The 72,089-nt window shown below is 34.1% G+C and overlaps 3 protein-coding genes across 4 annotated transcripts; 2 read left to right on the top strand and 1 right to left on the bottom strand.

The window, feature by feature from the left end:
* Positions 1-36,865: 36,865 nt before the first annotated feature.
* On the bottom strand, positions 36,866-38,845 carry cm (AP-3 complex subunit carmine). Its single transcript, XM_014239448.3, has 6 exons — positions 38,711-38,845; positions 38,417-38,504; positions 38,030-38,355; positions 37,817-37,976; positions 37,291-37,743; positions 36,866-37,218 (listed from the first exon to the last, which is right to left on the bottom strand). Exons 1-6 carry the CDS (start codon positions 38,743-38,745, stop codon positions 37,033-37,035), a joined length of 1,248 nt encoding a protein of 415 aa, XP_014094923.1. The 5' UTR covers positions 38,746-38,845; the 3' UTR covers positions 36,866-37,032.
* On the top strand, positions 38,827-40,399 carry LOC106620826 (leucine-rich repeat-containing protein 57). 2 transcript variants are annotated; one of them, XM_014239449.3, is made up of 4 exons: positions 38,827-38,962; positions 39,043-39,202; positions 39,272-39,406; positions 39,467-40,399. In XM_014239449.3, exons 1-4 carry the CDS (start codon positions 38,948-38,950, stop codon positions 40,051-40,053), a joined length of 897 nt encoding a protein of 298 aa, XP_014094924.1. In that variant the 5' UTR covers positions 38,827-38,947; the 3' UTR covers positions 40,054-40,399. The 2 variants fall into 2 exon arrangements, with proteins under 2 accessions (XP_014094924.1, XP_036221681.1); XM_036365788.2 differs by having other exon boundaries at positions 38,889-38,971.
* Positions 40,400-49,900: 9,501 nt separating this feature from the next.
* On the top strand, positions 49,901-59,836 carry Cyp4g1 (Cytochrome P450 4g1). Its single transcript, XM_036366302.2, has 7 exons — positions 49,901-50,300; positions 50,375-51,207; positions 51,285-51,881; positions 56,486-56,765; positions 56,829-57,554; positions 57,703-57,815; positions 59,134-59,836. Exons 1-7 carry the CDS (start codon positions 50,075-50,077, stop codon positions 59,722-59,724), a joined length of 3,366 nt encoding a protein of 1,121 aa, XP_036222195.2. The 5' UTR covers positions 49,901-50,074; the 3' UTR covers positions 59,725-59,836.
* Positions 59,837-72,089: the final 12,253 nt, after the last annotated feature.

Below are 72,089 nucleotides of genomic sequence, written 5' to 3'. Positions count from 1 at the left end.
TTCGAGATATTATTTACAAGGTCTTGAACGAAGGACTTTTTTTGTGTTAATTACAACTGTTTAAAAAAATAATAAAGTCGAAAAATTTTCACCAAAATTTTTATTTTTTCCTTCGTCCAATACCTAGTTTTCGGTATTAATTAAAATAACCTTTTTTTTTAATAGATTTTTCCAAGGAACCACTGAAATTGACGTCGTAATGAAGAGTTTTAAATATTTTCCTTTGAAAATTTGACAAAATCTTTGTAAATATGTGTCTTTGAAATATGAAAGAGTTTTTATAAAATATTTAATTTTGTATATGAGAAAATATGTTGAAAATAGGCCGTTGTTTGCTCGGGTTTCCTTGAGCAAACAACGGCTCTAACCCTTTAGAAGAATAGGAAAATAGTGTTTGTATTAAGGTATGAAGACGTGATTTCAACAATAAACACTTAAATAAAATTATATTTATTTTTTGTTATTTTTCTGTTTTACAAATTATTTAAAAAAATATATATTTTATGCCATTCTGAGTATGAAAAAATCTATGCCCAAGCCATACCTGTTCGAATAGTTCCAACTATGCCATTTCATGCACATCAAACAATGGATCAGTTATGTACGCCAACTGGTCGGAAAATATCATTCCTTGTTCAGTAAAGGATATTTTATCTACCGTAAACAAATTGCATTACTTCCAATTGATTATTCATCAACTCATGTCACTGCTTTTTGCTATTAGAATATTCACCTCATTCTACTACGCAAAATAATCCCATTTCAGAAACTATAACAAATGAAAACTGCAACCTTAAGGCGCACAACTAGTTATTAATTTAAAAAGAAAAATCGAATAATTATGCAATAGTTTATAATTTTGAAAATGACATACTAAAGTTTTAAATCGATATCTTAAATAGTTTTAGAATTACAGCCTCATAAAGTGTAGTCGCTCAGTTCAATCAGCTCCGTCAATTTATCATGTTTCTCAAACCTACATTTTTCTGATATTTTCTGTATGTTTGTATATAGGTCTTCAAAAAATCGAATTTTGAAGCATAGTTTGGGTAAAATTCAACTTTTTTTGAAACGCCGCCATTTTGTTAATTTTTGATTCCTGCAAGCAGAGAATTTTTCCACGGAGAAGGCCAGAATAACGATAGCGTTGAAAGACGTTTTTTGTTTTAGTGCCGTCGAAAATTGCAAGTAACTCTAAAAATATTTTTTATTTGACTATGTTTTTCTTAAAATATATATAAATATATTATTAAATAAAAAATAAAAATTTTGTGCTGGCACACTAAGTGTGCCCCCTTAATTACAATACTGCATTACAACAAGTTCCTATACTTCAAAAGCAAAAACTAATAAAAATGATATACTACTACTACTTGAATATTAACCAAAATAACTCTCGACATCAGAAAGTCTACAAGTATAACAACAAAATCCACCAGATCCCAAAAAAAAGCTTCACAAAACAACAAGGAAGAAATTCTAATGAAAATTTAAAATTTGATCCAAGTTTAGAAAGTTAAGCTTGTTAAACCACATGTTTTATTCTTGTAGGTTATTCAGATCAGAAAGGTGAATCCCTCAGTAAAATCTTCAAATTCTTATCTTGGCTTCTACCCGAGCGTCCACGGAGTTGCCGCCAGTAAAATATCAACGCCACTTTATAACAAGTTTTCTGGAAGCAAAATGACACACCGTTATCTACTTAGTTGGATCTTATTGTTACTTTTCAACGTTCTTTGAGGTTATGTTTGTAGATCTAGTGTAGACAACTTAAACGCATTATCTCATTTAATTTTTCCCACTTGTATATCATAAATAGTAATTTTTATCTCCTTCAATTTACTTATTACGGCTGATTACCCTAGAAAGCAGTAACTTATGACAGTGATTAGTAGTAACTAACGGTTAAATAATTGCTGTGGGGTTCATAAATATCTGTATACATGTATATACACAATGTATTTATATATGCATGTACAGAATGTGTATACATGAAACTGATATTATCATATTGAGCAACAACAGTTTAATCGCTTGAATGCTTGCCACCGCTTACGAGCCCCTTTCGAATTATGCGCTGATTTTTATTGAATTTAATTTGGTTGCGAAAATATTTAAAAGTGCAGATATATAATATATATATTATATTTGTATATATATATAACGTATGGATATACACAAATTTGCAACTGCAGTACATCGCAGCGGCTACAACAAAGCCAACAGAGAGGCAGTAGATGCAGCAACCAAAAGCAGCACAAACAGAAAAAAATAAAATAAACTAAAAATGACAGTTCACTGTTTCGCATTGTCATTTGATATGGTCCCCGACACGATTCGGTTGGGTCAAATGCGTGGCATGTGAATATTTCAACAGCCAAGGTCAATGTGGCAAAAGCCAGTCAGCCATACCACACACACACAAACATACAGCAACACACTTGCATACATTTATCAGCTATATACTATATATGGTTTGGTCCAGCAATTTATCACAATATTCGCTTTGTTGCATGTGTAATGCGCCGCACTCTATTTGCAATGTTTCGCAAAACTCTTTAGAATAGGCGGGTAGAAAAATAAAACAAAAAACTATTTTGATTTTTTTCAGTCAAAAGTTAAGCTAAAAACAATAAAACTGCATTTGCTTTTGCTAAGCAGCATTGAAATAGTTTGATTATTCAATGTTTTGTTGCATGAAATTTACATACATACATACATTCATAGAGTATACAGCATTAATTTACGTAAGCTTACTGGATCTCTGCTGCGACATTCTAAATTGAATACTTGGAAATAAATATTGATATTGTATTTACTTGCAACATTTTTTTGAATCCGTCAAAAGGATTTCCAATGTATATATTAATCATGAAATAGTTAAAAAAAAATTGCTTAAAAACAACAGTTTGTTGCTTTATAATATAGTATAATATAGTATATGGTAAAAGTCTAAGATGTTTTAATAAAATTGAAAGCAAAATTGTTCTTGTATTTGTAGTCTGGTAACCTAGTTTCCTTCTAACCAATTTTGACCATACTTTATCAGTCAATGAATCAGATGTCATATCAGCGCAATGTTGCACTGTAAGTGCTGTCAGTTTGTTAGAACAACTGGTGTAGTTTGGTCGATTCGCTACTTGCTAACGTTTGGTCTATTAAAAACAACAAATGTTGCGCAAATTACGATACCAAAAAGGTATGATATTATTCCATAATTTTCCTAACACAAATATGATCAGTATATTAATTTCATATAGTGAATTGATTCTAAATAATGTACGAGGTGTGTTCAAAAAATACCGGAATTTTCAAACTAAAATTTCGCGGGTTTGGAGAGTTCAATTGTCAAAAATTAGCCGCTGAAGTTAAACGTGTTTTTATGAGCTTAACGATTTTCGTTTTTCAAAGAATTTTTCGAAATTTATCAAAAAATTTGTTCGTGAAATCTTAGCCAAAAACAGTACTGGAACGCTGCTCCAGCATCCATACACAAGGCCTGCGTGTGACTTTTTCTTATTTTCACAAATAAAGGGAATTTAAAAGGGCCGTCGTTTTTCAAGATAGTTGATTATCGCTGAAAGAGCTAAAGGCTATACAAAAAATCATGTTGTTCGACGATTGGAAGAAGCGCTGGCATAAGTGTATAATATCGAATGGGGACTATTTTGAAGGCGGCAACAGTAATGTAGACAAATGAATACATTTTTTTTTCAAAACATGAAAATTGTCATTATTTTTTGAACACAACTCGTATTTACAATATTTCCAATATAAAGCAAGCTACAGTAATAAGATAAAGTACGACTACAGCATAAGAGGGCAATCGATTAACAATTTTACTCAAAACTTATTGTTTTTGAAGTAATGGCGCACACAGTATTAAGGAAAATCAATAAACATTCACAGCAGAAACAAAGAAAAAGTACTTTAGAGATAACATATTTAAAACAAGCGGGACAGCTACTGCAAACACTTTACGAAACTTTCCAGTTTGACAGCCAAATCGATACACTCATTGTCTAATATCACAATAAAACAAGAAATAAGAATTTCTTGTAGCCGAATAGTGTCTAAAAGAACATTATTTTGATTTTTATCAATCAGCTTGGAAGTCTGCTATACGCTATAGTTGTCCGATCTGAACAGTTGGTTTGGAGGTTGTAGCGATGTCTTGGACAATAATTGCTGCTAAATTTCGTTAAGATAATTTGTCAAATAAAAAAATTTCCGTACAAGAACTTGAATTTGATTGGTCAATTTGTATGACAGCTATATCCCATAGTGATCCGATATCGGTGGCTAGTTCGGATATATACAGACAGACAGACGGACATGGCTAATTAAATCGACCCAGCTCGACACGTGGAGTTTATACGAGTTTATACATTATAGGTTTTCTGACGCATCCTTTTGGGTTCAAGGTAAAAATATTGGCGAAGGTCCGCAGAAGAAAATAAAAATTAATTGAATGTGAATCTTAAAAGGAATGAAAATCGGTAACTTTGGATTAATACAAATAATAAGTATTATCATGAAATTACAGAAGGAACATGGAATGGGCCAATTAAAAAGACTTTAAATGTCTTTCTTAACATGGAACTAATGCATTTGGAAATCTATAAGAAATATATGTAAATATATTTAGGGTATATGTAGCTATACATATGTACGTATTTATAAATACACTTCATAAAAACGTGGCAAAGACCAGCAACTCGTGTTTATTTTAATTGTTGGCAGTTATTTGATATGTTGGCGATGAAAAAGAAACCGAATTCACACGTGGGAAAATTGTATAGCCAACATTTGCGACATAAACGCCGGCACAACTCAAGCTGGTATGGTAGCCACGTTACTAGCAGCTGAGCTGAGTGGTAGTCGGTGTCTCAACTGACTGATTGCAGTCAGTTTACATTACAAACACGCATACATTCACACGTGTCCAGTATGTTTACGTTAATATAATAGAATAAATATTTATGTATTTCCTCTATATAAATGCTTTTACTTAAGTATTTTTAGCTTTGTTTATTGTTATAGCATTCTTGCGGACTCGCGAGTAATTTGTGCAAACAATGCTAAATGTATTAAAATTTTACCATACACATGGTAATATGATTTGAAATTATTCCAAAAGCAAAAAAAAAACAATATATATATAGATGTACGATATATAATTGTACTATACTATATAGTATATGATAGATTTATGTGACTGAATGCTACTCAGGTAACCCACTTGAAAACCGTTATCGACTTACTTATGTAATATGGTGCGTATAAATTGTGCTACTGATATGAGCTTCACAAATTGATTACAAGAGAGAAATTGGAGAACTAAGAGAGGGTGTAAATAATAAACTGAAACATTGGCGTAATTATGTTAATTATAAAAACACTTAAACTCTTTATTGATTAACAATTTACGCTTATCGAAAGTATGCGATATTGATGTGCGATAATTTTTAAACCCAGCATAGAAAATCTACGTGTGTTCCAACACCGGAACGCTTGTCAGTTTTTGCTTTTGTTGAGTTATGAACCACCCATCATTAGAAAATCGGAGAATTCTGACAATATATTTGAACCCTTTATAGCGTAAATCGTTAAGCTGCTTATTACATTTGAAACTTACACCAAAAATCAGGGCTAGTCTCTAAGATGCTCGTTAAAGCGTTATATTCACTTGAGAATTCAAAAGAAGGACTTTTTGTTTCTCATACGAGTATACTATATCAAATTTACATATATTTGAAAATATTCTCCGAAAAGTTTACACTGATCCGGAAATAGTTTCGGACATATGAGCGCATTTGTAAGAAAACTCAATTTAGTCCAATCAGTTTCCAAAACTTTAAACGAAACAGATCGACATGAATGATACTCACACCACCTTCTTCGATATACTTGTCAGGTAATGATCGAAGCAATGCAATTTTCGATAATAATTTCGACTCTTAAGCCATTTTGACTTATTTTGGTGAGCCATCATTTTATAAAAAATCAAAATTTTGACTAATCCTGCTATCATTACCTTTAGTAATCTTTAATAATTACTATTATTTTTTGGGTGTTGGTTTTGTGAAAATGTTGAGTACACAAATCTTCCTCACCGCCAGACACCTTTTTGGGAAATCTTCCTGGAGATCGGTAACGAGATCAAAGAAAGCCAAAACTTTAAAAAATGAAATGATTTGTTAAATTACGTTAATTCTCATAAAAAAAACCATACAAGTTGGGGAGAGTGACTCAGATTATTTTTAGATAGAACTATTATGCATACGAGCTTTGTTCAAAAAGTATCACGAATTTTGAATTTTCGCGGGCTACTTGTATTCAATTTTCGATTGTTTTGTTGCGTTATGTTGATACTCATTTCCATTACTTACATTGTGATCAGAAAGTTTCCGGAAATTGTCACTGCCCGCGCTGAATATTTTTCAGCACTTTTTTTTGTTAAGTTGGTAGCACTGTCCTTAATTACTATGCCAAAAATGAGTGCGATCTGTCAACCAGTTTGTCGACAGCAGTAGTGGTTTGTGATTTTTACAATGGAAAAAGATTAAAAGATAATGAAGATTAAACATTTTTCGTTTTATCTACAATTTCCGGAAACTTTCTGGTCACAAAGTATGTTGACAAGGTCAGCCATTTTGAAAGTTTGGTTAATTTTTGACTGATGTACTTGAAGGCGTTTTAGTTCGTCTTCGACTTTTGCTTATGCCAAAAAATGGATCAAAGAGTTTGTATAAAATTTTGTGTGATAACGTCATAACCATAAACGCATGATTCGTCACCAGTTATGACCCTCTGGAGCAGATCTGCGTCGTCACGGACATTCAAAATTCGCGATACTTTTTGAACAAACCTCGTAAGTATTGAATATGAAATCGAGTCTATAAACTGAAATGTTGATATATGTTACGGCATAACATAGCTCCAAGCAATATCCAAAAAATTCATACTATTTGACTCGAGTCCTCGTTCAGATATATCACAGAAACTAATACCCAATTATAACTATGTATACTATTTCAGATATATGTAAAAGCACATATAGTCAAGTCACTATATACATACAATACATATATACCAAAAGGCACATATATTTCACTTCCACTTTGCTTTCGAAATGATTTATTGACTTTGCAACACATTAAGGTATTTGAAGAATTGTCTGAGAACTCAGCAATGCAAGCTTTTCGAAAAAATACGAATTTTAAACATAAAATAAATTTAAAAAATTAGGTTACTGCAAGCCATAAATTTAAGAGATAATATCTACAATTTCAACGTCTCCTCATGAGAATAGTCGCAACAAAAACTAAACGAAAAAAATTAAACCTTACGAAAGAGAGGATGAGATGAAGGTGTATAAGAATATTGCTTGTAGTATTAGTAGACAGCTGCTAATGAGCTATATAATTAAAAAATGAGTGAATGAAAGTATTTTATAGTAAGGTTTTTACTATTATACAAAAATGCTTCATTCATTTTTTACGTGTTTTCCAATATTTGAGATTCCATAATGAGAGCTAAAAGCAACTGAAAATTTTTTCATTATCGTCTCATTAGTCAAAACAATATGGAATTATGAAAATTGTTTTGGTAATAACAGTCACCAATGGTAGAATAAGTCACAGCAGTGGGTTACTTTTGACATTGAAAAAGTTCTATACAACCACAACTGGTGTATAGACTGCAAGCTCCACGCTGCACGAAGATGACTAAGGATTTGAAGATTACTTAAATAATAATAATAATTTTCATAACCTGAACATTAACAACATGAATATATTGAGTGTTCATAGAAATTACAATTTTCATATTTCATGTCTCTTCTTTTCTCTGCTATCTTTATTTCATATTTTCTTTTGATATCGACTATTTCAACAACGATCCTAGAACTATGGAGTTATTCTGAAGCATTTTCATTTGTGATAAAGGGCTCTATAATTCTAAAATATGAAATTTTTATATGAAGGCACTGAAAACTTGTTTTTTTTTTCAGACAGATTAGCGACTTATAGTTGTCTTTATTATGATTGCTTTGGATTCTACATAGAACAGGGTTTTCTGATTTTGACATTTCTACCAACTGTAAAAAGGGGAATTACATTTCAATTGTCTGCGATAAGCAGTTGATATTCACTCGTAAAGCACAATTAGGTATTCTGTTGTCAAATGGTTGGAGACATTTTTAGATGTCTAATAGGAATATCAAATTAGACAAAAAAATTATTACAGACACCTTCTATTTTTAGCTATTAGACTTTTATCTATATTTTTCAAAAAGTACATATTTCATATGCAAAAGTAATAATTGGTAGAAATCATGAAAAAATCGAGGCTATTTCTTGCAAGCTCTCAAAACGTAAGATTTTGAACTTGCAAATATTTTCATTTGCAATAAAAACTAATTAAAATTCAAACCTACAAAAGAGAGGAAGCCGGAACTACTTATAATCAGTTCCTCTTCTATTCCCTCGAAATCGAACTACGCAGCGATGATCTTGGTCAGGTCTTGAATAAATTTAAATAGTAAGGTTCGTAAGGTGGTCCGTTAATTGCCACCCTCGTGTCGAAGAGTGTTCTGAGCCTGAGAGTCCTTGCCTCACAAAAAAGCGCTCAAGATTGGAATCCGGCAATAGAACTTTCGTGCTTTTAAGTTTTCGCTACATATTAGATACTTAACAAACTATTTTAATTTAATTTAAATTTTAAAGTATTGTATAATATTATTAACACTTCGATAACGCCAAACGAACTAATTATACCTCAACAACTTGCTGTACAGCCAAAGAATTAAAATAAACCAATGCAAAATCTTTTCGCAAATTTACCCCCCAAGTGGCATGCGAACTTGGACTCAAACCAAGATCCCAAAAAAAAAAAAATTAAAATAAAAATAAATAAAACCAAAGACACCAACGAGCTTCGAAAAGTCAAGTATTTCACAATCTTACGCATTTGTCGATAAAGCTTTTTTATTCATGCTGTTTTTCAATGTGGTTTTTGATTTTCGTTTTTTCGTTGCCAACTTTAATGAGAAGCAATCAGATTAAGACACGCGAAAAGTGGAATTATACAAGCCGCATTAACAACAACAGCAATAAAAACAAATAAGCAAAGGAGAAATATTCGTGCAGTATTCAACAAGAAGGACTGTTATTCAAATTGATCGCTGCCGCCGCTGAGGTATAGCATAGCATGCCACAACGCAAGAACACACTGAATCATCCAAGCGGTATAAGATGAATACCAAAACGTTTGTGGCAGCGCGCAGAAAATGACGATGGAGCAGAAAAAAATAAACCAGCACTGCACAACCAACGTCACAGCATTGTTGCTCCGGCGGATTGTTGATCTTGAAAGAGGCGCAGCCATACAAGAGCGACAAGCCGTTGTGGACGCTTTGTACATGACAACGCGAATGCAGCAGATATGGAATTCCGCAGATCGAACAAAAAGCATTAAATGCTAAAGTATATACACACATACATACATATATGCTAGTATAATAGTTATGACTGTATGTGCAAGAACAAAGCTGGAAATTTATACGAGAAAAAGTCGTAAGCCAAGTCCAGTCTATGGCTGCTTTGGTCTTCTTGCTTGTGACTTGAAGTTGGATGACTTGCGACATAGCCGGCGACAACAGCAACAACGACACTTCACTTCATGTGGACATGAATTATGCTGAACGAGTATCCACAAGCCGGCAGCACCAGCATCACAAAGTAAAAAACTAAAATAAAATGGAAGTTGGAGACAAAAAATTACAAAAAGTTTAAAAGAAAGAGAAGATATGTATGCTGCGAAATAGCAGCAGCAGAAGCCGCAACGGCGCAAGAGTAGCAAAAGCAGCCAGTCAACTTGAAGCCACAAAGTGCAAATTGCAGCATGGAAGCTGAAATGGCAGCAATTCTAAAAGCAGACACTCACCAGCCGCCGGTAAATGCTTTTGCAACAATGTATGCATTAAAGAAATGTAAAAAAGCATATATGGACCTTTGTATATGACTAACTTGTTGCGTACTATGCATTAGGGTAGCTCAATTTTTCAAATAAGAAAATGTGAGTGTTTCTCATTTTACTAATTAACGTAATAAAAATTTTGGTTTTATGAATTAAAAAAAAAAATATGTTCATGACAAAAATTTGTGCAGAATGGTCTTCGTTTTAAGAGAAGAGATTAAGAATTAAGAAGAAGGGTCCTGACAAATCATAGTGTAAAAAAGTCCGAAAAGAACAGAGTTTAACAGTGAAACAGTCGATTTTATTGAGTCGGAAAATAACTTCAAAATTAATTACCACCATTCTACGTGAACACTTCAGAGAAACTGCTGTATGAAATAGAAAATGACAGACAAACATGAGGACATTTCACATTAATTGATCTGATTATTATGTTTATTCCCTAAATTGAAAAGCAATTTGTCGTAAACAAGTTTGCGAGTGATGAAAATTTTAAGTACTCTATTTAATCCTATTTTAAAAGATATTTGGATACAAATTATAAAGCTTTTTTCAAATTCAAGTGAGAAGTCAACGCATGTATTAAGCAGTTCTTCTTCTTCTTCAAAAGTCGACTCGAAAATTGTTGTGTATATATATGTGATTCTTATAACGTTTTCTTAGGCTTTTTAGTAGTATTTTTTTCTCTTTGCATACCAACGTGACCACAAGACCATAATATCAATATACATACATCAACACTTGAGGGTTAAAAATTTCTGCGTCATAAGTGTGAATCAAGCTATATTCCATCATTTAAATGAAATCCATATTTTTACTTTTTCTTTCACTTTATACACCAATTCACATAGACCTTAGCATGAATATGAACACATTTTTTATTGTACCAGTAGGAGATCAATGCAAATTTTACGGTGTGAATATAACAATCTTGCTCAATTATTTCGGGCACGTAATCAATATTTTTTAGTTTTGGACAACCTTTAAGAAAAGCCAATTTTTTTTTTTTCAATAATAATTTATTCTTCTAAAACATAACTTTAAAAGACCCTGAATCGTTCTTTTAACTGAGACTAGTACTATAAGTTGACTGCATTTCGCCAAATTTGGAAAGTGGCGAATCGAACAAACAACTGCCTGTGTCACAGTATACTTTAATTTCTTTTTTGTAGTTTTTGTACAAATTATGTTCAAGGTGAAAAGTAGTCGTTTTTCTAATATACTTCTAAAAGATAACATTTTTATATTCTCGCAACATGTTGCACATAATATAATAGTTTTGTTCACATAACGGTTGTTTGTATCACCTAAAACTAATCGACATATGTAGATATGGAGTTTTATATATATGATGAACAGGTTGACGAGACGAGTTGTAATCCGGGTAACTGTCTGTCCGTCCGTCCGCCTGTCCGTACAGCGTTAACTTGAGTAAAAATTGTGATATCTTGATTAAACTTGCTACATATGTTTCTGGCAACGAAGGAAGGTCGGTATTGCAGACCACTGCCACGCTCACAAAACGCTATTAAACGAAAACTTGTAAAGAGCCATAACTAAGCAGTAACAATGTGGACGCCAGTGCATATGACTAAATTTTCACCGAACATATCGGTTGTTCTGTGAGGTCTAGTATTGAAATTTGGGGAGAATATGTTTATGATGTCAACATGCCTCTGTGCCAAAAATGAGTAAAATCGGGTGAATACTTCTCTTAGCCCCTGGTTGATATTTTAGCGCAACTATTGATGAATATGTAAAAAATCTTAACGAAATTTAGAAAGAATATCTTAATACTAACTTTGTATTCTTTCGCCAAAAATGGATGGGATTAGTGTAATACTTCCCCTAGTCCTAATGTACCTAATAAACGGATTTTCAAAAAACCGCTTGGTTTTATACTTTATACAAGTATATTGGTCAATCTTTGAATCTTCTTAATTAAACTCAGATAGTCTCTATTTGTTGTAATGATATGTCGTAATTCCAAAACCGAAAAAATGGTCAAAATATTCCCCAGCCACCCTATACCTCTTAAAAAAATTAATAAGATTTATATAAGTATTTCAAACTTCAGTTTGAGTTTATATCGTACTTGTATATATCGGTCAATATTTAAGATATTTTAGCATGTTTAAATAAAAATATAATATTGTAGATACTTTAGTTTAATGTCGAAAATATAGTGTTACACAACTACCATATTCTATATATAATGATTTTCATCAGTCCAAAATGAAATTTAAATTTCCCATCCTTTTGTTACTGTTTTTCTCATATATCCTATATATAAATGTAGCCTCTTTGACTGACTTTATATCACATATTTGATTTAATTAGGTTGAACTTAATATTGATATTTCGGACATGCAAAATGTGCTAATGAAACTAAGTGAGTTTACGACTCATAATATACATAAGTTAATAAGATACTAAATTTGATTGTAATCCATTCACTATTTCGTCGAACAATGAATGTTGAATTCTTTCGCAACATTTTTTAATACATTTATAATAGTATTATTAACATTTTTAATAATATTATAAAATTTTTGGTTATCGTACATACTAATATTGTACTTATATATTAGAAATCGCACTCACCCTAATGAATATGTATATATAAGTTAAATATTGTCTTTAATTGTCTTTCCAACTTAATGCCTTGCAAATTTATTTATTATTTATACGCGCATTACACTGTTAAAAAAGTTTTCGACCTAAACGTTTTTTTCAATTGTAAAAATAATAAACCTTAAACTTGCCTAACTTAGCGGTGAATTACATGTGAGATATGGCATAATGTAGAATATTGGCCTTTAACTTTAAACTGCTTTTCTTTAATTTTTGGGTAATTTATCGGCGACTTTTAACTTTGCAATTTTACTCGCTCACTCTTAATTTAAATTAGTTTATGGTGGATTTGCAAACTGGTATTTGCCGTTGTGTCGATGGCATGCTGCAGCTAATTTGGTGTTGCAAGTAGTAACAAAAGCGCGGCAATTCGCAACACAAGGAACACTCGTTTGTACATACATATGTGGCAAAGAGCCGCTCAGAGCGTAACTGATGTGGTATCCTAAATTGCTGATGTGGGGTATAGAGTTTGGACAAGAAATAGTTTTTTTTAAGGACTAACGAGATTTCTTGCTATACATATATATTCATTTAAAATCCATATCAATAGAGGAGGTATATTAAGTGCTAATCGTTTGAGGCAGTGTTTAAATATAAGAGAATATATCGAACCAACTTCCTTGCAATGATTTCTACGCATATGATTGCAGTTAGTGTTGAGTTTTTAAATACAGTTGATGACACATGGTAAGGTAGACTTCTGGATAGGTAGGCTATCGAAGAGACTACACCAAAATAGTATTTATAATATTTCAACAAATCTTTTATTGTTATGACAAACAATTTTCTTCTTTTAAACGGTTTCGACTCGCTCGTAACAAATGTATCAAATGAAGTCAGAATTCTGCTTTCAAAAAATAAATTAGGATGCAGATAACATTACGATTAAGGCTTTGAAATTTCGACAGAAAGCGCCATACATTAAGCAAAAGTAAGCTTATCGATGAAAACTGAGATTTTAACCACTTTGTACTGCGCCACATATATAATATTATATATGTATACATATACCTTTTATCAAATTAGATGCGAGTTTGAATTTATAAATTTTTTTTCCTAGATGTGAAAAGTTAATACTTGTATATCGATTTTGACCATGAAAATAAGTTTAACAACGAGTACATTTGAAATTTTGTGTTTTAAATGAAATCACAATTACGAAATAGTTAAAAATGTTTCAGAAGTGCTTTGAGAAGTTTATTTTATCACAAACACAAGTACTTGAGCGACAAAACGCATGCAGTGCAGGCGCACCAAAAATGCGCCGAAACCGAAATATTCAAAATTAGCTGAAGGCCATCCAAGCCAAGGCTTAAACAAGAGTATGGTAAATTATTGGTTCAGGAAATCTTTTTGAAGGCAATAATAAGGAGGTTTATTAAAATATAAGAATATGTAATTTTTTTGTCAATCCGGGTCAATTTTGATCAGATGGTTTATATATATTACGTGCTCACTTAGCTCAAGATTTTTTCTTTAAAATTTGTCAAAACAATGATTTATCAATTGATGACTAAAGAACCTTTTTTAACCAATTCAGTTTTTATTAAAAAATATCACATGTTTTAAAAACAGAGAAGATCGAAAGAATGCATGACCGCAAGCAAAAGCACATCATTGGGTTTTCTATCGAAACTGATACTCCCAAATGATGTTGTGCATTTCATACAGCGAGACTTTCTGAGATTCAATAGATCGCCTTAATTTCGGCTTAGCTATCCAAGGCAAGTTTTTGGACTTATCTTTAAAACAGATTTCCCTTTACGCAGTGAAGCGTGGTGGATATTTACCAGCTCGAATGTAATATACTAAATTTCGGCAAAACTTGGACCCCATTTAATGGCTTATCTTGGCTTTGTGAAGTGCCACAATTCTTTTATGTCGACGTTCAACTGAGTGTCGTTATAGCATATGGTATTTGGCAATAAAAGCGACGTTTATGAATTTGCATTATTTCGCATTGCAATGCTAGTTGAGCAGCTTTCACCACTAAAAACTCAAACAAGCCGAAGCCAACATTTACACATTTTTAAGTAAATTTGTAAATCATCTATGCACATAAGCAAATGCGCGGCGACAATTGCGGCAAGCAATTGCCAAAGTGCTAACTGCTTCAAACGCCGGTTAATTGTACAAATGCAATTGCACATCTTCTCGTGCAACATTTGTATGCTAATAGCAGAGACACGTTTAGTAAATGAAAGAAATGGAGACAAAGCGCCTAAACATTTGCAGGCGAGTTACAATTTTTACGCTAAGCAAATAAGGAGCAGCGGTGCTTAACTCGCCACAACGGCGAGCAAACTTACAACGAATTGTTAGCACTTTACAGCATCTGTACTAAACAAATTTGTACAAAAATCGAAATGAGCAATAAAAAAGTATGTACGATTTTACAAAACTTAAATAAGCAAAGCCAATAACAAAAAACTGCTAATGAGGCAATTAAACGCCTTCAACATATAACTATACGACAGCAATACGCATATGAGCCAATACAAAGCGGTGTTTATTCAACTTGTTAACTGAATATCATATGCAAACATACATATTTATAGACATAACATACATATTTACATTGTGGCACCTGCATTCATAAATATAAAAATATACAAATATTACCATAAAGCGCTAATGCCGATATTAATCGAAATCAATTTAAATATTTGTATTCGATTTTTTTAACTATGCACATTTGCATACAAACACACACATACACATATCCACACACAATCATACATATGTATATGGTATATATAAAGGAGTTGTATTTGTATAGAGAAATATTGAAAAGTTAGACTGCCATCGAAGTTTGCCGTTAATTTATCTACCTGCATTTGCATATGAATGCAAAGACCGATAGTTAATTTGTTGTTATCTTCTTTTTGAAAAAACTGGGCATTCAACTTGTTCCTTTTTATGTGGCACAAAAGCTGCTTTTAATTAATGACCATATGCAAATGGCTAAAGAATAAACTTCGAGAGATTTAGCTGACCTGTTTCGAAATATATCGAAATAAAAGCCGAAAGCTGAATGTTTGAATGCAAATTGGCTTTTTGAAGTGTAAAAGTACTGTTAGCACACAGAGTCGATTAGTTCGAGCAGATATTTGCTTGTAAATACGAATTGGCTCGGTAGCACATGGACAGCTTGATAAATCAGTGATTTTTCGTGATGAAAGTACATTATATGATGTAGGGTAGTGTTCTTTAGCTCACTGTATTCAGTTCAGCATTTATTTCTAATTACTTTATACTATTTTGAAATGTGTTATAGGTACTTATGGTCCTCTAAATAATTAAATCTCTGAATTGTGACCTTTTTGTATCCTAAACAATGTAAAACCCAGATGAAAGCATCGGGGATCCTATAAAATGTGTATATAAATGATTAGTGTGACGGGCTGAGGCCATTTTACCACGTCCGTATGTCGGTATATCCCTGAACCAAGAGTTCTTGAGATATCGATCTGAAAATTGCACACGTCCTTTTATTCCCAAGAAGCTGCTTGTTTGTCGAAACCTTTCAATATCTTACCACTAATAGAATATAGCTGTCATAAAAATTGATCAATGGAAATCAAGTCCTTGTATGGAAAATTTTTTTGCTTGAGAAAATATCTTAAAGAAATTTGGCATAGATTATTGTCTAAACCAAAGACACCATCTGGAAAAATATTGATCAGATCGAACCGTTATTAAGTAACTCAAACAAGGTGGCTAGGAAGAGCTAGCATAACGTTTCCGTCTGTCGGATTTAGTTAAACAAAAATTTCCCATAATAAATGCCCTTGTGTGTGTGGGAATTTTCCGCGTTATCCGTCAATTAATCAAATAAAATTAATTTTATGCAAATTGTTTACGATAAAATTTATTTGAGGGATAAATCTTGGATTCGGAGCGAAAATCTATATTGTGAGAGATTATGGCAGATTTGCTAATGTCAAGCTAAATTTCAAATGATGCTAGAGTATGGTAAATAGGTTATTCATTTTGAATCTTAAAAGGATTCTTCTAAAAAAAAAAACTTTGGTAAAGGTCACTAAGAATTTTTTGCCGTCATTAAGTTTTTCGTTCGTATATTTTATAACACTGAGCATGATTACTTAATGACAGCTAAATGCATGAAATTTCTTGTCTAATCTCTACTGCAGTATCGATATCAATCACAGGCTTTAGAAATGCATTGCACTCAAAATCAGAACTCATATATTAGCTGTTTTCGATGCGCAAAGCGTTACTCTCCAGCGAATCGAACAAACTATATCAGATGCTCAAACAGACGTGCAGCACTTGTGGTGCAACCCTGCGCTAACAACGCAATTGTGTGATGATTTTTTTCTAGTAATTTAATTATTATTTTCACGTTTCTGGGTGAGTAGTTAGACGATAGTTTTCATTTATATTAGCGGTAGCGGAGAAGACTCTTCATTATGGATATTTTATTCGGATCAGAAAGCTGATATGACAATTTTGGAGACATAGCTCTTAAAACAAACATGTTCTTAATTGCTTTAAAAAATAACAAAATCCAAATTCATCGATTTTTGATGTGTGATTAATTTAATACTTTAAAGTCTTTTCGTTTTAGTATAGTAGTCATCCGGACATAGTGGTATACGACAAGGAGTCTTCCATCCTACTATTTTCTTATAAATTGTGGGACCATTATTTTGTCGGTTCATGTAATATTCCAGCTAAAAATATTAGAAGAAACTCTGCCTAACATCTAACAAAGGTATAAGAATATAATAGTAGAGTATTTGGAAGCACAAATTAATATACATATATAATATAATTTAATTAGTCAAGGTGATAAATGACAGCACTACTAAAAGTGGCAAATTCAATTTGCAAACAAATGTTTAGTAATACTTTGAGCTTATTAAAACAATTTGAGCTGAAGTGTTAAGCAATTATGCAATGAATTCTTAGTTTTCGTTGTTTTAACACTTTAAAGTAAGAAGACTCTGAAACTTTGTATCTGTATGACTGAATTATATATATTTAAAAGATTTTAATCAACAAAGCTGTGGCTTTCCCAAATAAAGGATAAAGTGAATGAATTACCGAAAAAGAAGCAAAGAATATTAATGTTTTTTTCCATATGTTCTAATATTTAGAAATTTCAGGAAACCAAAAACAAAAGGTGGAGGGAGTATGGTGTTTTGAAAAGATTTCCAAAAAATCAAAAATATAAGCAAGTATGAACCCAACTCCTTGAGCATAGCATAGCGGGTACAAAGCCCTGTGGTAACTTTTGCTTTATTCTTTTCAGGTCGAATTTTTTCATATATACAGTTTATCTGCTTATGATAGGTTTGCTCATATATATTTGAATAGTTTTATACCTAATATAAACTAGTTATTTTGACTTCGTTTGTTGAACATTTTTCGAGTTTCATTTTTTTTGTGTTAAAATTTCACAAGTAAATTAATAAAGAATTAACCTCTGATATAGACATTTGTAAAATAGGTTTTAACTTATATACATCGTTTATTATGAACCATGAATGAATTAACAGCGTAGTCTCTGAAGGACTTTTCATGCTGCCTTAACCTATGATCTAGTTGATTTTTTAGAATACTTCTAATACTGTGAATAAGAAGTGATATATTGTAATTATGTTCAGTTTTTTCTTAAGAAAATAAATTTATTATATTTTTATTCATCTACATATATTTTTATACCCTTAACGGGGTATATTAAGTTTGCCGCGATGTTTGTAAGATCCAAAAGGGAACGGAAGGGGAGACCCATCAAGACTCATAAATGATCAACATGACGAGATGAGTCAATTTAGCCATGTGCGTCTGTTTGTTTGTCTGTCCGTCAGTATTAACGATAATTAGTCCCTCACTTTTTGAGATATTAATCTAAAAATTTTGCATACAACCAACGGATCAAAATCAAGATAAAAATATTTTTATACTCTTTTATGTTATAAGAAAAATGCACTTGTTAGGAATATTATAGCTTCGACGCAGCCAAAGTGAATGTTATTTCTTGTTATATATGAAATTATAAACCTGTTTATAAATATTGGCGAAAACTTTCCAATCGATTGCAAATAAAATTAAAATTTCGGTAGTATTCCACTCGAAGTAGTAGTATTCCTTGCGAAATGAATGCTATAAAATGCCATCAGGAACAAACGTTCCCAACAGTTTTGTTATTTCAATCATTAAAATTGTGTTATAATTCAATTAAGCAGCGCATTAAAAAGTGTGAAACTTTGCTAATTAAAGATACGATAATTGCAAAATTTTAATAATTCGAGCTATAAAAAAACTTGGCTAAATGGTAAATAAACGGAAATGCAAATAAATTTAACAGAATGACGCAGACTGAATGAACAAATAAATAAAAAATAATAATTTTTACTTTATTAACTTATTTGCTCTTTGCACTGTGGATGAATGAGGTTTTTAATTATCAAACAAGTAAGAAGTATAAGAAGGCTGTTCAGAGGATTCAAATAATTTTATATTATATATTTAACCCTTCCGTGATACAAATTTTTCCGCTTTGTTAATTTCTGACAATATATTTTTAATTTTCAAGTATATTGTTTAAGAAAATAGGCTTTTAGCAGTATAAAACTTTTATTTTCAAGTAAAACCCAGAAGAGTTATTGCAATTACCAATATTTTTGATTTATAAGTTCCCAACATTTTATGACACTTATAGCCTGAGTCGAATTTCAGGTCGCTAGCCATTATATGGATTTTTATAAAGATGACGGTCTAATTTTGAATTGAATATTTTTTGCTGCAAAGCCAGCCTCATCTCAACAATAACGCGCTGAGTTTTGGTTTCCCACTAGTCAAAGTTCGTTCCAATAAAACCTTTAAGTTCCTTTAAATCTATCAGGCGATTGATATTGATCAAGGGAACATACTATTAATGGCTCACTACCTATTAATGGCTGAGTTGGTTTTATCTTCACTTCTAAAAAGATATGTCATTTTACGAAATTATTACAATACTAGACAGTAACTTTTCTGCATCTAAGGAAGCGTCTCTTCATTGCTGGAATCACAATTGTGCTCATTTTCACAACTATTCAGATGTTTCGCATAGCACGCGAGTTTCAGAAGTAAATTTCCACGATTTTAATCTTATTTCGAATAAAATATGTATACATAAATAGTCAGCATGACGAGAGTCGATTTAGTCGTGTCCGTCTCTCTGTCTATATTTACAATTGAATTGGTTATTGTTTAAGAGAGCGGTACATTCTCCGAAGAAATTGAATTTAGATCGGACCACTATAACATATAACTGCCACACAAAATTATTGATCAAAATCAGCATAAAGATCTTTTTGTACACTTTTATACTATAAAACATGCACCTGTGAAAGGTATTATAGCTTCGGTGCAGCCGAAATTGCATGTTTTTTTTAAATTAATTTTTTCGTAAGATTTAAGAACGAAATAAATAATTTTTTGTATTTTTTGTTAACTTTTTAAGTATAAGCATTTAAATACACAGAATTTTGTATATACATATGTACCGGAATTCCTTTCAAAATGCAAACGTGTTGACGAAGCAATAAGCACGGTTCAACATGTGGTCCTTCGGCAGCCACTAAACTAAGAAATATACAAGAATTTATAGGGCACATAAAAAGGTGCGCGAATATGTATGTGTATAGACACTGAAATACATGCAATATTATTTATTTTATATATTTATATTGGAAACACACTGAAAATCGAAAATCATTAAAAAATAAATAAATTACTTGATGGCTCTCTAGTTAAAGCAGCACGAAACCGAAAACCGAAACCGAAGCGGAATTGAAAATGTATTGTAGACACCAAAAAAGGTGTAGAATGAAAATATAAAAAATTAAAACGTTGATAAATAAAAAAAGGTGTGTGGTGAATACAAGAAGCATAATAAGCGCAATAAGCACAGCACAGAGCAGCAGAGTCACAGTGGCAGTGGCAGTGGCAATGTTGCTGTTGCTAGTTTTGCTGTTTAACTGCTGCTGTTCCGGCTACTCGAACTCCAGCTCCAATACCAACGGCCGCCTGATGGCTACCAACAATACGGATTTCGATGCTTTTATGTGTGCATGTGTGTGTGTGTGATTGTACAGATCACTTGCTAACTGCTGTTGTTGCTGTTTTTGTTGTTGTAGCATATACTTTGGTGTTAACTTGTTTCAACTGCTACCAATCTTACTGCTCACTTACTCACTGCTAACTGTGTGACTGACTCGCTAGTTGCTTACTTAGCTGTGCTGTGTTGTCTGTGGCTGCTGCTACACCTCTCATACTGCTGACTGCTTGGGCTGCTGTTAGAATTGGAATTAATTAAACGCCTTTAAAACTCAATAATTCACAATACTCAACGAGTTTTAGTTGGCGCACTTCACTAGCCAACCTCCACTGCCACCGTCGCTGCAACTGATACACAGCAACTGCCCCAACTGCTGCCGCCGTTACTCCTTCGTTGCTATTACTTAAGCTGTTGCTGCTGCGACAGCAGTATGCTTCATTAGTCAACTTAGTTTAGTGCTGATGACTGTCGGTTTGTTGTTGTCTTTTCTCACACTGCACTCCTGCCACACTGCATCCGAGCTACTCATGCGCCATTATGACGAGACTGGCGTTAACATTTAATTAAAAATTGTGATATTTTTTACTTTTACTGCATCGCTGAGTGTTGAACCTTTTCGTTATTACTTTATTCTTATTTGCTTCATCTTTATTTTTCTGCGAAAGGACTAAATAGGCGGTAAAAGCTATGCGGTTTTTGTTGGTTTCGGTTGCGCGTACAAAAGACTTAAGCAACGAACTTCCTCTCATGCTTTACTTGGTTGCTGGCTGCGTATATGGCAGTGCGTGTGTGTGTGTGTTGGTGACGGCGACAACTACGCGGACTACAGAGGCGCCAACAAAACGACAGTAAACTGCAAAGGAGGCGTAGTTATGGCAACTTAAATTTTGAAATATGAACTTTAATAAAGGGGAATTTAGTCTGATGATTGCATTGAGATGTTAGCCTTGCTTTAAACAAAATGTACAGTTTTTCAGTTTTAATATTTTGTGTAGCACAAGTTTTTTTAGAATGTATTAAACATTTTTGTGAAACCATATTTAATATGTTTGGCTTAACCAGTATCTTTAAGGTAAACATTTTTATTACAAAAAAATCTGTGAAAAAGTATGAACATAGTTTGAAGCGCCTCGAGATAAAATTATGAATTGTAAGTGTTTTGATTTTCAAAAAGCGGGGAAGCAAAACTCGAGACTCCCTAAAAAATTGTCTATATTTATGTTTATATGTATGTTACGATGTATGTTTATGATTAATTAAAGAATTCAGATCAATAAAGAGTGTCTTTTTGAGTAACGATAAAACGGAAACTGTGTAAATAATTAATTATTTTAACTTAATAAAAAGCATCACCTCCGAAATATATATTATAGAATAGTATTTGGTACATTGGGTACTAAGCCACGACTAATTTAAAAGAAGCTACAAACCTTAGATGTTGAGAAAGCTTGGAAGTCGATTTACAATTTGCTGTGAAATCAATTGTAGCAGCTCTATTAATTAATATAATACCCTTTATGAAGCTGAGTGCCCTAAATGATCTGAAGCTGCATCCCAGTAAAGAAAAAAAAAAACAATTTCATTTTCGAAAGCGATGATAACCAAGGAGCAACCTGATTTTCACCCTATTCGAAGTTTTATGCCCTCTGCTATCTATCGCTATCTATTGAATTAGTAATTCTCCCATTTCACATCAAAAAGATAATGAACCGCGTTTTATATAGACGGATTATATGACATTTGCTCTATGTCACTATACTATAATAGATACTTCGAGTGAGGTAAAAATAATTAAAATTTTACTTGATAAGTGTGATAAGTGATATAAGTCTTCTGGAATGGATAAGAACGCTTCGAGCAACCTGAATCAACAGCCTTTCTAGGATCACGAGAAGCGATTCACTGTCGAATGCAGCGAGTCCACAAAAATTACAGCAAACTGTACATATGGATAATAGCACGTTTTCCGTTAGTTGGCTAATGGGATGCATCCACTAGGTGATTCAAATGATTCGCCTGGTCTAGAGAAACGCATGTTCTTTCATTACCGAAAACAAGAGGCAACATAAAATCAACAGGATCAAGCCAATGTGCAAGAAATCGCTACGTTGATTAACAGTCACAAGAATCTAAATACCGAAGTTTAATTTTAGTTTATGGTAAGAGAATCTGACGACTTGTTATAACTAAATACAATTCTCCGGTTTCCACCGTCATCCACATAATAGGATATCTTTTCGGTGCATATTTGACTTCCAAGATGTTTTGATTGGTAATCTAGGATCATTTAAATAGGGTTTATGGAAGAGCTCATCTTTAATTCAACTGCAGAGTACTATTCTCTTGTCTGATTTTTGACTTTTGATGGTTTTTTACGAATTAATGCTTTTAAAGCACACATTTGATCTTATCATGCAGAACACTTCTAATGCCAATGAATTAGGAGACTATTAGTCTGTTATTGAAAAGACTCGATATAGTAGTACATTCTACGAAATATTTATTGGCTTTCGAGCGTTGGTCGGAAAAAAACTACAGCTTAGCATGAGCAGTATAGTTCAGCGAACACACAGCGGCTAACGTAACAAAAATCCTGTGAATAACTATACCGTCACAGACACTTTACAGCGGCCTAAAGAGCTACTAATGCAACCTTTTCTAAAGCCGTAAAAACCTACTCTAGGATGACGACTGCCAGTGGTAATTATTTCCCTCGTATATATTCGAGGTGTTAGCTTAAGAAGGTGAGGAGTTTAAAGTTAATTACTTACTAGTAGGATTGCGAATTTTCTAGTATAAAAATTTTGGATTAAAAGTTTAAAATTGCAAAATCGGATTTAAAAATTAATAAAAAAAAACTTAAATCCGGAATTTCGGAATTCTAATTAAAAAAATTATTTTAAATAAAGATATTTGGGATTACAAAATCAAAAAATATGTTCCTAAATGCTATTTCAATTGTCTATTCAATGCATTTTATTCAACGCTGTGTATAAATGGTTAAAACATTTGGCACGTGGTTTAAAGGGAACACCGAGGTGCGACAGCGTAAAAAAGGCAAACTTTTAAGGGTGTATTTATGCATATTTTAAGATTACAAGTAAAATTTTTTGAGAAAAAATTGTAGGTTTTTTGCGGAGAATACATTGTTGTCTTAGAAGATAACTCATGCCAAATTTAGAAGATATTACGTCAAATCAAAAAGTTTCCCATACAAGTACATGATTCCGATTGTTCAGTTTGTATGGCAGCTATATGTTATAGTGGTCCGATATCAGCCGTACCGACAAACGCGCAGCTTTGTAGTGAGAAAAGGACAGGTGAAAATGTCAGATCGATATCTCAAAAATTGAGAGACTAGTTTGCGTATATAAAGACGGACGGACAGACTCACGGACATGGCTAAATCAACTCAGCTCATCATTTATGGATATATTTTATAGGTACTCCGACGCTTCCTTCTGGCACACTTAATATATGCTTCTTATTAACCACCAAAAACATCTATTTAGTGAAGAATTTGGTTTTAAGAACAAAGAAACAAAAACTTGACAAGGAGTAAAATAATTGTGGTAGAAATTTTTAATTTTTTGTTCGATACTTGACGCTGTAGTGAAGTGTTTTATGTAAAAGTAATTAAAAACTGCAGCAAAGTCGCATTAACATTTACACAATAATAATATTCGTTTGCATTTAGTATTAGTTAGACAAGCTTCAAGCGCCATAAAAGTGAATTCTGCGGTAATAATATGCGGCGAGGCGAAATTACAAATTGGCAAAGAAAGAAAAAAAAGAGAAAAGCATAGGAAGCGAATAATAAAGATAACTGGTAGAAACTGCATTAAAGTGGCAAGAGTGGCTAAGAGCGAACGGGTGCGTAGCAAAAAGTAGACATGCAAGTCACTTGCAGTTTACTTAAAATTCTGCCGATAAGTTGTGACCGCACGCGAAAAAAAGCGACAAAAAGAAAGGCGGTGCATATATATATATATACAAACACACAAACGTGCATGTGTGTAGGTATGTATGTGTGATAGCTGTAAGTGGTGCTTGGATGACAGCAATAGGAACGGCAGTTAGGCCAAAAGAGGCAAACACTTTTTTCTGCACTTTTTCGCGGCACAAGCATTTAAGCAGAATTATATAAACATACATACATATATCTATTATATATAGTATTCGTGAACTTGTATGTGTGTATGTGCCTTCTGCGCATATGCCGCTTTCGACCATATTTTATAGGCATGAAATATAAAGGCGAAGCTGTTAAATGCGCACATAACAAAAAAACAACAACAAAAACTACAACACTAGAATGTTAAATATTTGCCTGTATGGGTGCGCCTATGCAAACGTGCCGCTCGCTGTGAGTGTGCGTGTTTGTATTTGCTTTTAGTAAAAAAAAAGCCGCTCGACTGGTTTTCTGCGCAGCGTTATTGGCCGGCAGCACCAAACACTGTAACACTGCAACATTGCAGCCTCGGCAGCCTGCAGCAGCATCCAGCTCATGTGGCACCAACGCTGTGCATCTTTTATGGCTCAGCCACAACTTAGCGTCAAACAAAGCGCACAAAGCTAACAAAGCCAAACGTGGCCACGGCTATAAAATAGATAATGCTTTGGCTATGCGCGAGACAGCTTAAGATGAGAACAGCAACTCGGGTGCGCGTAGTGCATTCAACTTGAAGCTATAAAAATCGAACTTTGATGCGCCACAAAGTATTCTGGCATGCCACAATAAGTATGTGTGTGTGTGTGTGCTGGTAGAATGTATGCTGAAGAAGAGGCAGTAAAGTAATGAAGTCGAGAAGTGCATGTGTGTTTAGCGACGAGAGTTTCTCTAGTCTCATTTTACATATAAAAGTCTATATAATAATACTTGCTTTTACACACACGTACATAATTATATAAGTGTTACATATATAAATATGTACAGATATGCTGCTCGTTTTGGAAATGTGAACGCACCCACGTTTTCTTCGATTCTCTACTTTAATGTGATTCTTCGATTTTTCATAGCCTATTTTATGTCTGCTCGCACCATTGTAATGATCATTGATCACATGTTGAGTGGCGGCGGTTCACCTTTATTGTGCAACGCCAACGCGCTGCCATTATTTTTATAACCTGAACATATACCCTCTTTGGCCAGAAGTTTGCAACAACCAGAAGGAAACGTCGGATACCTTATAAAGAACATATGTATATATAACTTATACTTAAATGATCAGTGTGACGAGCTAAGTCGAGTTAGCCATGCCGGTTTTTCCGGACGAACTAGTCGTTCAACGTAGAGATATAGATTTGAAAGTTCGTCCTTTTCCCGAAAAGCTGCTCTTTTGTCGGAACTGCCGATATCGGTCCACTATAGCATATAGTCGCCATACAAACTGAACGCTCAAAATCAAGTTATTGTATGGAAAACTTTTTTATTTGACGAGATATCTTCACGAAATTCGGCATGTATTTTTTATCAAGAGCAACGTTATAATATCCGATGAAAGTTTTTAGATCGGATTACTATAGCATATAGCTGTCATACAAGCTTAACGATAAAAATGGAATTCTTCTATGGAAACCTTTTTTATATGACAAGATATTTGCACAAAATTTGTCATGAATTATTTTCTAAGGCAAGGCTACAATATTTGAATAAATTTTTTCAGATCGGACCGCTATATCATATAGCTGACATACAAACTAAACGCTTAAAATCAAGTTAAATGTCTTTTTATAAACTTTTATGCTATAATAAATGCAGCTGTGTAGGGTATTATAGCTGCAGTGTAGTCGAAGTTAACATATTTGCTTGTTTTTTTTTTCGTAATATACGCGCCTACAATTTTAGTTGCGCCTGCGCAGCACGAACACCCACATACCGCTGACAACGCAAAGCCAACTTACACCAACACTCAAATGCACACACACACACACACTCAAACAGGCCACTTAAAACCCCTTTTATTACGGACAGCAAATATAAAGTGAAGTCGGCTCAAGTGGAGTTTTTTCTATGCCCAACCCAAATCTTCAAGTGCTCCAGAGCACCTAACTACAAACGCATACAAGTACATCTATATAAGTAAACAAGTATTCACGTGTATTTATATGTGTGTGTGTGTGTATATACCTGTGTTGGTGCTTGAAAAGCCAGTTGCTACAAGGAAAATATAGTTTTCTCACGATTCGTTGCGGCATGTTCGGTCATCTAATAAGCATGAAAATTGTATTCTAGAAATTCTGTGCAGAGAAAATAGGCAGAAAAACGCGGCACATTGAAAAAGTCAAGATTGTTGTGCGCGCTTTCATTGTGGGGCGCCAACAAAAGGCGCAGCATGGAATAATATATGTTCATAAAATATATAACCACAAAAAATAATCTGCTTTAGCACTTCAATACTGACTTGACTCGCACTTTAGTTAGCCAACAAAAACTACACCGATTATATTCACATTAATCTTAAGCGTTTTTGCCTGCTGAGCGCCGAGCAGCGAATCGCTTTAGTGAAAATTCCAATTCATTTCAAGCTTTCTTCAAACGCGCATCCTCTTGTGCTGAGTTATATTACTTGCTACACATACATGCATATATATATATATATTGTATATTGTTCCATTTGCTATGGCATGGATAAAACTAGTAGCTGCGCGCGTAGCCACTGGGCTTACTATGCTTCAGCGTATGCGCACACTTACGCCATACATAGCTTATACCCGCAGCAACGCGACGGAATGGAGTTTCTGTGGCATGTATTGACCCAAGTGGAAATAGTATAGGTGATAAGAGCATCAAAGAAGTCTCAAATGGTAAAAATTTTTGCTAAAAAAATAATATTTATTAATTGATAAATTTTCCTTCCACTATTTATATCCAGCTTTCGGGGTTTACCCAATCGTAATAGCCGTTAAAGAAGCTTCGGAACCTTCACTAGCATTTTTAGAAACTAAGTATAATTTTTTTTTAGTTTTTACGATGAGTAGAACAGAAATAAAAGCATTTATTCTCGCGATTGGGTGAGTTTATTTAGCCACCTTTCCTGATCTGTTACATTAACTCGAAAAATCATAAGAAAATATTTACGAAAGAGGAAGCGAAAATGTCTGATGAAACTCTGAAACCGCTGTTATAAATCTTATAAAATAGCTACAGTGAGGATTGTACGGAGAGGATTGAATAAAAAATAGTATATGAGTGAATCCCAAAAAAGCACAGTAAAATATTGAAAAAAGTATCATCATACAAAGCAAAATAAAGGCGAAAATCTAAAACAAGAAAATTGGCTTACAGAAGATATAACGATATAAATTTCCGTGATAACAGAGATTTGGAGTATGGAGATTTTAAAGGCATGATATTTCTATTAAGCTATTTTCATTGAAGCATTCTTTTAAATCCCTGAGCAATCCAGAAATTAAACGCTGCAATAAAGCAACTATTTTGTGCGGAAACTGAGCTGGGTTAACAAAGTAGGATATTTTAAAATCGTATGTATTTACTAGAGAATTTCACCAAGTATTAGAGTACTAGACTAGAAAAAAGTAAAAATATGAGAACGATCCACTTTTCCCTCATTTCAGTATAATAATGTGTACTTGTATAACATTTTATCATAAAACTTATATGATACAATTAGTTACTATCAAGATCTCGCTATTGGCTAATTGGCCAATTCTAACTATTACAGTACGAAAAGTGGCGTCTCAAATTTTATTAAATTTTCAAGATTATATATAAAATATATATTTTTTTACTCTTCAAACTGTAAAGTTAAACTGTTGTAATGATCAGTTGATAAGATAATATTTAAAACGTCATCAAACCAATGACTTAAATATGAAAAAACGTTCATAGGTTCCATACAAGAATATGATTTTAGTACAGTTTGTGTGACAGCTATATGTTAAAGTGGTCCGATTGGAACAATTTCTCCGAATATTGTACCGTTGCCTGGAAAAATACTCCATGCCAAATTTTATGAAAATATCTTGTCAAATAAAAAAGTTTTCCATACATGGATATGATTTTGGATTCATCATAATAGGATTCCGCCAAGAAGTGGACAATTGCGCAAACTTGGGAAGAACCCTACTATTTAATACCCGTTTTCAAAGTAAGTAGCAAATGGTTAACCATTTTAAGGAAGTTTTCAACTAATCTAATTTAAGTTTTATCTAATCTGAGTTATTTTCCAATACTAACATTTCCTAGTGGGAAACTCAAAAAGCCAAATAGCCTATAAGCTATAGCATTGCTGACCGATCAGTGCACCCTGTCGGCGGCTTTTGTCTGCCGTTGAGCATCACTGTCACTTAGCGCAGCCGTTGGCAATGAGAATGCACAAGCCATGCTAAATTGCATTTAGATTTATCATTGCATTGAGCGGCAGGCAGTGTCGTGATTGAGGTCAATGTTAAAGTTGAAATCTTCGCGGCTGATAAATGCAAAGCGGCATTTTCTAAATACATTTTTCTACAAGCTATTAACACATTGTAAAAAAAAATTGATTTGCGGTTAAATGTTGCATGCGCGCGCTTTTCGCTGATAAGCGCAATTAAAAATTATTGACATTAACGCAATGATTTATAACTAATTGCGGTTACTGAAAGAAGTACGAGCGCTGACAAATTGAGTAGAGCTGTTGATGATCTTGCGAATCGAGCGATTGCGAGAGTAAGAGAGAGAGCGCGCAAGCAACTGCTGCTTGAGACATTTATCAATGTCAGTCACTAAAGTCACGATTAGTTTGTTAATTATTATATTTTACTTTTTAAATATATAAATATTTGCATATAAAGCCACTGACGTGTCATTTGCCTATCATTTGCTTGCCGACTTAGCGGTATCGCCGCTGACTGTTAACGTCATTTGACTGAGCAGCGTTGCGTTTACACACATTTACGTGGGCTAAGCTGACAACCGTTGCGTGCATCGCGTGAGCGCGTGCCGTAGAACTTTTTTCGCTTGCCACTGGTTTATATATTCTGTATATGTATATGAGCTTGTACTTATTAGCCGTCCGTCAGCAATATTGTTATTAATTCATAACATTTAATATAGTTAAATGAGTACTCACTTAAATAAGTTGATGATTTTTGCTAATTATAATACAGTTCGGCGGTTTGTTGTGTGATTTTGGGTTAAGTAGATTGAATGTGGAGCAACGATATAACTGAAAATGTATTTTAAAAATAAAAATAAAAAAGTGAGAAAAAATTGCAAGTACACAAAGGACAATCATAAGGTATTAAAATGAAAGTTTAGTAAATAAACATGTATTAAAAAAATAAAAATGTCTTAGATAGATATACATTTTGACTTTTCTGTATTTTTTCGAATATCGCGAAAAATTTTAACCGAAATTATTTGCACATATAAAATTTGGGCACACAAGCTATGGGCATGACTCATATGGTTTTTTTATAAGCTGGCGTTAGGATATACGTTATTACGTTACTTCTACAGAATTACTGAATAATATTAAAATATTAAAAAATATATAATTTCTACAAATATATATAATACCCTTCACTGCTGCATTTCTTATAGCATTCGTTACCTTTTCATCAGATAAGTGCCAAATATTGTGACGATAACTCGTCAAATAAAAATATTATTCGTAAAAGAACATGCATTTGATCGTTCAGTTTGTTTGGCAACTATATGCTAAAAAGGTCATAGCGCCTCTTTTTATGGTAATAATACCAAAACTGGATAAAGTCTAGTCAAAATATTCCCTAGCACCCATATACCTAATAAAAATTAAGTCAAAGGATAATATTGGATATAATTTAATGCCGGAAATGTGCTTTGCATTAGTCCAGAATAAAATTCCCATTTTTTTAGTAGATATTTGAAAAAAATCAGAAAAGTGAAAAAAGTTTATTGAAATTATCGAAAGCCGCGATTTAGCGAATACTATTTTTGTTTCATTATTTTTTTAGTAAGTATGATAGATAAGATTTATCTAAATTAATAACTTTTTATGTTTTTTAATTTCAGAGCATTTTTAGGGTCTGCAATAGTGACAATCTTGGCATGCCATTTCTTCCAACTGCTCATTTCTAGAGCTTATAATATTTTGAGTTTTCAAAAAACATCTCAAATTCATGCATCTAGGTCACACTGGTAGTAATTATAAAAAAATATGACTGTTATTAAATATATTCTTTAATTAATTTAAAAAAATAATAAAAATCGTTAACTTCGGTGGCACCGAAGATATAATACCCTTCACAAATACAGAGGTTCCTTACAAGAACATGATTTTGATCGTGCAGTTTGTGTGACAGCTATATGCTATAGTGTCCGATATCGGCCGTTCCGACAAATGAACGGCTTTTTAGTGAGAAAAAAACAGGTGCACAATGTCAGATTGGTAGCTTAAAAAGTGAGGGACTAGTTCGCATATATACACACGGACGGACAGACAGACCGATATGACTAAATCAACTCAGCTCATCATGCTAAGCATTTATGTATATAATTTATAGGATCTCCGACATTTCCTTCTGGGTGTTGCAAACTTCGTGGCAAACTTAAAACACCCGATTCAGGGTATAATAATAATAATAAACACATTTCGTTTTTCTACACCAAGACATTTCTTAAATAAAGCTTTTTTTCTTCAAAATTTCACTGTTAAAAATTCGGAGAACTCTTCATCAGACATAAATTTCTGAAAAATCCAAATTAGTCAGAGTTAATTGCGCTTATCTCGTGCAAAGTCTGCTTTAATTCGTCTTTCACAAGTGTAATGCCAATTTTTCCAATTTCAACCACAAAGAAGCATGGTGTTGAATAAAATATTGCCTTTATGGCAATAAAAATTAATTTTTGAACTTTGAAAATAACTTTTTTGTGTATCGCACTCGCTTTTGCAGCGGAAATAGTTGTGAACTGATTCATTAAAGCAAAGTGTTGTTGGATAAACACGTCATAAATTGTTGAGCAAGCTTACAAAACGGTGTGTCCGCTAGTAGTGTGTCCGTAGTAATTGAATGAAAATGTACACGCGCGTTTATTTACACACATACAATCATATTGCTCATATATATGTATATGTGTAAGTTTATGTAGCTAGTGCGATATGAGTTCGTTGCTAAAGTCTTTTGTTTTGTTTTGATTTTTTCCATAGGCAATTCAACAAAGCAAAGTCCAAGTCATGACGTTAAGAACATTTTTAATATAGAATTCCAGTGGAAAAAGAGTTAAGTAATCTGTAAGTAAAATATGCAAAATCATGCAAAATAATGGCGCTTGGCTAAGATAAATGAAAAAGTGGGCACGCTTGCACTGTAATTTAAATATAAAAACGCTTTTGATAAAATAAATACTTGTACAAACATATTAACTATTTATCTTTTAATTTAACTGTTGTAATTATATATGAGTTAGGAATATTGCACATATTTTTATATTTATATGAGTGCAAGATCACCAGGAGTCGTACTAAAGGGGAATAAATATTATTTGAGTAAGTCCTTATATACTTATAGCAAATGATTATATACCTATACTATATTATTTTGCAATACTGATGTTATCAGTGAAAATATGAACAGTGCTCCTAACTAAATATTTTAAGATCTGTTTAATAACCCCTTTACTTGTGCAAATCAAAATCAATTTAAATTTCTGTTCTTGCATATTTATCGAATATACATATGTATGTATAATATATAATATTATATTTCAGTTTAGAATATGAAGTTGATCTGTCAAATAGTTTTGGCGATATGAGCGTATTTGTACAGAGTTTTTAAATTGGCTGTTAAAACTTTAAACGCGTTTTTTTCGAAATTCTGTTTTCGGAGTCGGTAAGCAAAATTTCTCCGAAAGAACTAAAGCTATCAACTAAAAATTTTCACACGACCTCCTTAGATACAAGTATATTTGTCAGGTAACGATGAAAATAATCAGATAATTTTTCACAATATTTTCGATTTCTAAACTCTGAAGTGTACATTTTTTCAAAAAAAAATCACTTTTAAAAAAAACCGAAATTTTCTCAAAATTCAAAATTTTGAGTTATTCATCTATAGTAATAATTCATATTTTAGGCTTTGGATTTGAGATAATTTTAAGCAGAAAAATATTTCTCACCACCAGTAACCTTTTCCGCAGGCGCTCCTGGAGATCGGCTACGGGATTAAGGAAATCCAAAATTTTTCAAAATGATTTGCTGATTACTAAAGTACATTAAATTTTGTAAGTATGTATGTGTACATCTTTTTTCAAATTATTTATTAAATAAAATGCCCTCTTCAAAGAAATTCATTAAAAAAAACCGTTTTTTGCAGACTTAAAAGTGGATAATAAACGCTTTGCTGAACATATGTACATATTCTGATTTATTTTATATAGCTGCAGAATGCCAACGACGAAACTAAACCTATATTTTTGTTGAAGGCTTCGATCAGGACGTTTTTAACTCACTCAAGGATTTACTTTTTAAAGGCAGTTATTCGAGGCTGCGTGATAAAAATCCTAAGGAAAGCAAAACAAGGCAACAAGGACAGCTGAGCACTAATTTGGAATGCATGTGTATTTGTTCGAGGAAAAGCCTCTTTCAAAAGCCCTACTTAACGCAATCATAACAAGAACTACAATCTTTCTCTATTTTTTTTAAAAGGAATATCTGAGGATTACATACCAATAAGATAGATTTTGAATAGATAAGTAAAACAAAGCAAGTTTCAAAATAATGAAAACGCTAAAAAAATACAAAACATGATCTTTCAATTAATGAGCAATAAACTTAAGCATTCTCCTTAAGAGAAATACACGCCACAGATTCAGTTTATCTTTAAATCATAATATGAAAATAAGATAATAAATAGAATTGCATCAACTTACTTTTTACAGCTTTGAAACACATCGCCCAGAACCCGTTCGGAGTATCCATTATCATATTGTTATGCACATAGGGTCCAGGTTCAAGGAAAGAGTTAAAAGGCTTTAACAGATAAATGTTAATAACGGTTCAGTCTATAAAACAACTTTGTGATAGATGAACGGAATTTCTCAAAAAAAAAGTTTATTGCTCCAAAAAGGATAATTATTATTACCTCTTTCTTCTTAATATCTGTATTGTACAGACATCAACCTACCACACCCTTAATATAAAATATGTCTAGAAAATATACCTTATTAGACGTAAGCCCTCTTGAAATATGGCATTCTTTATGTTTTTCACTACAGGGTATATTTCTACATATTTTAATAATACACAGCAAAGAAAATGGTAAAAAAAATTAAATAACTTTCGAGTACACGCGTTCTCCGACATCGCTAAAAAAAGGTCCTTCACTGCTGCAGTGATTTTGAACTTCTACGAGTATGGGGCCTAAAAGAAAAAAGTCTTTCGCGAAAATAGTATCCGTACAATGATCTACGGTCGAAAAAAATGAAACATTGATAAAATGACGTTTTTAAATAAAAAAGTTGCACTTTACCCAAAATTTTGGTCGTTTCAAATCAAAAACTGGTAGGTGAACACATGCACACAAATTATGTTCGGATCATTTGCCTCCGTGTAATCATTCAAGCAAATTCGAAAAGTGCTGTTTCGAGAAAAAGGCGTTTGAAGATAAACTGATGGAGCTGATTGGACTGTTTAAACTGAGAGGCTACACTTTAGAAGCGCGTAATATAATTATAATTAAAAATACTCATTTAAAACTTGATGGTATATTTAAAGGCATAAACTATCAAAATATGCAAATATTAATTTTTTTCAAAATTTTCACCTAAGTATGCCCCTTAAAGTGTAAATATATTTGTAGATTCAAACTTTTCGATCGCCCTAAAGACATCTCTTAAATGTATTTTTATATAAAATAGCCTCAAATTTCAAATGCTACATTACAATCACTGATATGTAGGTGAAAAAAATAACGATTAAACTTGCAAACCTGATAAACTTCTTATCTACATAGGAGTGTTATACGGGCTTTAATTAAAATCTCGGAGTTTTAGCAATTCTTTAGCAAAAATATATTGAAAATTTCTATTTTGAAGAAGATTTCATAAACCATTTAGACATTTTCTGCTGCTGTTATAATGTTGTATATACATATGTACATGTGTAAATCAAAATTTAGCAGTAACTAGTAGATTAAGTTGATTTTGCTAAAGTAGCTGAAACATTATTTGGCTACTTTTGGGAGTCACTGCGGAGGTGATAAGCCATGGCGGGATTAAAACTCCAGTCATACTAATATGTTAGAGAAACTGCTCGGAAAACGATTGCCGTAAAGGTAACTACTAAATACAGTTGAAAATACTGGATGACCACCTATTACAGGAGAGAACAGTTTAGAAACTAAAATAGAGTACCGAATGCGTGTTAAGATTTAAGAGACAGCTAATGGTTCAGTTTTTCAATAAATCATCTTACTTTAGGTCTTAGTCAAATATTACAATATTTTATTATATAATAAAACACCAAACTAATATGAAATTAAAAATTTTTCATTTTCTTACCATATTCCATTAGATAAAAAAAGGTCTTTAAAAGTGCATTTTAATATTTAAATAAAGTAAACTAAAATGGCTTTTGCCACTTATGGCCATAAACAGGTTTCTCGCAGCATCCAAGTGCTGCACACGCTGCAACGATGTCTATCGCGACAAAGCTTTAACGGCGAAGAGTTTTAAAATGCAAAAATGCTGCCACTACCAACCAGTGCAACTATCTATAAAGAGACTCAGCAGTCGCCGCCACCAACACTGCAACTTGTTGCTAACTCAAATGCAGTTGCAGTAACCCGCTGACTTTATACTTTAATGTGTGTCTCGTTCGCTGTATATATGTATGTATGTATATACATATAATACATGTAATATATATGTATGTATATGTATGTGAATTTGTCTACGCGTAAAATCAAGTTTTGCATTTTGAACAACTCACAAATTCCTATTGATTTGCTTTGGTTCAACAAACAGTGGGTTACAGAGACGACAGGCATAGCAACAACAGCAAATATATCAAGCTGCTGAGTGCAGGGTCTTATGAGATGATGCATGGCTCTTCATGTGTCTCCTATATGTATATATATACATACATATGTGTGCATTTGCATAAAAATGTATGCGTTTGAGTTAGTACATAGATATGTATATACATCCTATAGAAGTCTTGATTTTTGTATAAATTTTTATTTTTAATTTAAATTTTTCATAAAAAGTGTGATTATTAGCTACTAGAAAGAGTATAATGATTGAGGCAATTTTATGATTCATGATGGAGCACAATTAATTGTTTTTCCATATCTTCGGTATGATGAGCTTGACCATAGATAAATTAAGGAGGCACCGGAACGGACTCAGAATTTCATTCGGTCCAAAAATTATAATTTTGCAGCATTATTCCAAATAACTACAATATCATGGTTTGAGCAGTCCTCGACTAACTCGACTCGACTTTTTTCTGTGTCTTTCTTTTTTTTTTTGTTTTGCAAAGTTCTGCCGCTACAACAAAAACAACAACAACAACCGATCAAAATCAAGATAAACATCTTTTTGTACCCTTTTTTGCTATAAGAAATGCACCTGTGAAGGGTATCATAGCTTCCTGAAGTTACTGCTTTTCTTATTGCACACATTCTGCCACATGTTGCATGTATAATAGTTTTGTTCAACTAATGGTTCCTTGTATCACCTAAAACGATTATGTTGAACACCACTTAAAGTACGATAACTCACTGAATAAATGCGCCATAAGCATTAAAGTTCACAACTATAATGGTAAGGAAAGGCTATATAGGAGTAATTGAGAATGGGCGTGGCACCGCCCATCTTTAGGTGAAATCCTCAGGAACTATTTAAACGATTTCAATTAAATTTGGTGTGTGAGGTTAACCAAACACGCCTGAAAGATACCGTGAAAATTGGTGAATCGGATGACAACTACGCCTACTTTCCATATAACACATTTTTAAACACCATCTGAATCTTTCACTTTATAGTATTCAAATCAAGCATCAAAAAGTGATTAGAGTAAAATTTTGCACAAATAATGCTCTCAAGGTTCATTTCATCTTACGTCCAAAAATTGTAAAAGTCAAACTGTAACTTGTGCCAAAATGGGTAAATTCGGATCAACACTTCCCTAAGCCCCCATATACCTAACATTAATATTTTAGATATTTCTGAAAATGAGTTAAATGTTACATAATAATAATTATAAATATTTATTTTTTAAATTCTTTGTATTCATGTTTACATGCAACTCCGAAAAAGAGCCTTTACAAGACTTGGAATCAAAACTGTATAATAAACAGAAATGTACTAAATAAATGTATATCTTGCTAGCAAGCGCAAATGTTTAAGTGCCTTACATGCGCACTTGAAATTTGCCCGCCCTAGTAATATATTTGACACCTTTGAAGGGCTTATATTTTTCGCCATACATATCAAGACGATTAACCTTCAGTCCAGAAACAGCTAGTTGTGAGATTGAAAATTGCACATTAATAGAGGGATTCGCATCGATATTTGTGCTGCCGGGCGTAATTGATACCTAAATGCAAGAAAATGAAAAATAAATAAAACTCATTCATTACTATTACACAATTTCAATGTTTACACTTACAGTGCCCCTAATATTTGGCAATTTGGACACATCAATGCGGCCCACCTCCCACGATAATGTCTTAGTAACTGAGTCAAATGTATATTTGCCTTGATTTGGTGTTAAAATGCAATTAAGAACACACTTAGGCATTGTAATCTCTAATTTCACTTTGTCCACCGTACGACCGAGTGTAGTACGTGGACCGACAGTCAAATCCAAACGTCCCTGTTCACCAGTTTTTATGGAGAAATTATGTCTTATATAGACCGGTATTGCCACTACCGATTGTGAACTAATGTGATAAGACATTAGACGGAAATTACCATCTGGCGGAATGAAGGAGAGTAAACGTTCGGACTCCCAACGCTTGAAGCGTACGCATGGATGGAATGAGACGTCGTCGAAGAGGCGAGGATTCATAAAGGAGAGTGTGAGATCAGGCATGCCCGAAAGCTTGCAGCAGCAGTCAATCTGTAAAATTTGTGCCGAATGTACATTATAGTAAAGATAAATATACGAGTATACCATAAAGTTGAGTACATACATAACCCTGTATTTCGGCAAATACTGTGGACCCAGACTTATCAATAATGGCGTCGACCTCTTCAATAACATCGAAGTAAGCTTCATTATTATTGTAACGCACACCACTACGACGCCATGGTATAGCCGATAACTGGCCAGAGGGTAGCGTTGTGCTAACGCTGCAAATAATAATGAGTAATCTGTACAACCAAATCTATTAGTTATGTCTTACTTGCTTTTCCCTGTAACGGTATTTGCGATGGTACGCAAAATATTTGGCGGCTTAATTAGCTCTTTAAGTATATTGCTCTCCGTTGAAAGTGGGAAACCATTGTCCAACATTTCATCGAGCAATTCATAAACGACTACATAATTTTCCTTAATAATTGACTCCGAGCAATCACCAAAGTAATCCTGAAATGTGTCCATTACTCGGTGTAGGAATTCGATAACGAATAATGGTGGCACTTCTTGCTTGCAGGCGGCCACAAGCGATATGCCATTACGTTGCACTGTGATGAGGTAGTAGTGAGGTGTTGCAATAACGGGAGGAACATCCTACATTAGAAGAAAAGCATTTAAGTGAAACTTTAATAAGTAAATGTTGTTGTTTACTTACCAATGGGGCATTGCGCTGAGCATCGAGGAAGTAATCGCACACTGAACGGGAAACCACTGAACGCCAATGTTTTTCAAGAAAAACATCGCTATCGAAAACAAGAATAATGTATTTAACGATTAGCGATTAACACTCTTATTGTTTTGTATTTGTTTTTATATTATTGAAATCGTAAATATTAAGTAAACAGATGGTACTTATAAGTAGGTGTGTAGTGAAAAAAATTCGACAACAGAACAAATATTACAATGAATTTTTGGAAAAGAAAAGCAAATTGATTTCGACATAACTCACCCGCTGTTGTTTACTATAAATAGGCTGTGTATCATTTCAATTTATACACACAATTAAAATATTTTTCAAATTCCTTTTTGTGCAAAAATTATAGAAGTAACAATAAAATGCCAACACTGTGCTAAAATATTGAAAGGAAGAGCAAGAGCTTTCACCTAAAAACAGCTGTTTAGGAATAGCGTTGCCATACGAATTGTTTACAGTGACATCTATCCGGTTACACGAGCAAACGCCAACATGCATTATAATAAAGTAAACCATGCAAGTGTTTAACATAATAATTTGATAGCACAAAATTAATTTTAATTTATATATTTTTATCTTATAAAAAGCAAAAAACAAAGAAGCCTTCTAAGAATGCTCTTAATTCCCTTTGGAATGGCTACACAGCTGCCGTTGGAGCCGCTGCCCAGAAATGTCAGCAACAGCTGTTTGCAGAGCACAAAACAAAAAATATCGCTCACCAATTGGAAGCAAATACATCGTCGGAGTGTAATTTTCTTTTTACTAATTAATTGCTAAAGTGCTAATAAGTTTTGTATCGGAATTTTTATCCGGTAGGCATAATGGGTAACAAACAAGTGCGCCAACACCTGGAAACAGCGCAGAAAACTGGCATACTAAAGATTTCACTACAGCGCTTACAAGAATTTCCACCACAATTGAAAAATTACCCAAATGTTCTTAAAACACTTGGTAAGTGCACACACCTTACTGTCGTTTGCTTGATTTTAACATTATTCTAATTACTTGCAGATCTTTCCGAAAATCGCTTTGAGCGTTTACCGGATGAGTTGGGTCATTTCACCCTGGTCAAACATCTGAACCTCAGTGGAAATAAACTTATTGAACTGCCAGATGTGTTAGGCGAATTAACGAAACTGGAGGTGCTATTAGTGATGAACAATTACCTTACGAAAATACCAAAAACACTATCGAACTGCAATAATTTGAAAACTGTGAATCTGTCCAATAATCAAATTAAAGAATTTCCCACCATGTTGTGCGGTCTCAAACATCTCGATGTATTGGATCTGTCACGCAATAGAATTACAACTGTACCTGCTGAGGTTGGCACACTTTATATGACTGAGCTGAATTTAAATCAAAATCAAATTTCAACACTTTCCGAAGAGATTGCAGCGTGTCCAAAACTAAAAGTTTTACGACTAGAAGAAAATTGTCTGCAGGCTAACGCATTCACGCCACGCATATTAAAGGAATCGAAAATCTGCAATTTGTCTGTTGATGGCAACCTCTTCAATTCCAAACAGTTTACAGATTTAGAAGGTTATGAAGTTTACATGGAACGTTATACGGCAGTTAAGAAAAAAATGTTCTAAGCGAAAATAAGCAAAAAAAAATAATAATAATAATGTTGATACAAAAAGACAAATTATGTTAGTGTAAATGCTGATAGATTACAAATAATTGCGTCGAGGGTCACAATATAGTACGCAAAGCGCGCATACTAAAAGAATGGCACAAGATAATGGAGTATGGATAATGCATATAGTAAAAGACAGCTAGTTAAATATTTATGGCATTCAATTTTTAGCTCACTATACATAAATAAATGTACATACTTATGTATCTGCATAGTAATCAGCATAGCTGCAACTTAAATAATGCATGTGTCGGTAAACAAAAAGATAGTTAATTATAAATAAAATATATATTTGTATTTAATTTTAACTGTATTTCTATAACTATTTATATATGTATTTTTGCTCTACATCACCTTGAAGACTGTTTAAATATTACAGTTCAAAAGCTCATTAAATTTTTATGTGTAACACAGTGAAATTTTGCGATTTTCTATTAACAATTTTTTTTTATAAAAAATGCGAGGCTTGTAAGTTATGCATTTTTAGCTTAGTAGTTGAGAAAAAGAAAATACTGTCATCAATCCAATCACAGTTTATGGATTATTGTAACACCGGCTTTGCATACTGTTTTCAAACAGAGCTTAGTTGAAAGGCATCTGATTGATTTCTATACAATTTTAATATGGACAATAAGTAATAATAAGTTCACTAGAGAGAATATTATTATCTAATCGAAGAAAATTCATTTTATTTTAGAATTGTTAATTTTTGAATGAGTCTTTTTGTATTGACTTACCTCAAGGTTGAAAGGTGAATGGACCTGTCCAACATATTTCAATGTGAGAATTAATAAGACTTATACTAATATTACGTATACATACATTTATACAATACGTGTGAAAGCATTTGATGACATATGCTAATTCCCAAATTTAATATGGGCTAAGTAGCGTTAATTATGTATAAACATGACATACAAATAAGACAAAAGGAAACAAAGCGCAAGTAATCAAATTAATGAAGTCCTATACGACCCATATACGTATGTATGTACATATGTATACATATATATAAAAAGTTACGGTTAAAGTTTTTTAGGTACATTTACTAGATATACATATGAATATCGTGTGTAGTGTCAAATATGTAGCAACATTTATTTAACTATTGCGCACTACTATTTAAACGCAGACAGCTGTACATATATATTAACAGCCTTCGTGAAAATTAAACATATACGTTATTGACTTTATTAGTCACCACGTTACCAGTTCTTTGCATGCCCAATGCATACCAATCCTTATGCCAATGAAACCACACTTCCTATGGCCCAACCCGAACAGCGGGTGCAGCTTAAGGGCATACCTAGTGGGCAATTAAAAAAAAGTCGATTTTTTACTTATTCGATAGGTTACAACCTTAAAAATAACATACCAAAATTTAATTTGTTATCTCAAATAGATTTTTAAATACAGTCTTCAACTGATTACTAGCGGATAATTGGTCCGATCACTATCAAATTTTTTCTGCATGCCAAAAGCCATAAAAATTTTAGGTAACATTCAACTTTGTTTTTTTTTTTTATTTCAACTGCAAGACACTAGGGGCAAAATCTTCTATTAGAGAATTTATTATATTTTTCTTTCACAGAGAAGGCTGTAATCACTTCAAAAAAGTTTTAAAATAATTAATACCCTAGTGTGTTTTTTAATTCCCAAAGGCTAGAACACTAGGTTTGCCCCTTAATTATTGTTGTCATGTTAAAAATGAAACGCACTTCAAAGTAGACACCGATCTGGAAAGCAGAATAGTCAAATTCATCAGGTCATTTGGAATCTACTTGCTATTGCTGAAGCAATTCAATGCAGCTCATGAGGTAAAAAAGTAAGTTCTGTCCTCAAGTCAGACAAAAGCCCAAAACACCAAGTTCGCCAGCCTCTCCCTTCAAGCTAAAAGTGTTAGCGTCTCAGCTCCTAACATCCATAAAACAACGCCTGCGTATTGTCTCATGATTATTTATAGGCGACTCAGCTTTTAATAACCGCGAAAACTAAAAGCAGGCTTAACGAAAATCTGTCGCTTATACTCGCTCTTCTATTGTGTACAAATCTTATATCAGCATTGTTTCCGCAGGAGGCAAGAATTCATGTTATTTAGAGGTGCAGCATGAAAATCGAGGAGACCTAAAAGAAATTATCCCCAAGCTGCCATACTATCTTCTACTTCATTAAATTTCTACGTAGCAAAGCTCCTCCACCTCATTAAGTTACTATCACAACAACATTTTAGACTAGCCTGATAGGTATTATCTACGGGTGACCTGGTCATTTTACTTTGCAAGTCGAACGCCACTTTCTCACAAAGTGAAACATATTTCTTTCTAGACCCTTCAGGGTAATATTTAATTTATCTTAATGCAAGTAAGCGTTGTGCAAAAAATGCGATAGCAGAAGAAATGAACTTGAAGGCATTTTCAGAAATAACTACGGGGTGAAGATATTGTAGCAACCTGGCAACTCACAAGTTTAACATAAATTTTAACATTTTTGATGTTATACATACTCAGATCATTTTGACATACGAGCGCTGTTTACAGTAACTTAAAATATTCATCTCTCTCAAAAAAAGTTGTTCGCGCACAAAACACTTCCCAGCAAATGGTTGCCTGTTTTTTTTTTAGAAAAACGGGATGTGTCGCAACCAGACTGCTAGAACAACACAGTACAGAAAATTGTGAGTGGTATACAACTATTGGCTTGCCAGTTGTATGTCAAGAAATTAGGAAAACCAACCGTCGCAGATAGATCAATCTTCACTACGACAATGCGACCTCTCACACAACAGCATTTTTGAGCACTCAAAACATCGATTTGATGAGTCATCCACCATATATGTAGTTCTGCCTTGCTGCCGAATAACTCATTTTTATTCCCGTACGGAAAAAAGAAACTAAGAGGTCAACGTTTTTGAAACCTGAAGAGGCGGTTGATGCGTTTAGTACATATGTTTTTGAGATACCTTAAGTAATAAGTGACAAACGTGTTTCGAGAATGGATTCAAATGCATGCAAAAGTGTAAAGATCTTAAAGAAGAATAATTTTAGTGTGATAAATCAATATTTTAGTGCATCAGACATTAAATTTTACATTTGGGATGGCATAAGGTGACACTTTTACGTGAAATCACATATCTCGAGAACTGCTCGACTGATTTCAATCAAATTCAGTACATAATAATTGAACTAAAACTACGCCTACTTCCCATAGAACACAATTATAAATTCCATCTGATTCTTTTACATTCCAGTATTTAAATAAAGCACCAATTAATACTCGCATAACGGGATAAAACTTTGCTCGAATAGTACGTTTGAAGTGTGGCACCTTATGGGACACAGGAATTTTCATTAAAAATGCCATAACTTTTGAACCTTTGGGAAACCATTTTTTTACATCGCTGAATGGTTGTAGAGTATAAGATTTAGTAAAAAATCTACCTCAAGGATTTTTTTTCAATTCTAAAATTGGTGTATTTAAAAGCTTTAAAAAATGAAAGAAAATATAATGAACATGTTTTTTTGGCGGTCACTCGAGAACTAAGTGAGTCTTTTAGCGCTATAATTGTATTTTTTAACTATTTCACGATATGAATCCTAAATAGTCTCAGTCTTCATCCTACAAGACGTAAAGTTTCACGTCTTACACCACTATATAACCACATCTTACTTTTTGTTGTTAAATGAAAAATTATGTTGTAAGAGTAACAACATTCATCAAACGTTTTTTTTAATGCGTAAGAAAAAGATGTACACATTGCCAATGAAACTGTCAAAAATTGTCGCCATTGAATCTGCCATTTGAAGAAAAATTGAAGAGCGTCAGGAAATGAATGTTTTGGACCAAAAACTCGTGCTAACGAACGCGGTAGGTTTTATTACTGACTACCCCAAATGAAAAGTGCGGTCGTATGCCTGTGGGAACACCTACAAAACTGTTTGATTTTTATATTCCGTTTGCCACAATGTTTGTAACACCCAAAAGGACACGTCGGAGACCTTATAAAGTATACTCGTATATATACAATAAATAGGTCCGTCTATCCGTCTGTATACACGCGAACTAGTCCTTCAGTTTTGATATATCGAACTGATATAAGGCACACGTCTTTTTCGCACCAAGAAGTTGCTGATTTGTCGGTACCACGATATCCGATAACTCAAGCATCTAGCTGTCATACAAACTGACCGAACATACTCAAGTTCGTGTACGGAAAAATTTTTTATTTGACAAATCGTATCCCTATCGACATCGCTACAATCTTCGAACATATTTTTCAGATCGGACCACTATATATATTTAAACTGACCGATCAAATTCAAGAAAAAGATCTTTTTATACCATTTTAAGCTATAAAAAATGCACCTAGTAAGGTACATAGTATATGCAAATATATTTTTTGGCAATCCTGCAGTAAGGTAAATAGCACACAACGCGCTCTTAAAACAAAAAATCACAACAAAAAGCAGTCAGTCAGCCAAACCGAACCGAACCGAACCATTCATTTAACCACAAAAAATTATAATAACAATAAGTGAAATAAATGAAAAGCAAGGAAGCGCAAGAAATCAGCGCACAACAAAAGCAATTGTGAAGAGTGGTCGCAAGTAAAAGCATATCATCTATGTACATATGTTTGTGCGAGTGTGAGCGTTGAAATTGCAAGGAAGAAAAAATCACCCACTTCCGGTGTGATTGCAAGTGCGCGTCAATGTGGGCGTAGCAAAAACAAAAAAATTAAAAAAAAAAAGTAAAAATTTAAAATAAAAATAAATTTATTCACCGTCTAGTGTATTGTTGTGAATATTTTGGCTTTTCTGCTCGGCTGACAGTGACTGGATTTCCCTAGCGCTTGGTTTTTGCTTTTCATGCCAGTTTTGTATATTTTTTCTTCTACACATTTCTTTCCCGCACTCGTCATTGTACAATACATGGGGGCTTTGTTGAATTTTGTGTATGAATGCATTTAACATCTCGATTGTACGCCCTGAGAGCGGATAACACTTGTTCTTGACGTTTTTATGCGCGATCGCGCATATCCTGTTGCGCGTTCACTGTCAAAGGTAGACGTACCTTAGTCGGAGCCGGAAGGATATTGCTCTCAATTTCATTTGTGTTGAATAAATGACGAGCAAGTCGTGCACACATTCACTCGCATATATTATTTATAGTAATATTATATATATTTATTTATATGTGTATGTATGTGTGTGTGTTGTGTGCTTTTATTTGTTTATTGTCTTTGAAATTTTCATTGTTTTCACTTTTATGTCAGGCGACCTTTGCGTACACTTGAGCAAAGCGCTTTGTGTTGTTGTTTTTTTTGTTTTTTGTAAACTCAAGTCCAAGTTGCTTAGTGTTCAATTTCGCTTCGTTAAGTGCTGCAATTTATTGTTATAATATTATATGTTTTTTTTTCCTTGTGATCTTCGCTAGCATTCACTCCTTGGTAGGTTGTTTTGATTTGGAAGCGCCCGTGCGTCCCTCCACGGCAAGGATCACAAGTGAATGCCGTCCGCTTGTTAATTCAAGCATGGCGGTGCCCTCTAGTTGAAATGGCAGCAGCATGCCCACGCGTTCCTGTCTGAGGACATGCTTCGCTTGCGCGTGCTGCACAGGAAGTATCCTCAATCTGTAATGCTTCATTTAGCAGCACATATCCTGCTTTCGAATTCCACGTGTTCTAATCCGGTGCGCTTGTATGCGTGTGTGTGGGCACTTGTAGGCGAGTACTGCGCGACGATCAAGCATTCAGGCGCTCTTCTGCCAGTGGTCCCATTCAATAATGCGTGAATTTAGTTTAAGTTTAAGACGTCATCTTCTGGCGTCGCACATTAGTTAAGTACTTCAAAAACAAAAATAAAACTAAAACTAAAATAACAAAAACAACATGTTCTTACTGCTGTGCAAACACTTGAAATCGCGCACCACTTAAACCTTTCAAATCAAAGCAATTGGTCACACCGCCAGTTTCTAAAATTTTCCCGAAAAATTTCGCTCAGAATTAAAAGTATTTCTGTAATTTCGACTGCTTAACATTTTCAGTAATATTACGAAATTACACTCAGTCATTTTGCATAAATTAACGAACTATGTTAAGTTAAGTAGGAAAGTCTGAAAAAAGGTATACCAATGACCTCTACTGACAAATTAGAGGGCAACTTGTATTCGCACATAATTTCCGAATACATTACGCTGCTTTTGTTGGCACATACAGTAGGACGCTTTTAAAATTACAGTTTGGAATAGTCAGCAATATTGTGCACAACAACAACAATGTAAACAATGAAATTAAAACTGGTAAATTTATCGGAAAGCAAAAAAATTTTCATATGTAAAATAGTTGCAAATAATCGAAAAATGTGAAATAAGATGTCTTATTTCTTAACAAAAATTCAGTTCTCAATTTCGAAATTTAGCAACAACAACCGACTTCATATCATTTAAATTTTTTATAGCAGGTTATATTAGCAATAATTTTCCGTTCCCACGACAGTCGGGTCTACGTAACCGGAACGGACCCGGATTTATTCCGGCCAAGGACTGTCAACTCGGTAGAATTCTGCCGCTACAACAACAACAACAACAGCAATAACTTTTTATTACCTGCGGCGGCTGTTAATTAATTGAGTCTAAGTCTCTACTTTAAAATTTGTATTGAAGACTGTAAAAGAAAAGGTTAGATTGTATGTTTAATGATAGCGCTAGATCTTCGGTCCCTCAGCATATCCATTGGCCATTTCCCTATTTGAATTCATTACTGAAAAGGAACTACATACCAGGTGTACCAGAATGAAGTGAGCGTTATTTTTTGTGAACGAGCATCAAATTTTTTCTGTTTGGTTGGCATGACATTACAGTCATTGAAGACACAACATCATATTATTTTTGGTACCGGAAAGCATTAATTTTTTGTTTCTATTTGAAGAAAAGTGTTGCAGAGTCGCATTGAATGATTGTCGAGGCATATGGTGATGATGCTCTATCAGAAGCAACATGCAAAAGATGATTTCAACGGTTCAGAGATAATGATTTTGATGTGCGAAATGAAGAACGTGGAAGATCGTCAAAAAATTTTGAAGACACCGAACTGCAAGCAATATTAGATGAAGATGATACTTTGAGTCAACAGCAAATGGCAGCCATGATAAATGTTGCACCGGTAATAATTTCAGACTGTTTGAAAGCTATGAGAAAGATCAAAAAGTATGGAAAATAGGTGCCACATAAATTGAATGAATAACAAATAAAAAAAAAAAAAGTTTGTGAATTTTTGCCTTAAAGACACGAAAAAAATCAGTTTTTCATCGAATTGGCGATGAAAAATGGATTTCTCTAAATGGAGAAAATCATGGGTTAATCAGGGACAACCATCAACATATACTGCAAAAACAGATCGATTCGGTAAGAATGAACGTATACTAGAGTTGATCGAGTTAGCGCCTACAGATTTCAAAACAATGTGTTCGACATATGGTTCGTAAAGGCTTAGGAATGCAAAAGTTTATAATCTTTAGGATTTGGTCCCAGCGAGAGACCAAGGAAAGAAAGAGAAAGGATTGGAAGCTGCGTTTCGATATAACAAGAAAAACAAGAAAAACTCTAACTTCGGTTGTTAGGAAAACCTTCACAAATAAATAAGTTTTTCATACAAGAACTTGATTTTGAACGTTCAGTTTGTTTGGCGGTATATGATGCACTGGTTCGATATCGACGGTTCCGACAAATGAGCAGCTCTTGGGGAAAATCTTATAAAATTTTAGATCGATATCTCAAAAAATCAGGGACTAATTCGCGTATACATAGACAGTTGGAACGATGGAGAGACAGATAGGGCTAAATAGACTCAGCTCGTCACGCTGATTATACTTGTACTTGTATATATACATATATATATATATATATTATATATGCTCTATAGGATCTCCGACGTTTAATTCTGGGTGTTACAAACTTACAAAACTGTTAGGGTATAATAACAATTGCTAATTGAAAAAATTATGGTGTCAAATTAGCTTTAGTGTATGTTTATAATATAATACATAGCATACAATTATTATGTATCTCAAAGTAAATTTCTGATTAATACGATTCAATCATGAAAAGACAAGTACATGTGTGGCTTGTGTCACGTACGTGTGGATTCTTTTATGAAATACTATTTCCAAAAGTACCCACATATATATGTATATAAACATTAGTCTTCAATACCCATGTATCGCGTAAACACCTTTATGTATGTGTAAATGAAAAATATGGCAGGCTGTTGCACTGGAATGCAAGGTCGGTTCCAATGTGCAAATAACACTGATTTTAAACGGTGGGCTTCTGAAACTTGCTTGTCATCACTTAATTTATTAGCTATGTAAATTAATACAATAATAACAACAACAAAATAAGCTATTGCACATTAAGGAATTTAAGTTTTTCGTAACTTTTTCTTCATGTCATTTACCGACACCGATAAGAAGCTCTACAAGTACTGTATTCTTTGACACTGAAAAACTTTGTAAAGTTCGCATAAAATTTCCATATAGTATGTATGTTGAGGGTTCCAATTTTTAGAGCTTCTACAACTCGAAAGTTACGCTGTCTTTCGCTAAGTCCACTCAGTATTGTCATAATAAAAACTGCGAAGTCTTCATAACACCTTTTGCCTATATGATTAAGCGCCCACTCAAATATTCTCTGTGAGTTTTGATGTTACTTTACAGAGATAAGACCAAAGTCTCGTGTAAGAATTGAGATCTCTACTTGTATTATTGGAGATCTTCGACCAGTGTATTTAAAAACCATTTAATTAGAAATCGAAACTTTAAACAAATTTAACTATTGCTACCCCTGATATTGTTGTTTTCAAAACTAAGAGGGTATAGCAGATCTATTTTTAAACAGTTTTGTGTTTACTCAATAAGAAGTAGAAGAAACTGCCAAATTATTTATTGATTATTAGATCATTCACAACTCCTTTATATTTTATATTATATTAACTAGGTATATTTCTTCTGAGAGGGAGCTGGGTTTCTCAACCTCTTTAAATTATATAAACTTTTTTGAGTTCTCAAATGGGAAACCACAATATGAATAATCGCTTTATAAGTAGTAAGAGAAACTGTAAATCTGCTGTCTACCATCTTCTCTTTACCAACTTTTTTTTTCTAAGATGTAAGTCTGGAAGTGGACTTTGTCTCGAAAGAGCCAACAGTACGAAGATTTTCATAATATCAGTTTTCAGAGGCTTTCCAAGTTAGGAGTACAAATGATACCACACCATGAAACTGCGCATCTTTGGGTCTGATTACTCATTCACAGCCATCTATCTCGTTACTGACTTCTACGAGGTTCTAAGACGGAATGTGGACTTTGTCTCGAAAGAGCTAAGGTCGTTTTCCATGTTATCAGTTATCAGCGACTTTCAGGGTTAGTCAAAGGGGTACATATCATGATTTAAGTTTGTTCTATTATACAATTTTCAAACGGTCAGTGTACACAATATAGAGCACGAGCATGCACTAGTTTGCATTTCGCATTTTAGATTCTATGTTCAATATGTATCTAAGTACATGAGTTCTATATATACCTGTATGTACATAAGTAGACTTATATAAATAAGTGCTTGTAACAAGAACAAAAGTTGAAGTTTATATGCTTAGAAACAATATCCCTCCTTCACCTTTCTTCGTATTATAAATGCAAATCCATTTCGTAAAACTGTCTTCCTAATTAAAATCGACTCAATGAATTGATTAAAATATTTGTAAATTGGAAAATTACTATTTCATTTCGAAACCATAAAATTGCATACACGTCCCTGGTTCCATTCAGTTCAGTGTTGACCGTGCTTCAGAACGGCAAAATTTGTTTAAGAAAATACCTACAAGAGACAGCAGTGGCACACAGTTATATCGGAATAAGGAATTCCATATAACCCATTGGGATTAACGGTGCAAAAGGTTAATTGTGCAAAGTGAACAAAGAAAATGTCGGCTGCAACAGAGACAGTGCAAGAGGCCATTACGCAGGCATCGGCCAGCGGTGGTTTGGGCGCCTTGTGGACTTCGTTGATTGGTGTAGTGTTGATTGCGGCCTTGTACGAGTACTGGCGTCGCAGTTCGCGCGAATTTCGTATGACGAAGAATATACCCAGTCCACCAGAGCTGCCCGTTTTGGGTAATGCTCATTTGGTGTTGGGTTGTTCGAATGCAGGTGGGTAACTGGAAAGCTTTTGTAATTAAATTTAGTTTCGAAAACTCTACGATTTTCATCTTTCGTATTTGTAGAAATTGTCGCCAAGGGTAATACCTACTTGGAACAGTATGGTGAAACATTACGTGCTGCGTTGGGTCATGTGCTGCTGATATTCCTCACAAATCCCAATGATATTGAGATCATCTTGAGCAGCAATAATCATTTGGATAAATCTGAAGAGTACCGTTACTTCAAACCATGGTTCGGCGATGGTCTGCTCATTAGCAGCGGTAATCACTGGCGTCACCATCGCAAAATGATTGCACCGACTTTCCATCAGAGCATTTTGAAGAGCTTTGTGCCGACTTTTGTGCAACACTCCAAAAATGTTGTGGAACGTATGGCTAAAGAAGTAGGTAAGGAATTTGATATTCACGATTATATGTCACAAACCACTGTGGAGATCTTGCTCAGCACCGCTATGGGTGTAAAGAAGATACCGGAAGGTAATAAGAGTTTCGAATATGCCAAGGCCGTCGTAGATATGTGTGATATCATACACAAGCGACAAGTGAAAGTGTTGTATCGTTTGGACTCCATTTACAATATGACGAAAATGCGTCAAAAGGGCGATAAGATGATGAACATTATCTTGGGCATGACCAAGCGTGTCGTCATGGATCGCAAGGCTAACTACAATGCGGAGGGTAATGCTATTGTTGAAGAGGTCGATGAGACGGCAAAGAAAGCGGCGGCTAAAAAGGTCGGTGGACTGCGTGACGATTTGGATGATATCGACGAGAATGATGTGGGCGCTAAACGTCGGCTGGCACTGTTGGACGCCATGGTAGAGATGGCTAAGAATCCCGAGATCGAGTGGAACGAGAAGGATATTATGGATGAGGTGAACACGATTATGTTTGAGGTAACTATAACTATATTCTATATAATGATGTAAACTATAAAAATGATTTCGTTAAAATTTCGATTCAATCGTTATAGGGTCACGATACCACTTCTGCTGGTTCCAGCTTTGCGCTCTGCATGATGGGCATGCATAAAGATGTGCAAGAGAAGGTCTTAGCCGAGCAAAAGGCCATCTTTGGCGATAACTTCTTGCGTGACTGCACCTTTAACGATACCATGGAGATGAAATATTTGGAACGTGTCATTATGGAGACACTACGTATGTACCCACCAGTACCGTTGATTGCACGTCGCGTCGACAGCGATGTAAAATTGGCATCTGGTCCTTATGTTGTGCCAAAGGGCACTACTGTGGTCGTACTGCAATATCGCGTACACCGACGTCCCGACATTTATGCCAATCCTGACAAGTTCGATCCCGACAACTTCTTGCCCGAACGCATGGCCAAACGTCACTACTACAGTTTCATTCCGTTCAGCGCCGGTCCACGTAGTTGCGTCGGTCGTAAGTACGCCATGTTGAAGCTGAAGGTGTTGCTCTCCACCATCATTCGTAATTACACGATACACTGCAATGAGACCGAGGCGGATTGGAAGTTGCAGGCCGATATTATTTTGAAATTGGAGAACGGTTTCAATGTAGTGCTGCAGAAACGTCAACCGGTTGTGGCGTAAATGAGTGATGAAGAATTCTAATTTCTTTTCTTCTTCTTAATTTTTGATCTAATACCTATGACGAATTAAATTATAATTAGCCTTAGAAGAATGCAAATATTTTTTCTTATTTTAAGTAGTCTATCTTCCAAAAGAAATATATTTTCAGATAAGCCAAACTTTTAGAGAACGTAGGCGGCGTAATGGTCGTGAGGAGATGTTAGGAAACGAAGCCAATTGTGATCAGTGAAATTAACGGATTTTTTTTTGATGGGGAAGGCTTATCAAGGCTTTACATTTAATATTTTTAACCAAACAAATTCACAAATTAACTAACCCTAGTGTTAAGTGTGGAGAGTCAAAACTAACCAAAAACAATTAGAATAATAAAACGCAAGCGCAGTAGAAAGCTGAAAAAATGGAAATTTATTTTGCCTTTAATTTACTTCTGCGACGCGGCCAAAGTTTCATGAGTTGGATTCATTTCTAAATCAGACCATATAATGAATAAAATATAAAGCAATTGCATATTCATTAGCAGTTCGTTTGTGTGGAACTTAGAACCCACAAGACCTGTAGGTCGTCTACAATGAATATTACGAAAGCATGACCCACGCTAGATATGGTAGAATTTTGTAACTAAAATTTATCTAGAAGATCTGCTAATAATACTAATTCTTCGTAGATCAAAATTGGGATAAGACACCCGTGCCTTTTCGATGACCCTAAATAGCCATGCAGATATGGACTCACGTATATTTTTGGAAGTTAATGGAAATAAGCTCCGATGTTTATATGGTTAAACAGCTAAGAGGTCGTTACAAATGAATTTTAGAAAAAATTCAGTAGTCCAAGGGTCACTTCGAAGCAGTTTAACTCATTGAAAGCTGGTTTAACTCGGTGGAAACTTTACCCGATTTCGTTGATCATAAAGAGAATGCTTTACTCTGTAAACATTCCACAAAAGAAAAGAACTTAAGAAATTAGGTGAATCCTTTTCATTAGCTTCTTCGGAAGTATAACATAGATTGACTTTTTTACTATTTTGGTGCAATCCAAAAATTAAGGTAAAAACAATTGAACTATACTCTGGTCTTCACAATAATGCATATAATTATGAAAATTACCGACAATACTTAGATGAAAAAAATTTTGACCAAAATGCAGGCAAGGCCGCTGAGTCAAATTACTATTAGAATCAATGTGATTAGCAACATACCTCCACAAGCTCAGTTTGGCTTAAAACTATGGAATGCTGAAAAGGTGAACAATAAATGTTCTAGCTGAGCACAAAGAAAGGAGAGCAGATCAATGCAGGCTTCAACATTAAGGCTTCAATTTTGTTTGGGCTCATCTGCTTTTCGGTCGAGTTCAGATCAAGCTTGACCGCTTACAGGTTGAAACAAAACATCTTCTCCTAACGCTAGCTTCAATCCTCATAAACCAACTATCCTTTTGTAGCTTTTCTTGTCAAGCAATTTTCTAATTAGGTATACTAAAGATAAGGAGATTTCCAACTTTGCAATATAGTATTTATTTTTTGTGTTCTTTAAATTTCCAGATATTTAATTTTCTTTAGTAACGTAGTACTAATGGCATTTGAACCACCCTATTAATTATACTCAGCTTAAGTTATAGCAGATATCACAAGTAGATGGCGCACAAATGAGAATTAGAATTTAATGAGGAAAAAATAGAAATCATATACCACGATGTCAACATCAATAAAGTTTTCTATAATACGTGAAAGATCTGTGTGTTTCATTTACTTTCAAAAATTAACGTATGATTATAATTCGTTTCAAAACTTTTGTCAAGTTTCTATAGTGTTTAATTTTGGAAATCGTCCATCTTGAAAACGCCATGATAGAACTTGATAACTGTTAAGCTGGAATTGTTGCAGTTTCCGCGAACTTTATGACGACGGAGTTCTTTATACTCGTATTATAACAGTAAGATACATATACAGGTTGGTTGAAAAGTTTTTGCGCTTGAAATGAAAAAAATTTTGTTACGAAATATATTTTTTTATTCAATATAATCTCCCTTAACTTTAATACGCTTATGCCAATTATCCTCCAATAATTGTATACCATCCCTCAATGACTTTCTGGAAGCTCTGTAAAATACGCGTCTGCGGCTGTAATAGCTTCTTCCTTCGACGAAAACGCTTTCCACGAAGGAATTGTTTCGGGTTACTGAAAAGGTAGTAGTCGCTGGTAGCCAAATCTGGTGAATACGTTGGATGCTCAAGCAATTCGTGCTTTAGTTCGTTGAATTTTGTTATTGTTAAAACACCTTTGTGAGCAGATGCATTGTCTGGATGAAAAATGATTTTTTTGTGCTGTAAACCACGTCTTTTTTCACGAATTTTTTCATCCAGCTGATCCAAAAGGCTGCAATAATATTCAGAGTTGATTGTTTTACCTTTCTGCAGACAATCAATAAACAAATTCCTTTTGCATCCGAAAAAACTGATGCCATAATCTTCTTTGCTGATTGTTGTGACTTTACTCGTTTTGGAGCTGAACAACCAGCTTCAGTCCACTGGTTCCACCGTGAACGTTCTTGTTTCAATTTAGAATCATAATGGTAGATCCAAGTCTCACTCATAATTATAAAACGATTCAAGAAATCGAGTTTATTGTGCTTAAAAAATTATGCTGAGAAATTTGTTTTCGATCCAGTTTTTGTTGAATTGTTAACAGGTGCGACACTAATTTTCCAAACAGCTTTTTCATATGTAAATCTCCTAGTAAAATATGAAGTACTCGTTTGTTTGAGATGCCTATGGCATTAGCAATTTCACGCTTAGTCAAATTGGGATCTTCACTAACAATATTTTGAAATTGCTCATTGATTTTTGGTGTGATTGCGGTTTTTGGTCGTCTTCAAGCCTAGTGCGACCACGTTTGAATTCACCAGACCAAAATTCAACGGTGCGTTTTAAAGCTGAGGACTCCTTATACACTATCCAACAATTATTCATAAATTTTCTTTTCTTTTAAACCTTTCAAAACAAAGAATCTAATCGAAAAATGGCTTGTAAACAAAGAGTTAATTGACAGAATGACTTGTAATTTTGCGTGTGTTCGCACGACAGATGTACCAACTCGTAGCTAGTAGTGCTATTTCTTGGTGAGAGCTAGTAACTTTTCAACCAACCTCAATATTAGGGTTTGTCAAAAATGTTTTTTTTCGCTTGAAACTCCAAAAAAATTGGTTGGTAGCCACTTCTGAGAAACGCTCTCCAAGTATGAGCTCTTAATTGTAACGGAAAAGTACTCCGCTTAACGGTTTTCTATTTTTTTTCTTATTATCGGATGGAAAAATTCATATCTCGTATCCAACTACTTGAAAACATATTTCGTTTCAAGAATTTTGTAGGAAATTGATAAATTTAGAAGATATTAACGGTTGAAGTTTGACAAATTTTTAAGCAAATTTGTTTTTTTCTTTTGAGTTTTATAGTTCAATGAAAAAGAATCAGTTTCAATTGCAAAAATTGCTGAAAATTTTCTCACAATAATATAATTGTATCAGTGTGATCGACTCTTGATACCTTGGAGCACGCTTAGATTAATATAAGAAAAACGTTAACTTCGGCTGCACTGAATCTCTCTCTCACAGGTGCATTTCTTAGAGCCACGATATGTATAACTAAATCTTAAAACGTAACCGGCCTACAGTTTACATCCAACGGCAACCGTTTTGCTGGTTCTTTCTTGCCTCGTTATTTGACATAAACAATCTTCAAGTCGAATTAAGGTTAAGGAAATCGAATTTTCTATGAATACCTTCATTTTAATTATGATCGATCAGTTAGAATGCAGATATATGTTTGATACGTTGTTCCGATCTAAACGATGTGCTCGGAGATTGTAGCGCTGCCTTGGAAAATAATCGGCAGCAAATTTCGTAAAGTTATCATCAAATTAACAAATTGTCAAGCAAGAACTTAATTGTGATCGTATGTGTGTGAGTTTGTATGTCAGCTATCACTTATAGCAATCCGATAGCGGGGCTTCCGAGCAGCTTCTAGAGAAGAAAAGAACATGTACAAAGTTTCAGTATCTCAAATATTGAAGGGCTATTTCGCGTATCTACAGGCAGACGGACTAACGGACAGACAGTTGTACAGACGAACATGTCTAAATCGACTCAGCTCGTCACGCTGATCATTTATATATAAACATATATGTATATATATATAATATAGGGTGTTACAAACTTTGTACCAAATTTAAAATACAATGTTTAGGGAATAAAACAAAACAAGGTTTCTAATCAAGTTCTTGAGTACTGGCAGTGCGCAACTTTAACCACAGCTACACCACAACGACCGGTCGCGAGCCATCACAAAAGCCACTAAACCTCATGACATATGCAGTTATTATGCATTGCAAATTTGTACAATGAAACAAATACGTCATTCGGAGTGCGGGTATAGACACTGTGGAACTATAATTTATATATTTATGTTTGCGAAATGTTTACCTTCAAATAGGCTATTTTTATAGGCGAAGAGAGTTCACTAAAATAAATCAATATGCATTTACGTAGTCACACTTTCTCAACCGGTGGAAAACTTCTAGATGCATTAAAAGTGTAGAAACATTTAGACTAGGCAAACAGTTCTTCGCAGTAGAGGCAGAAGTGCAGTAGCTAAGAGCAGTATGGACTACATAAACGCAACGGCAACACCACATATTACTGGAACAAAGGCGCACATCCTGTCGAGTCCTTTTTATATTAGTTTGATTGGCGCATTGTTGGCGTTAGTGCTATATGATATTTGGTTTCGCAATACCGATGCTTATAAGAAGCTGAAAAGTATACCTGGACCGCCGGTACTGCCGTTGGTCGGCAATGCGCATTTGGTGTTGGGCCTTACACCCACCGGTGAGTGATAAGTTTTAGTGTGTAGCAAAAAATATAGGAATTTTTTGTTTCTTTCATCTTCAGAAATGGTAGTAAAAGCACTAATATACTTGAAATACTATGGTGAGACAGTCCGCGGTTGTTTTTTCAATTTAATGGTAGTCTTCCTGACGAATCCCGCGGACTTTGAAATCATACTCAACAGCTCCGTACATTTGGAAAAGTCCAATGAGTACAGATTCTTTCAGCCATGGTTCGGTGATGGTCTACTCATTAGCAAGGGCGACCATTGGCGTCTACATCGCAAAATGATCGTACCTACTTTCCATCAAAGCATATTGAAGAGTTTCGTGCCGACTTTTGTGCAACACTCGAAAAAAATCGCCAACAGATTAGAAACAAAATATTTGGGACGTGAGTTCGATGTGCACGAACATATGAGTCAGACTACGGTGGAGATACTGCTTAGCACTGCGATGGGCATGAGACAGTTACCCCCTGGCAGTGAATGTGCTAGATATGCAGAAGCAGTGCTGGAAATGTGCGATATCATACAGAAGCGCCAGGTCAAGGCGCATTATCGCTTCGATTTCGTTTATCAATGGACACAACTGCGTCAGCGATGCGATAAAATGATGAACATTATCTTGGCGTTAACGAGGCGTGTCATCACGGAGCGGCGTGAAAATTTCAATATGGAAACAGATGGCGTGTTGGATCAACAGGATGGAGTAAATGCGCAGGCGAGCGTTAGAAAGAAGGAAGGACTGCGTGACGATTTGGATGAAATCGATGAAGAGAGTGATGTGGGTAAGATTGATTGCAATTAAGCATCGTACATTTTCGTACTTGAATGAAAATGTTTGCTAATGTATCAATATCATTAATACAATTGTCGAAGAAAAGTGTAGCTAATTTATTATATTTGTTTATTTTTTTGTTTTTTTATTTTGTACAGGTGCTAAGCGTCGTTTGGCTTTCTTAGATGCGATGGTGGAGATGACGAAGAATCCGGATATTGCGTGGACGGAGAAGGATGTAATGGATGAAGTAAACACGATTATGTTTGAGGTATGATTTGTTTTTTTGTTTAAACACCATTCAATTAGCAAGAATGAGATTATTAATATAACATGATGAGAATCACGAGTTATATACGTCGAATATACGGTCTGATCAAATTTAATCTGGTTCGGTATTTTACGAAGTCTGCCTATCCATTCAGTTTCTTCTTTAATGAAATTATCTATAATTGTATTGGAATTAAGTTTAATAAGACTATTAGAACTTTAGTAAAAGTGGATACGAGTTCTCCATCTGTTGATCTCATTACTACTAGATATTTGTATGTCATCAAAATTAATGATCTTTAATAAGCGTAGTTAAAAATGGAAAGTTGGATCGAAAAAGCACACTTCTGATTGAAAATTCTTATCTCGACAACTTATGAGGATCTCTTAGTAACGTTTGGAAATATGAGAGACCCGAAGATAACCATCTCTACAGGGATGGTATTTAAGCCAACCCAATAAGCTCCTACCTCGAATATAATGAATATGTGGAAAATGATGTGTGAAAATCTGTCGGGTCGTTTCATTCAGCATTGCATATTTTGAGAACCTTTTGAAAAAGGCGGTACTCAGCTTTCTATAATTAAACTGTACAGTATCTCAGAAGAAACGGGGAACTAAGCCTAAAACTTTAAGTATTTTTTGATGGTGAAAAAACAGTTTAAGGTGCAGATATTTATCCAAATCAATTACAAGTTTGCTCCAAAAGTTTCATCTTAAAGATTCTGGATTCTGGTCAAAGTTTTTAATTCTTCAAACGGTTACCAAAATGTCTCGACTTGATGTAGCAAAAGTCTCTCTTTAAAGTAGAGATATCGCCAAAAGAACCAAAATCGCTTGTTTTCATAGCTTTTTAACCTCAATAATATACCATAACGGGACCAAGCCAAGGCTAGAAGAAATGGTGAGGAACTGTACTACATGGCCTGCGCTGAGCCTCTGTTAAATAACCACATATTTGTGACGCCAGTATGACCAAGTCGGAACCTCAATCATGCTGATTATTTAATTCCTCCTGATATTAGATGAAATCAAATGGCGTCATATACTCTCTTGAGGAATGCCAGTTCGAAAAAAATGAGATTATACAAGTTTTTGTCTTGAAGAAAGCGAAATATTCGTCGGTAAATATATATATGATCTAATCTATATATTATATATTTTCCAAAAATGTCCCGAAAGATTACTCTAAGAGTCCTCTTATGCTCCACACCCTATAATTACAAGCATTTCTTGTTTTTAATTTATAAAAAAAAAATGCTTACGTCAAATCGGCTTATTATTAAAGTACAAAGAATTTTTTTATTTGCATTTAACAGGGTCACGATACCACCTCAGCCGGTTCCAGTTTCGTGCTCTCTCTGCTCGGCATACATAAAGATGTGCAAGCACGAGTTTACGAGGAACAAAAACAAATATTCGCCGATGACATAGAGCGCGATTGCACCTTTGCCGACACACTGGAAATGCAGTATTTGGAGCGTGTGATTAAAGAGACGCTACGTCTCTACCCACCAGTACCGGTAATAGGGCGTAAAGTGAATGAAGACGTACGACTGGCCTCCGGACCATACACTATACCGAAGGGTACAACCGTTGTGCTGGCTAACTATGCTGTACATCGGCGACCTGATTGTTATGAGAATCCGGATAAGTTCGATCCGGATAACTTTTTGCCCGAAAAAATGTCGAAACGCCACTACTACAGTTATGTACCCTTCAGTGCGGGTCCACGCAGTTGTGTTGGACGTAAATATGCCATGCTAATGCTTAAAGTTTTACTCTCGACGCTGTTGCGTAAATTTGAAATACACTCGAATGTGGATGAGACACAATTTCAATTGCAAGGTGATATTATTTTGAAATTAGCTAATGGCTTCAAGGTGGTGCTGACTAGACGTGAGGTGTAAAGAGCGCAAATAGAAAGGTTTTAATTTATTGCCAACTTTATAAATAATCATATCGACCTTAGTTGTCTTTGAATTGTATATAAATATGGTTTGCATTTTTTAGTGGTCTATACTCAATTGTTGTTTTTGTATATATGCATATTGCATATCTCTTTTCATTTGTATTTCTCATAAATATTTATTCTGCAAATATTAGCATGAAGAAAAGTTAATATGATTGCTATAAGCATGTTTGTATGTAAGTATGTGAGCATGTGAAGTGAAAATGAAACGAATGGTTGTGAACCGAAGCGCATATATGCGCTGGAAGGTGGGCGAGGGTGATTTCCGGCAACATATCGTTTTAATGATCAACGGTATTAAATTACAAAGAGACATTCAGATCGAGTTCGACTCGCATTTCATGCTCACATCCCGCGCAGACTCAGGTGAGAAAATTTTCAAATCTCTTGAACAGGTAGTTGGAAAATCTATTATTTTGCGAAGTCGCTTGGAAACCAACGCTAATGGCATTAGAATTATCAGCAGCGAAGGATGAAAACGAAATGAATGCTCACTCTGCTACTCCTCGGTTACCATCACTTTGGGGGTGTCAAATGTGTCTGTATGTATGCGCTTGTTTACACCAGCAAAACGAATGTGTAAATCGGCGTTGCGAATCGCGTTGCTGTGTATTATCGGTAGATTATCGGCAATTCGTTAAGCGATGAAAATCGAATTTTCAATTTCGCAAGCCTTTCATTAATCTTGTTAAAACGAACGGAAGTAGGAAGATATTTATTTTTTACAATGTAAATAAACGCGTATGTGTGTATGTATATTTTATCACATACATACATGTGTACATATGTACTTATGTGTATATCTGGATATGTACACAGTTGATTAAATTAAAAATCCTTTTGCACATTGGCCATTTGTGAAAAAAATGAAAGCATTTCCGCAATACAATCCTTTTATAATTTCAGTCTTTGCCACTTTTACATTTCCTTTCGTTTATTTTGGAGGTATGTATGGCACATACTTAAATGTACAATCTATATACAGATATACAGACATAAATATGTATATTTGTGAAAGTATTGGCGCTGAGAGAAATTACTCTCGTTGGTAGAAAGTGAAAACCTTTGATTGCTTATTGCTTATTGTTTGTTTTTTTTTTTTTACTTTCCTTTTTTAGCATGTGTGCCTATTCGCTAGGATATGTCAAAGCAAATCCATACGTTGCACTCAATCCTTTGATTTGTGTAGTCAGTTATCCATGAAGAATAGTATTTCCGTGAGATGTAATTGCGTATTTACTCTTAAGATTTGTAGCAGGAAAAATATTTCGCTAGAAGGGTATGACGTGCTGTCAGACGGGGAGATGGGAATTATCACAAGGCTAAAATATAAAAGTAATCAGCATTAGGTTTATAGCAGAGACTTGATTGCGGATTCGATTACTTGTTTGGTTCGAAAATAAACTATTTATTAGACAGAAATTCGAAATAGTTTCTAAAGTTTCACCTTTCTTGCAGTTGAAGAGTATCGAAAGCGTTATTGTAGATACCTGCCAATAACATTAGGTTTGTTAAATGCGTCTTAGTTCGCTTAAGGGGGGTTAGGGTTTTTACTTTCGAAAAATCGATTTTTTTTCTTCTATCTTATTGTTTAACATTCAAAAATATGTCCTTAAAATTTTAGGTCGATTGAGGAAATATTCCTAAATTTATTTTCTTATTAATCTCCTGGCCTTTAATGGTCCAACCAATAGTACATAAACTTTAGATGCGTTTTTCTCAAAACTACTTTTTCAAAGTCCGTGTTCACTGTCATTTCGAAACTACTTGACCGATTCATTTCAAACTTTATACACATTTTCGACATATAAAATACCGCCCTCAATGTTTTTTACATTAAGGGTGTTTTCCACCCCCAAAATGGCAAAATTTTTAGTGGAAAATAACAGTTTACACTTTAAATAAAATTTTTAAATGAAAAAAAAAAATTATCAGAGAACGTTGGGGGCAAGATTTGATCATAGTTTAACTAATTTTTCTTGGTTTTTTTTACGGATATTTTCCAGCCGAGTTATGGCGAACACCGCAAATTATTTTTTCTCAAGCCGTTCTGGGGGAAGCGCCGTTACCGGCTTATGCTTCAATATTCCTGCATGAAAAAATTACCCTATATTATCGAAAGTATGCTCAATAATGTACAAAGGTCCGAATAAAATTACTCAATCCATATTTAAGAAAAAATTCGCAAAAAAAGTTTTTTTTTTACCTTGAAACCTTAACCCCCCCTTAAGGTAGCGAACGATGGAAGTAGCAAAACAATTGTAAAAAATAGTGGGAAAATAGGTTATAAACGAAGAATAGTGAACATATTAATTATAATACTCTGAACAGGATAAATTTAGTTTTTCACGAATTTTGAAAAACCCAGAAGACAACATCGGAGATTGTGCCTCTGTTCGCCTGTTCCTCTGTCTATATATACGCCAAATAGTACCTCAGTTTTTGAGATATCGATCGGAAATTTTATGCACGTCCTGTACTCCCCAAAGTCCTAATTATTTGTTGGAACCGTCGATATCGGACGGCCATAGTATATAGCTGTCATACAAACCAAACGATCAAAATCAAGTTCTTGTATGGAAAACTTCTTTATTTGACAAGATATCGTCACGAAATTTGGAGATCGGGCTACTATAACATATTACTGTCATATAACCTGATCTATCAGAATCAGGTTAAATATTTTGCTTTTTGCAACTTTATGCTATACGAAATGCTCCTGTGAAGGGTTTATAATTTCGGTGCAGCCAAAGTTTACAATTTTTTTTGTTTTTAAGGAAATGTGACAAAAACTTTGCATCAATTAATAAAATTTTCGATTTTGCCCAATCTGTTTGTCAAACTGAAAACCCAATGAGTTATGCTTGTCCACAGAGAGGTCGTACAGTGCGCACCGACGACGCTATTGCTGTTGTGTTGTAGAGTATCGAATGAGTCCATTCACTTGATGGAAGATTTTGCGGAAGGATCTACAAGCCACTGTTAAGACGCGGTTACATCCTCAAAAAGTCACTGTTTGATGTGCTCTATGGACAGAAGGAATCATTAGTCCAAATTTCTTCAAAAATTTCTTTTTCGTGCCCAAATTTGAGGATTTTGCTGTGGACGACTTTGGTTCCAACAAGACGGCGCTACATTCTATACAGCTAATGAAATAATCAATTTATTGAACGAAATTTTTGGTGAGTGCTCTCGCGTCGTGGGCCTCCGATATTGTGCGATTTAACACCGCTGCACTGCTTTTTGTGGGGTTATGTACAGTTGTTTGTCCACACAGATAAGCCCGACACGATTGACTCCTTGGAATATAATATTCGGCGCGTTATTACCATTATTAAGTGGTCGAAAATTGAGCGTCTCGGCGGGAATATATTCAAGCTAATGGCAAATACTTATTTTTATATTGTAGCAAAGCTAAATTCTTGGTAATAACATTAAATTGTATGCGTTTTGTTTTTTCTTTAAAACCTCATGCCTAAAAAAACACCCTTTATATCGTTAGATGATTTGATAGACCTTTTATGAAACATTTGTTTCTATAAGCAGCTGCGAAAAGTTTAAACCCACAACCTCAGATATGTGAGCTTTGAACCCAACCATTTTTTTATCAAAAATCTGAAGTGAATATCTAACAAAATCAAAGCAGACTTTACGAATCCTCAGCTAATCCGACTATTTTTTTTTATCAATGCATAGTTTTAAATCTTAATTGAGACAGAAAAATGGATACACTTACATATTTATGCTCCCGAAAGCATGTGTCGAAAGGCTGTAAAACACTTCATAAATAAAACGTTACAAGTAGCTGATGAAAATCCATCATTCAGCGGCACTCAAATCAATCAATCAACGAAATTTCAAATGTTCTGCGCCACCACTTGAAGCTGTCAGAGAAGGCGTCAAAGGATTACGGAATGAGTTCTATCAACAAATTTCGTTACATAAAAGTAACAGTACACATTATATTGTAGTATTTTTAAGTGCTTGTAGTCATAAGAGCAACATTAGCTGAAACTTAAATTCATATAAAAAATTACATCTTTAAATACTCTCGAATAATTTAGACTACTTTATCCCAGAGTCAAACAAATGTAAGAAGAACAAAAAATCCTTTTAGACGTTTCTCAATATTTGTTGTAAAATATAAACTGCATTCAGGATTTTCGGCTCCTGAAAACGGTCTCTTACTACCTATAGCTAAACTAGCTCCTGTGCCAAGAGGAGTGATTTGCAATGGAGGATCAGTTAGTTTCTCTATTATTCCATTGAAATTTTATTATCGAAATAAGTGTCATAAAGTTGTAGAAAGAACTCTATGCATACCATAAGAAATCTCTCTTCTTGCTATAAAAAATGTGAGACGTCTTCCGGATGAAAGGTGATGTCTCAAAAAAGATGATGTCTCAAAAGAGAAACAGTTCTGAAACATAAATTCTGGGTTGGGGGAATTATCGATAATCTAGAAACTATACGCTTTTTATTTAACAAAGATCCAGCGCTTTCTTTCGACAAAAAAGAAGTATTAATATTTAGTATCAAAAACAAAACACTGTCAGAAAAACTGACTATCGACTGTCGCGACTAATTACTATAGATCATATGTGAATTCTCTAGAAAGAATAATGCTTCATGGAACTTTTTGAGAAAACAAAGTCTCTGTAGACAATATAATTAAATGATAAGGATATAGCGAATATAGCAAGAATATAATGAGTTTCCCATTTTGTGCGATGAGCCTTCGGCCTGTAATAGGCGTGCGTGGCTTCAAACTGAAAACAAAAAACATAAAGAAAATCAGTTTAAAGGCCTGTAATCTGAACTATTAATGCGAATCTGGCGAAAACTCTATGGATTTCACTTACCTTAAGAAATTACTTCAGAAACATAAAATAATTTATATGTTAGCTATACTAGAATAAAGAAAACAGTTTCATCAAAAACATCTTTAGATCATTTGTTTCGAATTATATAACGCAGTTACGTATAACCACAAGTATTTGATGTGGTTCCACGTAAGTTGTGAGACTTATGACTTACTCTATTTGATGAGTAAACAAGATTGCCTTGCCTGAAATGATTGGTTGTTTTAAATAGATAAAAAAATCTGATCATAGTAGATTGACAACAACACAAGGCTACATGTTTTATTTGGAAAGGTCTTACTGAACATTAAAAAGCTCTATCTTTCAATTAATTAAATTTGTAAAACTTTTAAAATTGTTTTATCAAAGTCCATATTGGTTTCACAGCGAAACCATTGAGCATCCACATTATTTAGAGCCAGCTTAAGCTAGCATAAACTGAAATACTCATACTAATTAGTGCTGATCGCTTATTTCGACAACAAACAGCAGCCTCAAACTTATCAAAGAAATCATCGAAATTAGCATGAACATTACAGATTTTACGCTGCTTCTGCTGGAAAGATATCAGCGTGCTGATTCGCCATCTCATTTCAACAGTCGAAATACCTTCAGCGATGGTAGGTAAAAAAAAGAAAGAGAAAAAACACAAATTAATTTTAACCAGCTGAAATGACCAATTGACCAAACACTAAAGCCGTGCTGATGTCAAAATATTTACATGCCACAATCTGTGGCTCAATCGGCGGCGCATATCGCCATTACACAAGTGCATAAAGTACATATGTATATTCACACACTTGCTTTGCATGCAACCGCAAATCGATAACTTTGCATTATGGCGTGCTTAAATCGCACAGCAGCAGCAACTACAACAGCAAAACAATTGCTGATCAATATCTGGGCATTAATTCGTCGGTATTAAGTTGGCATGTGTGGCTGCCTTTCACTAACTTAAGTTGACACTTCATTTATCGTTGATCGGCGGGTGTAAGTGAAGTGGTGCGAAAGCTGTGCGCTTTTCGCGGCAACAACACTGTTAAGTGCTGCGTACTTAAGCAACTGAAAAATGCTAATGCCATTGTGTGAAAATGGCGGTGGCTTTGCAAAAACAAAAAAAAAAAATAAAATAAAAAGAATTAAAATCTGGTAACTTAAGTGCCTATGCGCATACTTACAGCCATGGAAATGCGTTTAAAAATACCTTCATCTTTTTATACCTGTATGTACTTTAGCGTGCAGATAATAAAAATAATGAAATATTAAGAACGGCATTTTTATTTGCATTTTTGCATTTTTGCATATCTTTTATATTTTTTTATCCTCACTCTTAACTCCTTACAGCAACAACATTATTTTGTGCATATTTAAAATATTTTTTCGAATGCTCTCACATCATTAGTCTGCCTAATGATGCCTTTCGTCACATGATTTTCAATAGAAAAAATCAATTCGTCCATTTCCATTCATATGCCTTAACTGTTCCTTCACCGCTTTCTTTAGCTTTGTTCTCCACATTTCTACTTGATTAATTTTTGTCTTTACTCTTCACATTAAATTTGCGATTTGCAAAGTTTCAAGTGTGACATGACACTTAGCATTGCATGAGTTTTTCTTTAACCCAATCGGTTTTGATGACATTACCCCGACACCCTACCGTCTTGACAGTTTTGCAAATGTAATGTGACGCATGCGCGCAAAAAAGGTGTCAGCAGCTTTGGGCTCTTCGTTGTCGTAAGCAAAGGGGGTTCGATTTCGATTTCGTCACTGTCGCAGTGAGAGGGTTGTGTCGTTACTGGCACTTCGGAAAATTCGTCGCGCATGCGAATTTTTTGTTTTGAAGATTTTTTACTGCAAGCGTTATGTGTTGACAATAACAAGTTGTTGACAGTAATTTATGATTGTCTCTGCGCCATATTTATGCAGGAAAGATGTCAAACTGTGTAAATCAATTTATAAAATTACAATATTTTAATGAAGTGTTTCAATTGTTAATGTGTTTTTGTTGTTGTAGTTGATGCTTAAAATATGCGAAATTCAATTTATGGATTTGCGTTCATGAATAATGTATAGTAGAGGTGGGAACAAAATCTTATTGAGATTCAGAAACAGAAGGTTGCGCAACAGAGTGTACGGCTACCGAAAGATCAATAATGGGCTAGCTTAAGTTTAAAGTTTCAACAAACTGTTTGAAATGGATGAACTATTTGCAAGAAATATTAAATATTTCAAAACCACTTACTGCGAGATAAGTACGAGGAAAGTTAATTAAAGTTACCTTAACAAAAAAAAAAAAAAATCAAAACTTAACTGATCGCTCATTAGCTGACTTCGGATCATGTTTTTGAGCTGAATAAGTCATATTTTATAGTTTTTCTTCCATAAACGCAAAAATGAAAGCCAAATGGCTAAAAATGTGTTTGATGGGATTGGCAGGGAATTATCTACTATAAGCTCCTCCTCTACGGCCAAACACTTAATTTGGGACTGCTTTGGTCAATAGGAGAGGACATTCCATCAAGACAACGACAGGCCACAAACATCGATAGTGAACGCTACATATTTCACCTAAATCGAGTAATTCTAATTATGATAAATAAAAAATTTAATTCGATTTATTGGAATAAAATGTTATTTAAAAGCTAATTCTCTGTTTGCCTGCATACAAACATCTTGGGGTTCAAAGGACTACAATTTCATGGAAGCTATTTGTCAGTATTGATATGAAATCTTAATTGAACTTGACCCAATATGATAAGTTTGCCTTATATCCTACCCATTCCTCCGGCATTAATATGGGTATAAATTCTCACTTGAAAATAACAATAAAGTCCAAAAGGGTTATACATATTAAAATTATCCGGATGATGAGACGAGTTGAAATCCGGCTGACTGTCTGTCTGTCCATCCGTGCAAGCGATAAATTGAGTAAAAATTGTGAGGGGCACCTGTGGTGTGAAATTTTTTAAAAGTGGGCATATCGCCGCCCCAAATAAGTGTAATATATATATATGTTCTAAACTTTTCAAGTTATATCACCCAAATTTGCACAGGACAAATCATTTTCACACCTCTTTCGACAAAATGAAAATAGGTGAAATCGGATGATAACCACGCCCACACCTCATGTAACGGTTTTGTTAAAAACTACTAAAACTGCGATAAATTAATAAGGAAATGCGTCAGAGACATTAAATTTTACATACTACATGACGCAAAAGTCTTGTGCACTACAAAGCCTCTGACTAGCTCTTTGCCGACAATATCGGTCAATCTGTGGGATATACTTGTATTATTGAAATTCGGCGAAAATGTTTTTTTGATAATAATATACCCTTGTGTCAAAAATGGGTTGAGTCAGATCAATACTTCCCTTAGTCTCCATATACCTAATATAAAGATTTTCGAATTTCCAGCTCAATTTATACCACATATATCGGCCAATGTGGGAGTTATTTCAATGAAATTGAAAGAAAGTGTTTTTCTAATAACAGTGTATCTTTGTGGTTAAAATCGATAAAAATCAGGCGGAAATGCCCCAATGATTTTAGTATAATTTTCGCTGGTGGGAAGTATAATATAGTAATGCAACTAAGTGAGTTAACTTTGATTATAATTCATTCTCCATTTCGTCGAACAATGAAGTTGAACCTTTTCGCTATATTTCTTAATTAATTTAAGTTTTTCTTAATTTAAGTTTTTGCAATACCTGAAGTATGAAATCACATCTGAACTTAGCCCTTTCTTACTTGGTAAGCAGTAGATTTCTCGGAAAATCGGAATTTTCTATAAACATTTTTTTTAATTACTGTAAATCGAGATCTCTTTTTGCCAGAAAAATAAAAAGGTCAGGAAGCATAAACCATTGCAAGGATTTTATTCCATGATGCTAATTTCATGAATTATATCTAGTACTTTTGGTATGTACTTCTCCACATGATATGATGTTAATGATGCTATCTATTAACCCGTACAGATATGAACTTGCAGCATCAATTTCGATCCTATTTTCGAAGATAATTTTTTAGATGTAGTTAAGAAATGGACCGTGTGAAATATTTATATCCTCTTAGTAAAATTTATATCAAAGCTTCGTTTTTATGGCAGTTTTTCGGTTGAAATATAAAACAAAATAAAGACTTAAATGAATTTTGAACTAATTGTTTTTATTATATTTATGATCTGGTGCAGTTATAAAACCTTACCCCTAGAACTCCTAGTTATTCTACTTTTCCCATGAGTATATACTAATTTCTTAAAAATTTGCCGGTGGTCTTGCGATTAAGTCATCAAATGTCTTTGTTAAATTTTTTCAAAAAAGAAAACACTCACAATGACAACAATATCGCTTTTTAAATTTTAAATACTTTTTTATTCCAGCAAACAAATGCGTTTTGAGTGCATTGTAAACATTAGACTGCAGAAAAATCTTCAAATGATGAATGCAAAATTTTGGCAAAGAAAGCCACAGCGGTAGACGTTTAAGTGTTCAAAGGACTCACGCAACGCGCCGTCAGACAGTCTGCTGATTATGATGTTGCACCAAATACTGAGCGAGTAGTAAAGTAACATTCCAATGAAAAACTCGGTGTAATTTTGTTTTTGTGTTTTTTTGCTGAATGGTGCCGTCGTTATAAAGACATTGCTGGTGATCTTACAGAAAGTGTTACAACGCCTAACGCTGGGTGTTCCGAGAACGCTCGATTTAGCAATAATGCGAGCGTTTGAAAGTCATCGTGGAGTGTGTGGTAGTCGAAATACAGAAAACAAGATAAATGAAATTCATGCCACATGCAACACATACGCATTACTATTGCATGATTTCGCATTGATTGGCAATTGGCAGTGAAAAAAGATTGGCAGAGCAGAAAATAATAGTCAGCAATATAATGAAGTAACAGAAATAATAACTGTATAGTAATTTATTTCGCTGTAAAAGAGTGCGTTGGCAATGCACAGCGTCTTAACCGTAAGTTGCAACAACATTTGGCTTTGTGCAACAATCGTATGGGATGTCTTGCTGTTTGGCCATTCACTTAAGGTGACATTGTTGTTACAGTTGTTGGTGTTATGCAAACAGTGAATTGTGAATAAGGTTAATATATGAGTGTGTATGTATGCACATATGACAGTCGTAACGTGTGACATTCAGCACTTCTTTTTCACACCGATTATCCCGCTTACACTTTTGTTATGCTGCGATTCGTAAATGCGTCAAAGATTTGCAACTTAACCTCACATACATGTGCACATATATACAAACAAACATATACATAATATATATATTCTGTGAAGTGTCCGAACCTGTTAATCTCTTGATGATTATTACAGATTGATAGACTTCACTGGTTGGCTGCACTTCAATGTTTTTCTTCATTTAGTAGCAACTATTTCATTTTTAAAAATCATTCGAGTACGAAATGGCAAGAAAATATCGATTTGTTTACAGAGATGCTTGAAAATGCTTAGTTCTTTCAAAAATAACTAAGTTGTTTGTTCAAAGGACTCGTGCGGTAGGTCCAGAAAAAAAAAACGGTCGCTGTTCCCTAAAAAAGTTTCAGAGGTTTTATTTGTATTCATGCTTTTTATTATTAGAATCGTCTGAAAATGAATTGACATGTGAAAGTTGGAGTTTGTGTTTCGAGTGATTTTGTGAAGTTTTGCGTACCTTCATCGTTTAATTAGGTATATTGTATTATATTGGGAACAGAAAGCATGCTATCTGCTACGAAGTTCGAAAAAAAAAGCGTAGAAGGTATTTTAGAGCCTAATAAAGGGGTATGTAGAAATGTTTACTTGATTTAAGAAACAATAATTTCTTTAAGCGTAGAAGAACTTTCTACAAGCTGTCAATAGCGCGATGTAAACCTGTATAAATATTGAATAAGTGATCCGTTATCGTCAATGAAATTATTAATTAAGGAATTATAAAATCGCTTATTTGAAGATTTTTTTTGCAAAGGCAGGAATTTTTTAATAATCAAATAATGCGTCTATATTATTTATGGTATATATGTACATATGTCTGAAGTTGTTAAAGTTAATTTTTGAGTAAAAGACGTGGTCATTTGTTTGCACTACAGCTGTTGGGCTAACACACTTTTTTATACCCTGAACAGGGTATATTAAGTTTGCCACGGTGTTTGTAACACCCAAAAGGAAACGTCAGAGACCCAACAAAGCATACATATACATAAATGATCAGCGTAGCGAGTGGAGTCGATTTAGCCATGACCGTCTGCCTTTTCGCCCGACTGTCTGTATATATGCTAATTAGTCAAGGATTTTTTTTGTATTTGTGAAGGGTCTTATAGCTTCTTTGCAGCCGAAGATAACGTTTTTCCTTATTTCTTGAGTGGTGAGCATGATAGACGATGGATCATCTGCGTTCGAATAAAACAACTGTTTTCTTTAATTTAAATCATAGTGTTATACCTGTATGAAGGTTTTGCCAAAATAAATCTTTTTACACGAATAATGATAATTCTACTAAAAAGTTCTATTTCTGAAGGTCTGAACTACAACTTAGTTGTAGTTTTTAAGTAGCCTGCAAAAAATTAGTTCGATAGGTCACATAGTCCTTGAGAAACCTTGCTCAGCGCAACGGGACTTTTTGAAAAACATAGTTTTAAGACAATCGCGCTTAAAGTTTTGGCAACACAACTGCATATAACCCCTTAATAAAAAATTATTGAGCAATTTTTATATGAAAAAATGATGAACAATAAAACTCAACTGTTAACGCTTTTATTCTTCCCCTCTAGATCTGAAAAACTGACAAAGTTTCGAAATCGCAACATCCGCCCCCACCCTATTGAAAAAAAATGTATGACACTGCTTGTAATTAGGTTAGATACAGGATAAGCTCTCCAAATCCATTAAATTTCAAGTAATATGTTGTAAGTGGATTGCGAATGGGCGCAGAATAATCGTCAGAGTAATTGTTGATATTAACCACTGAAAGCGTCTATAAAACACTAATGAAGAACGACTAGGGACTCCGGGCATTTAGTCAAAGAGCCGAAAAGCTTTAAATTAGTTGAATTATTATATAAGCTCTCTTTTGAGAGATGTGAGAAATAGTGAGGTGACACAAGTATGCGCTCCACTTTCTACACATAAATCATAAAGTCATGAGATACTCAGGAGGCACACTAAGGAAAATTAAGTCTATAAAGAGAGCTCGAGTATGATTTTCCTTCTCAAATGAGATGGTCCATTAGTAGAGCTTATGCGTAATGAGGGGTATTTTGAAGTGATTATCAGCAGGCACAATTACAAAGATCAGCGTTTCATATGGCAATATCAATTCTCTCAATGCAACGACACTTTTTTTGCGTTGCGTTGGAACTCTTGTCGCAAACATAGTTTTACAGCGTGAACTGTATGTGGTATCAACCTACCAAACAATTTGCTAAATATTCTCAAACAGAACTTAGTC

This window comes from Bactrocera oleae, chromosome 5, assembly GCF_042242935.1.
Source record: "Bactrocera oleae isolate idBacOlea1 chromosome 5, idBacOlea1, whole genome shotgun sequence".
In the NCBI taxonomy this organism is placed as follows: Eukaryota; Metazoa; Arthropoda; class Insecta; order Diptera; family Tephritidae; genus Bactrocera; species Bactrocera oleae.
Note: the sequence above shows the minus strand (reverse complement) of the source record. Positions and strands in the feature narration are given on the sequence as shown.

What these genes read in the sequence shown, in the direction of transcription:
- LOC106620826 (XM_036365788.2), top strand. Translation starts at nt 38,948, where the DNA reads ATGCATTATAATAAAGTAAACCAT. An exon ending in AGCAAATACATCGTCGGAGT is followed by an intron (nt 39,203 to 39,271) that starts GTAATTTTCTTT and finishes TTTATCCGGTAG; the next exon opens with GCATAATGGGTAACAAACAA. An exon ending in AAATGTTCTTAAAACACTTG is followed by an intron (nt 39,407 to 39,466) that starts GTAAGTGCACAC and finishes AATTACTTGCAG; the next exon opens with ATCTTTCCGAAAATCGCTTT.
- cm (XM_014239448.3), bottom strand. Translation starts at nt 38,745, where the DNA reads ATGATACACAGCCTATTTATAGTAAACAACAGCGG. An exon ending in CTCAGCGCAATGCCCCATTG is followed by an intron (nt 38,356 to 38,416) that starts GTAAGTAAACAA and finishes CTTCTAATGTAG; the next exon opens with GATGTTCCTCCCGTTATTGC. An exon ending in TTGCCGAAATACAGGGTTAT is followed by an intron (nt 37,744 to 37,816) that starts GTATGTACTCAA and finishes CAAATTTTACAG; the next exon opens with ATTGACTGCTGCTGCAAGCT.
- Cyp4g1 (XM_036366302.2), top strand. Translation starts at nt 50,075, where the DNA reads ATGTCGGCTGCAACAGAGACAGTGCAAGAGGCCATTACGCAGGCATCG. An exon ending in GTTGGGTTGTTCGAATGCAG is followed by an intron (nt 50,301 to 50,374) that starts GTGGGTAACTGG and finishes TCGTATTTGTAG; the next exon opens with AAATTGTCGCCAAGGGTAAT. An exon ending in GTTGGGCCTTACACCCACCG is followed by an intron (nt 56,766 to 56,828) that starts GTGAGTGATAAG and finishes TTTCATCTTCAG; the next exon opens with AAATGGTAGTAAAAGCACTA.